Raw genomic sequence first — 72,089 nt, forward strand, 5'->3', positions numbered from 1 at the left:
AGACGATTATCGACATGCAACCGGGGACCCACGACAAAACACATACACACACACACACCCTAGTTGTGAGTCGATGGTCAACTTGCAACTAGGGGTCGTCAACAAACACACACATCCCCCTAGTTACAAGTCGATGCTTGACATGCAACTGGGAACCTGTTGACAAAATGACAAACACGCACGCACTCTAGTTGCAAGTCGGTTATCAACATGCAATTGGGAACCCTCGACACACACACACGCATATCCCCTAGTTGCGAGTTGATGGTCAACTTGCAACTGGGGGCCACAAATAAAACACACATATAGACAAACACCCTCCCTAGTTGCGAGTTGATGGTCAACTTGCAACTGGGGGTCCTCAACAAACACATACACCCTAGTTGCGAGTCGATTATAAAATATGCAACTCGGGACCCACGACAAAACACATACACATACCCCCCCCCCCCGGTAGTTGCGACTCGATGGTTAACTTGCAACTAGGGGTCTTCAAACAAACACACACATCCCCCTTAGTTGCGAGTCGATGCTTGACATGCAACTAAGGACCCCTTGAAAAAATGACAAAACACACACACACTCTCTCTAGCTGCAAGTCAGTTATCGACATGCAATTGGGGACCGTCAAGACACACACACACATCCCCTAGTTGCGAGTTGATGGTCAACTTGCAACTGAGGGGCCTCAAATAAAACACACATATAGACCCACACACCCCGGGTCCTCACCAAACACACACACCCTAGTTGCGAGTCGATTATCGACATGCAACCGGGGACCCATGACAAAACACATACACACACACACCTCCTAGTTGCTTGTCGATGGTCAACTTGCAACTAGGGTCGTCAACAAACACACACATCCCCCCCGGTTGTGAGTCGATGCTTGACATGCAACTCGGGACCCCTTGACAAAATGACACACACACACACACATCCCCTAGTTGCGAGTTGATGGTCAACTTGCAACTGGGGGGCCGCAGATAAAACACACATATAGACAAACACACCCCCTAGTTGCGAATTGATGGTCAACTTGCAACTGGGGGTCCTCAACAAATACACACACCCTAGTTGCGAGTCGATTATCAAACAATGTGAGTCGATGCTTGACATGCTTGACATGCAATTGGGGACCCCTTAACAAAATGACAAACACACACACACACACACACACACACACACACACACGCACTCTAGTTGCAAGTCCGTTATCGACATGCAATTGGGGACCGTCGAGACACATACACACACATCCCCTAGTTGCAAGTTGATGGTCAACTTGCAACTGGGGGGCCACAAATAAAACACACATATAGACAGACACACCCCTTAGTTGCGAGTTGATGGTTAACTTGCAACTGGGGGTCCTCAACAAACACACACGCCCTAGTTGCGAGTCGATTATCGACATGCAACCGGGGACCCACGACAAAACACACACACACACACCCTTAGTTGCGAGTCGGTGGTCAACTTGTAACTAGGGGTCATCAACAAACACACACATCCCCCCCGGTTGCGAGTCGATGCTTGACATGCAACTCGGGGCCCCTTGACAAAATGACACACACACACACACACATCCCCTAGTTGCGAGTTGATGGTCAACTTGCAACTGGGGGCAACAAATAAAACACACATATAGACAAACACACACCCTAGTTGCGAGTTGATGGTCAACTTGCAACTCGGGGGTCCTCAACAAACACACACACACACACCCTAATTGCGAGTCGGTTATCAACATGCAACTGGGGACACACGACAAAACACACACACATACCCCCTCTAGTTGCGAGTCAATGGTTAACTTGCAACTAGGGGTTGTCAAACAAGCACAAACATCTCCCTTAGTTGCGAGTCGATGCTTGAGATGCAATTGGGGACCCCTTGACAAACTGACAAACACACACACACACACACACACACACACACACTAGTTACAAGTCAGTTATCGACATGCAATTGGGGACCCTCGAGACACACACACACATCCCCTAGTTGCGAGTTGATGGTCAACTTGCAACTGGGGGCCACAAATAAAACACACATATAGACAAACACACCCCCTAGTTGCGAGTTGATGGTCAACTTGCAACCGGGGGTCCTCAACAAACACACACACCCTAGCTGCGAGTCGATTATCAACATGCAACTGGGGACCCACGACAAAACACATACACACACACACCCTACTTGCGAGTCGATGGTCAACTTGCAACTAGGGGTCGTCAACAAACACACACATCCCCCCCCCCCCGGTTGCGAGTCGATGCTTGACATGCAACTCGGGACCCCTTGACAAAATGGCACACACACACACACACACATCCCCTAGTTGCGAGGTGGTGGTCAACTTGCAACTGGGGGCCACGAATAAAACACACACGCGCGCGCACACACTCTAGTCGCAAGTCGGTTATCGACATGCAAATGGGGACCCTCGACACACATACATACATCCCCTAGTTGCGAGTTGATGGTGAACTTGCAACTGGGGGCCACAAAAAAAACACATACAGACACACACAACCTAGTTGCGAGTCGATGATTGACATGCAACTGGGGACCCATTGACTAGACGAAGCCTAGGCATCCCTTTTTTGACGATGTTCAAGCTTGTAGCAACCATATCTAGCATTTTATGTATCCATAAAAAAATTGAAAAACAAAAAAAAATATTAAAATAGGTATCTATAAATGTCCCATGTGTTGTACGAAAAAAAAGTTCCAAAAATGAAAATAAAAAGTGGCACAAAAATGAAAACTAACGACCAGCAACAGATGCGAAAAAAAAAAGATAGCCCGCAATAATCGCTGCCCAAAAAAAAGAAAGCCCGCAAAACAGGCGCGGCCCAAAAACAAAAAATGTACACCCAGCAAACACGGCTCAAAACAAACAAAAAAAGAAAGACCGCAAAACAGGCGCGGCCCAAAAACAAAAAATATACACCCCGCAAACATGGGCCAAAAAAAAAGCCCACCCCGCAAACATGCGAGCACTGCGAGCGAGCGTTGCGATCGCTGTACCTCCTGTACCTGCGTTGAATAAAAAAACAGTTAGATGTGACATCCTTAAAAGACATCTAGATGTGAATTAGTCATTCTGAAACTTAATTGTGTATAAGCAATAACTGACAAACTTATTTTAAGAATAAAGGGGCTTCCCCACCCTTAAGCTGTGGCCCTTAAATTCATACAACACAAGATAGGTCCTAAGGAATAAAACAAAACAAACTAGAAGGGTTCCATACAGTGTCAAGTGACCACATGAAGCATCACAGTTCTAAACCAAGAGCCTCGGCAGAAGAAGGTCAAATGATCATGGATAAAATCTACTGAGAGCCTAAGTTGCACCAAGGTACAGACCGATGACTCCCCTAGCCACCATATAATCCTGTCTCGAGGCATCATGCAAGGCTTGGCACTTCAACCGAAGCTTTGTTGATGGGTCCATCATGCCGCGGTTGGTCATGCTGTTTCCTAGCCTTTCAGATATTCATGACCTTGTATCACAATTGACTGACTCCACATATAATGAAAAAATAATACGGATGCAACATCCATATAACCGGTCACTCCTTTATGATAACAAACATGGTGAACCTATTCGGTTTGCACAACGAGCAACGGTCTAAACAGAACAGTAGTAGTCTCGTGCCCCTGTGCTAGCATTGATAAGAGCAAATTTCTTATAAAATAACATTTTCTGTCGGCCAAATGCCGATAAACCGCACTTTTGAAATCAAGTGTCAGTGAACTAAACTTCTATTGCAACTTGTTTGGAAAACGACACCTTTTAGCTCTACATTTGAATTTGCATCCAGGTTCCACCTTGGAGCGACACAACAAAATAGCACAGAAGCATCCATGCATGACCAGTTCAACAAAAAGTACCAACAAAGATTTAAAGTGTAGGCTCACTTCGTAAACAAGATGTAGCCTTTTGAAACAAGGCTTCCATGACAAAATTATTACAGTTGACAATGAGTAGTATCTAAGTGACATGGCAATTAATCTTGCACAGGGCTAATTAGCACAGGCCTTGGCTGGGACAGCTTTGCTTAACCCCAAGAAAATAAGCAAAACATATCTCTCCAAAACTCCAACCCTCCAATCCAGATAGATACAAATGGCAAACAACGTAGGCACTCCATATGTATCTACCGCGTAGTTACTGATCCTTTCTTTTACTGGCGAGTGGCGTATGTAGAACCTAGATGCAAATTCGCATGTAGAACCAAAATTTGAACTAAAACTATGACAAGTAATTTGGAACGGAGGGAGTAGCACGGAAGAATCCATGAGCAGTTCAACGAAAAGTACCAACAAAGATTTAAAGAAGTGTAGGCTCATCACTTTGTAAACAAAATGTAGGCTTTTGAAACAAGGCTTCCATGAGAAAATTATTACAGTTGATTGACATTACTTTATACAATGAGTAGTATCTAAGTGACATGGCAATCTTGCACACGGCTAATTAGCAGAGGCCTTGGCCGGGACAGCTTTGCTTAACCCCAAGAAAACAACTAAACAAGCAAAACATATCTCCCCAAAACTCCAACCCTCCAATCCAGATACATCCAAATCGCAAACAACGTAGGCAATCTCCATATATATACACCACGCAGTTACTGATCCTTTCTTTTACTCGACATTGGCATCTGCAATTAGGACGGGAGATTATAAACAAAATCACCCACACCAATGTAGATAGAAAAAATGAAGGTGGCAGATCAGTATGTGCTACAGTAGTTCAATGGGATGATGATCATACCAGAGGGGGTGATCGGGATTAGCACCGGGGTGTCCGAAGAGGCGGTGGGATTAACCTCATATACATCCGCCGTGCACGTGTACGTAGGACGTGGGCGCCTCATGTCCATGTCGGCGAGCAGGTCGAAGAGCTGCTGCTTCCTGGTGTCCATCTCCGCCATCAGCCGGGCTGTCTCGGGGTCGGGCTGTGGCTCAACTCGGACGTACACAGGCTCGCTGTCGGCGGACGATGAGTTGCGGCTGCGGGTTTGGGCGGCGGCGGCGGCGCCATTGGAGGAGGAGGAGGAGGACAGAGATCGCAGCAGAGGAAACGAGGCTGTTCGGCCGCGGTGGGCGAGCAGCGGCGAGGCGACGGCCTTGCGGACCGCCTGCGCTTGGCCGCCGATGAGCCCCCTCGCCGCGTGTCGGAGCGCGGCCATGATCGAGGCGATCGCGTTCTATGGGCGCCCACCCTAATCGTATCCAGGGCAAGGGGTAAACGTGTACGTGATCTGGCGTCTCGCTGCTTTCCCGTCCGGATTTGGACGCTTGGCCCTATTACAAGTTGGTTGCTGGCTGTCCGCCTCCGGCTCCAACACAGCTAATTTTGTATTTGCTTCTCAAAAAAAAACTAATTTTGTATTTGCTTCAGTCTATTATATGTCCAATATCTTTTTTCCAAAAAAAAAGAATATGGCCAAACTCACATTTGTATGTAGGCACATATAACACCACCTACACGCTCGTCCGGCCCACAAAATTTAGTACGCGTAGTGCCTGCATTTGTATGTAGGCATCATGATAAAATAAAAGAACCGTTTCAAAAAGAGAGGATAAATAAGCATCATGTCAGAAGTTCAGGTGTATAACTGATATGCTGAACTTTAAACTATCCATTTTTAAATACTAGTATATACATACAACCTCACTCATATATACAGATATAGTGCGCACACAGAATCAATAATTCTAAGTTATCTTGCATATATGTGCAGCATAATAATGACTTCTTAGGACAAAACTAAAATGGCATACTCCCTCCGATCCATACTAAATCAGCGACAATTAATATGGATCAGAAGGGTAGTATATTTTACAAGGGAGGGATGGCACCAATAAATTATAGAACAGGCCATCCGCCTCTGTCCTACAGCATGAAGGTGCTCATCGGATTAGCAAAGTAGCGCCGCCTTGCAGACCTCGAGCGTTCTTCATAGTGACCTTGCTTCAAAAGACCCTGCAGCATGATGGGAGCACTAGGCACATCTTCATCAAACACCCCAACATGAACATATAGGTGTTTGTCAATTGTCAGCTTCCCCAGCAAGGTCCTGCATGTCTGCACATGGACAGGGTGAAATAGTTACTAACATTTGAATATCGAATGTATAGTACAAACATGATATAATGTAGCCAACATACATACCTGAGGATTCAGTACATCCATCCGACGGATTACGTCCTCCTGATACACGACACAGCAGAGCAGAGCAACTTTTAATTCAACAATATTGACAATTATAGGTAAAATCATAACTCCATATGGAAATGCAAACATCTTTCAGTAACTGATAATATTCAGAACAACTGTCTGATGGATTTAGAAAACCTTAAATATGAGTGCTTTAAGCGGTATCATGATATGAAGTTTAGAGTTGCAACACCCATAAATAAAATCTTACTACAAGGTTACCTATTTTGAAAGTCAATACAAGCGTGCTTTCTTCATAACATTAATACGACTGACCCAGCAACTCACAAATCCAATTGCATGTATAGAACTTCCCATCACAAAATAAGCAGGTCTAAATAATAAAAATTAACACACTCACCTCCGAAATTCCTGGATATTGCATGACATATCCAATAATACGACGGCTTAAACCTTCATAGACAGTGCTATTCATGCTGCCATCGCCATTTATCCACGGTAATATTGGATGATAAATACGACTTCTGCAAACATGACAGCAAGTAGATGGCCTTTCATCATCTCCAGGACTTTCACTCTGCAAATGAGAGCTTGACTTCCTTTCAACATCAACAACTGTGACAGTGTGCCCCTCGCCAAGCTTCCTTACAGTTCCATGCAAATTAAGAGGCATCGTCGAGTGCTTCTCTTTCAGTATATTTCTGGTGTCTCCAGTTGATGCCATTTCAGAACCCGGAGCTCGCAAACAGCTGCAATGGCTGTACTCGGCGAGTGTGGTTATATGATACTTTGGCTTATGTAATGAGTCAACAATCTGCACACCATCATATGCATTGACCTGCATTGACCAAATTCAGACTCCTATATGTTAATTGATGTGGAAATAAAAAATGCAATCTTCAGAATACTTGATTTTCTACAACTTCTACACAATTTTGGTCAATTTTTTACAATCTTATCCTTCCTTAATTGCATCACTAAGTTCCTCCACCATATGCATGCCTTAGAGAGGACAAATTGAGGGTCAGATGGCATTTTATTTACCTTCTTAGTTCTTGTGGCCAACTCTAAAACAAGTATTGTGAAGCAGAGGAGTACATATTTAACAATGTTGATGCCAATTTTAAGTGTACAATACTCAATATAGAAAGAAAGGAATATCACTATCTATCTGTTGAATTTATGCAGAATTAGAGAAAAGAAAAATAAAAGAAAGAAAGTAAAACAACAGAAGTAAATTTTAATCAATCCATCGATAGACAGTGATAAATAATAAAAACAGGCACACCAATCTACTATATACATATCCACAGATCTACCTTAATGGCCAGCTGAAATCTCTCAAGCATATCAACAACCAAACTGATAGATTGCATGCCTGCATGCAGGGGATAAAACCAAATAAGTGAATCCTAGCAAAAAAAAGATGTAGCTTTATGTAAGTTCTACAAAAACTACACCAGTTTTTATTCACAAGAATAAAGAGTACCTAGTGGATGCAGTGCCTGTGACATTTCCCACAGATTAACTCCTTGTTCACCAGTTTGATGAATAATACAAAATGCATTTCTGAACAGGTCAGATGAAAGAACGATCGGTTCATTTTTATTACAACATAATGATGGTAACTGTTCGGCATATAATTTCATAGCATCCCAAGGCCATCCTCTATAAGAATTCTCCAAATGAAATGCAGACAATAAACAGCGACATGAATTCAGATCGTTTAAGTCTGGCAACATGTCACGGCTTTCTACCTGGGAATAAACATCCTTGCTGCCCATTTCCCTAGCTAAAGTAAACATAAGGCATTCTTTATGATGTAACACCTGCATGGGATTGTTTGTTTGAATCCTCTCTTGATTCAAAGCCACTTGGATACCAGGGAAACCTTTATCTCTGCGGCTATCTATATGGGGAAAAGGTTTGTGTCTCTTAGTCCTACTGCTTTCCAACTCTGTACCCTTGCGTTTGTAAGTACAGTCATCCAAATCACTGGTATCCTCGATTGAAGGACTGAAGCTGTTAGGTTCATCAGCCTCACCAACTCCTTCACTTGGCAAGGAAGGTGAAATGAGTAGCTCTCCTGACAACACAAGAGAAAAGATGTGAACAATTTCCCCGCATTGTGGATCTGGATGCAAATAAACTGTACTGTCCACAATATTCTTTTGCTGCCCTACAAACCATTTCAAAAATTCAGAAGCCTTTTTCCCTGAACCATATGGGAAGGGTGAATAAGAAGCATCAAAGAAGAATTTTCCAGAAAGGGTTACAGGTTTCATTCCATTTCCAGTAACCTGCAAAACAGGGGGTAGTATGTAGAAGTCAGAGACAGTAGTGCAGGAATGTAACCACACACATTTATACTTTGGCTTAACATAGTTCTAGCCATCCACATCAGAACCCAACATCGACATACACCATAGGCAAGCTTACATTAGTGTGTCTAAGTTGTACAAAGCTAATCTCCTAGTTTGTGATACGACCACGTTTCAGATATATATTATGTTTAATCCTATGAAAGTGCAACCTAAATGTAGAAATAGGCCTCTCACGCAAAAAGAACAATCTTCTTTTTCAACTAACAAAACTCAACATGGCATGTAAGATACTAAGATATTAAATTTTAATGATGTTATCAATATATTTGATTTTTCAGATGCAGGTCCCAGCAAGGGGAGCTACTACAGACCAAAACATACAGAGCATAGTGAAGAAATAAATAAAAGAGATTTGATAAACTGATGGATAAATTACACATACTAACCAAGAAGTTCTTCCCTCTCAGAAAGGAAAGGGCAGTAAAAATTTCACTCTCTGAATAAAGCTGAAAGGTGGCTTTTAATGCAGCTTGTGCTTCTGAACCCGATAATGAACTGAGAAGAAACACCTTCAGGAGCTCTAATGCATTGGCAATTGCCAAGGATCTTTTATTAATTTCAGCATTGTTGAGTCTAATGTTGTTTTCATGAACACTACAGGGAATTGCCACGTTTTTACTTGGATGCATTGAATTGGAACATGTACACAATTCCACATTCTCTGGAGCTATAGTGCTTCTGCTGGTTGGACATTGCATAACCTGATTATTTGAAGGTGAAAAGTCAATATTAAATAGTATATATTGGCTGAGGAGAAATATAAAATTACTGACCGGTCATACCTGCTCAGTTCGAATTTCCTCAGCGACATCATCATTCCTCCTTTCATTCTCTGGACTAATCCGATTGGTCTGGCCCATGTTTCCTAGTCGAATGAATTCAAGGATTTCATCAAGTGCATTTCTTATTTCCGGATCATCGAAATTATCCCAATTGAATTGCTCAGAATCTGAATCTGCAGAATTCTCATAACCAGAATTTGATAATTCTTTCGCTTTTGATCTCTTATACCGTATTGCAAGAATGTTGCAGATTCGATTCACAGCTGTTCTTATGTTTGTTTTAGCTCTCAAAGTTGACATCCTTTTACAACATGCAGCTGGTAGAGCTGGAAGATCAGAAATAGAGTTCCAAGCTACACGGGATATTTTTGCTCCACGTATTGTGCGGTATCTAGTGTATGCCATGAGCAATTTTCTGAAAATAATAAAAACAGATCAGGCCCCAGGCATCATGGAAAAATTCAAATCATTATTAAGTGTAACTGAATTCTGTTAATATATAAGAATATGGATGGTCAATCAAGGAATACCTGTCAGATTCGGATGTCCAAAAGAAAATTTTCTTTCCCATGCGTCTGGTGACCCCCTTGTCTTTATTTGTATGCAAGAAAGTACCAACAATGTTGTGTGTGGGAGTGCTGCCAGCTCGATGACGTTGTTCTGGTAGGCCAGTGGGTGATGGGGAGATTTTCTCTGTTATTTCTTCATCCAGAATAGACTTGACTAACCTCTGTGAGGATGATCCACTAGCTAAAACTTTTTGCTTAATAAACTTCATGGCAATCTCGTTAGCCGATCTTTTCCTTTTCTGAGAGGTTGATCTAGAATTAGATTTTTGTTGATGTTGTGTATCAGAAATGCCTGCCTGTCCATGAAGCTGTCTATTCTTGGAGGAAGCATAAAGCACCTACATCAGCAAAACAAATCCGTCCAGTGAGTGATTATTGAACAGCAACCATACAGATAGTATGCAAAACTAAAAATACTGCTCAAACAAAAAAGATTAAAACAACTCAGCCAAAAAATAATGAAAATGGGATGTTGTTCTTAATTACAAAAGAATGATGTAGGCAGACGTTATAAATAGCTCTTGTATTCTGTTATGGAAGTAACTTATTGTATTGCAAGGCCCATGGGGCAAATATATAGTACAAGACTTGAGGTGAAAGAAAGGAAATATAGCCTAATAAGGACTCCTAGACTAATTCTCTTTAACCCCCCCCCCCCCCCCCCTCCCCTTTCAAATGGAAAGCCTCTGCAATAGCATAGCATTTGAAGTGTAACACTAACGGGAGAAATGATAATCCAAAATCCACGACCAAGTCCCTCAGATCATCCAAATGAGAACCTTCACGCTAGCCCTGGCCCAGATGGGCTGGGGCCAGGCTTCTATCGCAGATTCTGGCACTCGGTTAAACACTCCGTCCTTCCCTTTTCTAATGATTTCACCAACCTGCAGGTCGATGTCGAACGCTTCAGCCAGGCTCACATGATCCTTCTGCCTAAGAATGATTCCGCCAGAAGTCCCGACGCTTTCCGCCTTATCTCTCTGCAAAACTGCCCCCCCTAAAGCTATTGCTAAGGCCATCACCAATAGGCTCAAACCCTTAACCGGTTTCATCTCTAGCGGAAATATCCCAGAAAACTTTATCTACGCCGCAGACATCCTTAGTGCCTGCCACATCAGAAAGGCCCCCACGATGATTTTCAAGCTCGACTTCTGAAAAGCTTTTTGACTCCATCTGCTGGGACTTCCTGCTGCTCATCCTCATGGCACGGGGTTTCCCATCTACATGGGTATCCTGGATCAGGACTCTCCTCATCTCCAGCAAAACTGCTATTCCTCTCAATGGTATCCCCGCCAACTGGATCTCTTGCAAGAACGGCCTTCGCCAGGGGGCCGCCACCCCCTACCTCTTTATCATTGTGAACGACCTGCTGCAGCGTATGATCCTGCAGGCTTTCAAACCAAATGATTTCTGCCACCTGATCTACCCTGACCGCGCTCCAACTGTTCTGCAATATGCTGATGACACTCTTATCATTGCTCAGGCCTCGGCCTCGGCCACCACGAATCTAAAATCCATCTTGGATGACTTCGCCTTGGCTACGGGCCTATCCATCAACTCCACAAAACAAATTTCCTTCCCATCCATACCGCACCGACGCTTGCTCAAAATACCGCACAAACATTTGGCCACGACCTTTCCCGCTTTCTCCAGATTTACCTGGGACTCCCCCTTGTCTCACACTCGCCTCCCCTCATATGCCTTCGAACAGCTAGTACAACGCTTTCTAAAGTACCTCGCCGGATGGGCCGCCTGCCTGCTCTCTCGGGGTGGCCGCCTAACCCTAATCTCCGCCACACTTGACGCTCTTGCCACTCACTTCATGTCTGTCTTCAAACTCCCTAAGAAAATTATCAAACGTTTAGACACGATTCGCTAGTCCTCCTTTTGGGCTGCCTCGAAAACCTGCTCGGGCACCAAGTGTCTTATCCCTTGGACAAATGTTGCCTTCTCCTAAAATTTGCCTTCAAACTTCTTAAAAAACTAGACTTACCTTGCGCTAGATGGTTCCTTCAACACTACTCGCTTAATTTTTCTCTTACACCCTGAAACCCCTCCTTCCTTTGGAAGATTGTTAAAAACCAGATCCAAAACCTTTTCTCAATTTCCTTTGTTTTAATAAACACTGGAACCTCCACCTACTTTTTGTTTGACTCTTGGCTCACCAACCCTAACCTTTTCTCCCACTCCACATACTCCTCCGTTTTAGTCTATGAGGTCGTGCATGATGGCCTACTTGCTACCCTGCGGAACTGCCTAACCCATGTTGCTTCTGCAGAGCTTGTTGTTCTTCTATCTTTGTTGCAGGATGTTGCTACCAGGGACGCTCCCATGACAGGTTCCTCACCCATGGCGTCCTGTTTTCCGCGAGGTGCGCCTACTCGCTACACTCCTCCGCCGACGAGGTCGACATCCATGACGACAGGATTTGGAGTTCCCAAAGCACCAATCAAGGTCAAGATTTTTGGCAGGCTTCTCTTTCGGGGTCGACTAAATACCAAGGCGAACCTGCAACACTAAACCATTGCTTCTGACTCTTCCTGCCCGAGGTGTGCCCACCATTTCAAGGATGCCTCTCACCTGGCCATCTTTAGAGGGGAGGCGGCGGCGGGTGTCGATCTGGAGGTGGCGACCTTGAGGAGGAAGACCTACAGGTGGCTGTCTATATTGGCCGAACAAGGACGAATCGACCAAATCGATCCAATCGGGAATAGATGGATGTGGACCTTCGTGCCTTCCTGGGAGAAGGGAATGAGGCAACGACAGGGATATAATCTGGAGGTTACTACGAGCTATCGCTCGGATAGGGACCAAAAAAAGGTAGATCGAGATTGGATGAGCATGAGTTGCGCTTGTGAAAGAGAAACTTATGGCTCTAATACCAAGTTACAGAAGCAACTTATTGTATTGTAAGGCCTATGGGGCAAATACATAGTATGAAAGACTTGAGGTATAAGAAAGGAAAAGGACTACTAGAACAATACTAATACGCCTTAACATATTCATATGAGGGCTCTGAGGCCGTATTAGTGTGGCAGAACAATAAGGGTAAGCCTGGAAACGTAAAGTGACAATTCAATATCCCAACAGTAATCATAATGCGGTGATGTACATAGGTGGATCGCCAGATGGGATTCACACAAGGCGGTTTACCCAGGTTCGGACCCTCATGGTGGAGGTAACACCCTACTCCTGCTTTCGTGTATAGTATATGACCAGCCTCATATGAGAGCTTGGATTTGAGTATAATAGTGAGATCGCAAGGATCGTGTAGGTAAGATAGAGTCATTGAAAGACCATAGCCATGCCTTACATATGGGGATAGGGCTAGGGTTCCTGGTTGGTTACGATCTAGCAGGATACTACTAGAACTCTGGGACGATAGTCTTTTCGTCAAGTTGGTGATACACCCCTAGTGTACGTCGTCCGCTGGGTGGGCCGAGTCCCGGCCTGCTCGTACACCCAAGGCCATGGCACCACCAGCAACCCCCGAATCCGAACTGAGCGCGCCTTCTTGGATTACATAGTGAGGTCTTGATGGACTCCTGGAACTGCTGGAAAAAAATTAGACCTAGTAGCATTCACCTGAAGGGAAGGAACAATGGGATCAGTTGGGTGTGGGCACCCAAAGGTGGGGCCAGCAACGTGCACGTACGACATGCTCGGCAGCCAAATCCTTTGCCTTGTCGTAGTTGTACCAAGGGCCGGCCCATAATGAGCCGACCGCTCTATGCAACAAAGAGCGCCCGGCCTGGTCAAGCTTGGCCAAGGCCACACAGGAAGAGTGAAGCGCCGCAAATCCTTAATGAGGCCATCACTGATGTCATGATTGGCCGGGGTCAGGTCCAGTTCAACTGTCGCCGAGGAAAAGATGGCTGAATCCATAGGCTCGGGTCATCATAGCTCAAAAGGGGACGCAAAGTGGCACGAGCCCCGGGTAGCCCATGTTCCATCACCTGGCACATTAAATGCGCGTAGACGACACAATGGGTGTATGGAGAAGAAGCAGGAAACAAAGAAGAAAAGGAGGCTTGCACTGTTGTTGTTGGCTATTGCTTTGGTGTCAGCTGTTGCATTCGTTGTTGTTGCTACTGATTGGAGAGGGGAAATTGGAGCAGGTGGTGCAGCTAGGAGCAAAAGAGGTCTAGGCTATCATGGGAAGCGAGGGCGCAGCTGCTGCGTCAAGGCGCGTGAAGGCAACTGCGGGTTGTGGTCGCATCGAGGGGGAGTCAGTGCAGCTGGGAGAAGACCATGACCTGAAGAGGACGCATGTGCCGGGCGATTATGAGATGCGCGAGGTAGAGGATACGACGACGAATGGCATTGGTTTGCTATGCACATGTGCAGCAAGTATGTCGCACCAAGCGTGTGCTTTGTTGCTTTCCCTTGGCGAAGTGATCCAAGTAGAGGATACCAGTGAGAACGAATAGCATGATAGCGAGGAGGGTACTAGTCTTTGAAAGTTGGCTCATTTTATCTATACAAATGAGGACAACACTGAAAAGGCCAAAAGGAATCACAGCGAAAAACTTCAGATAAGTTGTTTTACCAGCAACTTGGCTCTCCTCTCACGACTGCGTCGCCCCCCCCCCCCCCCCGGGGCAACCGGCCGCGCGACCTCTCTCATCCTTCCAGGCCCTCCCTCCCTCCCTCCTTCCTTCCCGCCGCCGTCGCCGGCGCCCGCGGCCGGCTTGGCCCCGAGGCTGCTGGTGGCGGCGGCCTCCCTGCCCTTCCCCTCCCGGTCGCTCTTCATAGCGGGCGGAGCTGCACCGGGGGGTGCACTTAGGCGACGGCGGTCTGGCGTGGTGGCGGGGTTCTGTGGCGCGACACAAGCGAGCAGCTGGGTGGCGGCGCCGCCGTTGGTGGCGAGGCGGCGCGGTGGCGTGATCTGGCGTCGCCCGCTCAGCCCAGATCTGGGCCCTTCGGGCCCCATCTGGGCCTGGGCGGGCCGGCAGGGATGGTCTCCGGCATGGCTCCCGAGAGGCTGGGGAGACACGACGAGCGGCTGGGTGCTGGCGACGCCGACGCCGGCCTGCTGCATCATGGCCGGCAGGGCTTAACGGGTCCGCTTCGGGCTTGGCTGGGCCAGGGGTGGCCCGGCATCCCCCGCTGCCGCGTCCGGACGGCGACCGCAACGGTGCTGGAGGCACGGGCCTCCCGCACGATGGCGGTGGAGGTGGTTCCCTCCCGCTCGGCTTCGGGGTTGCTGCTCCCGTCGTGGTGCACGTCTCTCCGGTCCTCTTTGCCTCGTGGTGGTGTTCGTAGTGAGGCGGCGTGGGTGGCGGCGCAACTGCGTTGGTGCATGGTGGTGGGCGGCGGTTTGGCGGGTAGGCTTCGTCCGGCTGGGCGGTTGGGTTTGGAGTGCGGGAGAAATCCCTGCCGGCTTCGGCCTCGATGTGGTGACACCTGCGGGTGCCACCATTCCTTCCTGGAGGGTGTTAGTGGTATCCATCCCACACCTCCCTCTGCGTGCCGGGGGAAACCCTAGGACTCGTCCGAGCAGCAGCGTCGTCGGCGTCGCACCCCTTCTTGGAGGTGCTGCTTGGTGCGCGGCGGTTCGGAGCCTCGGCCGGTGGTGGTTTGTATCTGGTGGGCGCCGCGGTGGCGGGTCATCCGTGCTTTGCCGAGCTGCCTGGTTGGCATTTGTTTCTTCTTCTTTTTCTTTTGGCTTGTTGTGCTGCTTGCCACAGCGATCTTTGTACTCGGTGTTGGTTGCTTTGGAATACAAAGCGGGGGGGACCCTTTTTCGGTAAAGGCCAAAATTGCTGCTCACAAAACTGATTCGGAGTGGGTTCTAGACTCTGGTGCTTCTAAACATGTTGCAAGTGACTTCAGGGAATCTGAGTCATATGATCAGCTCACTCCCTCTCAAAGTAACACTATGTACTGCTGACGGGACATGGTAGCCTATTAAGGGTATTTTGGGGCAATTCAATGTACACTTACTATTAAGTTATCTACAATCCTACATGTGCAAGCTTTCCCGGTCAATCTGTTGTTTATGAGTGCTTTGATTGACCAGGTGTGTTGCAGGGCAGTTGACAAAGGAATGTGCTTGATTGAGGACAGGCCGACTGGAGGAGGATTGGGACTGGAATAAGGCGTAGGGGACTCTGGTGCATGGAACGTGATGGGCTTGGTCAGATGGGCAGCCCAATGTTTGCGGCAATTGTGTAAGAAAGAGAGTGGCGATGAAACATCACTTCGGGATGGGTGTATAAGTTGTTTCCTGATGTAATGCATGGAGTAGATAAGAACAAGCTGAAATGTGATGGGTGTGAGTTTGTGAAACACACGAGGACATCTTATGTGAGTAAGGGACTTAGAAGTATATCCCCATTCATGCTTGTTCACTCGGATGTGTGGACAAGTCCTGTGGTGTCGGTTAGTGGTGGAAAGTATTTTGTAACCTTTATTACTGCCAAGCACGTATGACATGGATCTATTTGATGTGTCACAAGGATGAAACTTTCCAATGTTTCAAGACTTTCCATGGTTATGTCAAAAATCACTTGAATGTTCAGGTACAAGTGATAAGAAGTGACAATGGTACTGAGTATGTGAACAAAGTGTTTGGGCTTTCTTATCAAAGCAAGGGATTTTGCACCAAACCTCATGTTCGAACACTCCTCAAAATGGAGTGGTAGAAAGGAAGAATCGATATATTCTGGAGGTTGCTGGATCATTGATGTTTACTATGAATGTGCTGGAATTCTTGTGGAGTGAAGTTGTGATGACTGACATACCTGATCAGTCGCAGAATACTGGGTATGAAGTCACCTTTTGAGTTACTTTTGGGAAAGAATGATTTTGTCAGGGATCACAAGCCAACTGCTAAAGGTGTATTCGCAGAGGCGAGGTGATTCACAAGCCAACTGCTAAAGGTGTATTGAGGCGAGGTGATAGTGTTGCATGTCAGGGGGAGCAACTAGATCAGCCACAGAAAGAACAACAATAGGGCAGTGCTCATGTGATTTCAATCCCCTCTGATGGGATCAGGCTGAACTCGCTACAGAACAGTTAATAGATGAGAAAATTGCTTTGAGGAGAATTACTCGAACAACAGCAGGGATACCAGAGAAACGGTATGGGTTCGATGCAAATGATATTGGAAATTATGTCTCCTATGAAGCATTATCTCCTACCTACAAAGCATTTGTTGATTCGCTTCAACTGGTGTCTCCTCCAACTGATCGGAAGGCAGCAAAAGCGGATCCAAAGTGGCGAGCATCTATGATAGAGGAGCTGGAAGCATTGAGTAAGAACAAGATATGGGTACTAACATCTCTTCCAACGGGAAAGAAGACAGTCAGTTGCAAGTGGGTATACACTATGAAGGCGGAATGCAGAAGGAAAGATTGGAAGGTACAAAGCAAGGCTCGTGGCGAGGGGGTAGAGCATGACCTACGGCATTGACTATGATAAGACTTGCTCCAGTAACTATGATCTCCTGAGCAGCAAATTTCGGGTGGTCTTTACATCAACTTGATGTGAAGAATGCTTTCTTGCATGGGGCCTGCAGGAGGAGGTCAACATGAAGATCCCACCTAGCTTCTCTACTTCACAGAGTGCTGACAAGGTATGCAGGTTAAAGAAAGCTCTTTATATAGGTTTAAAAAAAGCTATTTATAGTCTGAAACAGTCTCCAAGAGCATGCTTCGACGAGTTCAAACATGTTGTATGTAATATGGGTATGGGCACTGTAATGGTGATCATACACTGTTCTACAGACATGAAAAGGGGAAAAACACTATACTTCATGTATATGTGAATGATATTATTATCATAGGGCAAAGAGGTGGCGGCTGGAAGAGTCTTTGGGTAAGGCCTTTAAAGTGAAAGATCTTGGCCGACTCAAATACTTCTTGGGGAAAGAGGTGGCCAGGTCTGAGGGATTGCGCTATCTCAAATGAAATATACTTTAGATCTCCTAAGCGATGTAGGAATGATAGGATGTCGGGCAGCATCAACTCCAATTGATCAAAACCACAAAGTGACAACTCACTCAGGAGAGCCAGTGAATAAGGAGAGATATCACAGATTAGTTGGGAAATTGTTGTACTTACATCATCCACACCCTAACATTGCCTTTGCAGTAAGTGTGCTAAGCAGATATATGTAAGGGGGTATATGCATGAACCTAAGAGTGGTCATACAGAATTCGGAGGTGCTTGAACGGAACTCCGAGAAGGGACTATTATTTTTTGAGTAACACATGCATCTCGTGGTTGATGGATATTGTGATGCGGATCAACTTCGGGATTTTGTGCCTTTGTTGGTGGGAACTTAGTATCATGCAGACGTAAGAATCCGATTGTTGTGTCTAGGTCGACTGCCGAGGCCAAATATAGAGCTATGGCTCAATGGCTAAGTGAGATGTTGTGGACCACAAATTTATTAAAAGAATTGAAGATATTGAAGACTAATTGTATGAATGTGCGGTATGATAACCAATCAGCAATCAACATATCACACAATCCAATGCAGCATGATAGAATCAAACTTGACGCTGGGATCATCCAGATTGAGCATGTGAATTCCCGGTAGCAGATTGCAGACTGCTTGACTAAAGGATTGGGAACTAAAAAATGCAATCTGGCGTGTGACAAGATGGGAATGATAGATATCTATCACCCCTCTAAAGGGAAGTGTTAGATGAGGGGCCAATGTATTGCTAAAGTGGCCCAAGCCCATTGTGACTGACCTAATAGAAGAGGAGGACGGGGCAGTGGCAAGGAGCTCGACCAGAAGGGAGAGAGAGCCTCTCCCGCACTGAACAGCCACCTGACCTGTCGACAAGGTACGCCCCTCCTGTGCTCAACACATAACGATGACACTGGGAACATACTTGAGGCTCACTGCTGAAACATTAAGCATTCCCATATTTTGGGTTGAGGTTTTATTGATTCTTTAGCAGATTTCTGTTTACCCTTTTCTTAATATACTTTGCATGTGTCTTTGTTAATTTTTTATTTGATAGGTCAAGAAAAAACATTAGTACAGAAGTTGAATAGACATGGTAAAAAAAAGAGTAATCCAAATGGAATACGAATCTCCAAATGGAATACGAATCTCCAAATGGAAATGGGCGACCTTCAAACACATACCTGCTGCACAGAGAGATTCAAATCCTTTGCAATTATACAGCAAACTTTGTGAGGAAGTATCCCCTTCTCGTTTTCATTCATGAGACGAGTTTGTAATTCCAGACGTTGTTTGGTAGTCATTACTCTTACTGAACTCCATGACCGTACATGAGAAACCTACAGGGACAGTATCATATAAGAACTTCCACAGATGAAAATCGCAAGTTCACAGCTCAGGCCTGACAGATCTCAATAATCTTGCAAAATAGCCAATGCCAACCAATATTGCTCACAGTGGGTATAATTGTTGAGCGCATAAAAAATAGTAGGATTAACTACTGGAAAAAAGTTCAACAAACAATAACATGCTTGCAGCTGAAAATATATGTACTTAAAAGATACTACAAACAATAAATAGTGAATACCAGCAGTAGTCACGAATGGTATTCAAGATACATGCAACTAGCCAACTAAGATTGCAATGGCTATATTGAGCAGCAGCACTGCAGCAGACAATCATGAGTAAAACTGAAATAGTGAATACCAGCAGTAGTCACATATGGTATTGAAGTCATAGAGAGATGGCAATAGTCGAATACCACAATTATGAAATGATAAGGATGCAAGCCAGCTCGGCCCATCCAAATACAGCATGCACATTTTACCAGAGAGGATCTTATGTGATGGAATAGTTTATGACAAGAGAATGAAATGAAGGTTAGCGTAAAAAAAAACACTGGCCAGTTTAGCCAATAAAAAAACAGAGAATAATCATATACTCCCTCTGTTCCTAAATATAAGACCTTTTAGAGATTTCACTATGGACTACATACGGATGTATATAGACAAACTTTAGAGTGTAGATTCACTCATTTTGCTCCGTATGTAGTCTATAGTGGAATCTCTAAAAGGTCATATATTTAAGAACGGAGGGAGTAGTACACAATTATGAAAACGCAAAACTACATGTCTATAAATGCATAGCCGCAAAAGATCTTCAGGAGTAAGGGGTGAGCGTAGAACACACTACCTCAGGTACACAATTACCAGGGAAGGAACTTGGCTCAGCTGAACCAGCTGTTAGATAACAGTACTTTAATGTTTCCCAGTAAGCATCGACAGATTCCTGCTTTGAGAGCACAAAATCATGCCGAAATTTTGGACGATGGTTCATACTGACGTGTGATGACTGAACAATGCTTGGTGTTGGTTCTTCAATGTAAGGCCTGAGCTCCAGCGAATATGTAGGGATATCCCCTGATCGCACATCAGAATCCTCTACATGATTGCTTACAAGTTCAATCAACTAGCAAACACAAATAAACAAATGGTCACTATTGCGCTCGCCAGTCCAGATATCATGCAAGCTGACTTGCATTAAACATGAAGAGGAATTGCTATAACAAAAGAAACATCAGCCAAATGTCAACCCAATAAACCCAGCTTTGTGATGTTAGTTTTAAGAACACACTTAAAATTTGAGATTCTCGCAATACTAATTGAAAATAGAAAAGGCAAATATTACCTTGAGCCTATTTAAAATAGTTATTAAGCGTGAGAGGCGGCCCTTGGCATGAGTGCCCATGAGCTGACTGTATACGCCGATAGGAATCTCTGAAAGTGTTTTTCCACAACACTTAGTTACAGTGCTGCTGTCAATCTTTGCTGATCCCACAACTTGTAGAAAGAGTTCAAGAGGCATTTCTTTTATAGCTGCTGTGATTGAAAACTGACATGATTGATTAAGGTTCTTGTCATGCCCTTCTTTGGCACAATCAAGATTTGGCAAACCACTAACATATTCCCATAGAAATTTATGTAATAGCTTTGCCCGAATCATCTTTGCACCTATGAATCCATTGGCATGAATAGCTTCTGATATTGGTATTTTTTTAACTTTGGCTCTGCGTTGAACCTTCAATCCATGTATGGCAAGTGTATGCTTTTGCTTCAATTTAGCAGCTGCACCTGAACGCCTTTGAGAATCAAAATTCCTTAGTCTGTTCCTAATTTGATCCATGAGTTCCGGTCACATGACCTTGACAGAAGGATTCAGTATCACATCAATGGAACGACTGCCAGTGTAGTCTGTAACAAGAGGGGCATTAACTTTGATACGCTTTAGCTGAAGCTTATTCAAAGTGCGAATCAATGTCTTCCTGTCCATTATTTTTCCACTTTCCTTTTTCTCTAACCATTTACGTAACTCCACCATCAGTACAAAATTCTTTTTCTGCACAGAGAAACAGGAAGGTGCTACATAAGATGCGGACAGATATGCAAAGGGTGTACATACACAGGGAATGAATATGATACGCGCACACGCACAGATTGCTTCTCGCAATTCTGATTATAATAAAACTACAGATTATTCTCTTGCATCTGCACCAGTATGATAGGCTGTGCGTACCTCTATGTATCCTTCATTGGAGCAATAAAATTAAACAAAACTGTTAATCCAGTTTCACTCAAATGAAGAACATGAAACAGAGAACTAAACATCACTGCAACAAAGCTGTCACACTCAAGAAAATTGGAGTGTACTGTAAGGAAACATGCCTGGGGAATATAGAACCTACAATCTGGTCATAGAACCTACAATCTGGTCCTGCAGACCATTTTTAACCTAAAAAAAGATGAAAAAATAATAGTGTGTAACTGACCCTTAAATAAGTTATTTTGGATTATTAAAATCCCCAGAAATCATGTTATCATGTATAAATATCACATATAACTCTATTTTCATCATTGTATTGCAGATTCCTTGTGTCTGTCATCAAATCTTGACATATTAGCAGCCATAAAACTGGCCCAACCATGACACATGGACATACTAGGGGCATTGCCAACACCAACAGTAAAACAGTGAAGAGGGAGGCTATAGATGACGAAAGCAGAGATGACAGAACAAGACACCTGGCGCATCCCATGTGTTCATGGCTGCAGACGTGCCACAGTTTCATGAGACTCACAACCCATAGCAAGATGAGAAAAACTAACAGTATTTGTATAGGAAATAACTTATAGGGATGTCAAATGACCCATAAAAAGTTTGTCTAACAGATTTATGTTTCAAATGATTGGTGCTGAAAGTGAATAAGCGACCGGAGTCCTGTATAGAGAGTACAAATTGCACAAAGTAACACTTACAAAGTATGTAAAGTGCTCCTATAAAGTGGAGGAATTTCTAGACAGCCTTACCCTTGCATAACAATTCTGCAAGGAGGCTGGTTCGAACCAAGGACCTCCAGGCCACAAGTGGAGAGACTCTACCACTGCGCCAGGCCCGCCCTTCAGGAAAGCGCAAATATCACCGACATTTATATAAGTGCATCAAACGCATGCATGGACAATGCAATTAGAAGTATCCGTAACAGGCACAGGCAAATCCATGATCCTATAAAGTTTATCAACCAATAGCAAACTTTCGAGTAAATATCATAAGACAAATCAAGCTCATAGAAAGTCAAGGACATATAGAAAAAGAACGATTCACAACAGATCAGTAACGATGGCAGATGGTTCATACAAAAAGATTAATTAACAAATACTCAGCAGCCAACCTTTAATATGTGAAGAATCCTTTTCTGTCTCCCATCATCAGAAGTTGACAAGGGCCAGCGACGCCTCTTGCTCTGAAAGGCAACTTCATGTAGAAGAAAAATAAAAATAGGATCACTTCAACTAAGCATAGCAGTACTCTTTTTCTTTGTAAGCAAATACAGTACTGGATAGCCCTACTCTGCTACGTATACATTTATTATATAAAGAAAGGAATAAACAGCCTGTGCAAGGGGAAAAAGGATAAAAAACAAAAGAAACAAAAGTTTATAAGTCTCTGCAACTAAACCTATATTTTCATTCCCAATAACTGTGTTGGTGAAAAAACTAAAGAGTCTAAATACGTAAAAGAAGTCACGTAAATTCACAATTGAAATTACTTTTGTTCATAACAACAACAACTAAGCCTTTAGTCCCAAACAAATTGGGGTAGGCTAGAGCTGAAACACATAAGATCTCGAAACGAACTCATGGTTCTGGCACATGGATAGCTAACTTGCACGCACCCCTGTTCATGGCTAGCTTTGGCCTCTCTTTACGGACTCCTCTCATGTCCAGTTTGGTCTACCCTGACCTCTCTTGATATTATCAGCATGCTTTAGCCGACCGTTCATACGATCATTGCATCAAATTATTGAAGAAATTATAAGAGTTAACTGCTAAAGTTACAGTTTCATAGACTCTGCAAGTCAAACCACGCATTGCCGGAACCAATAAAGGAACGACATACAGATAAATAAAACTTCAGAGATAAATCAAAACAAGTAAACAAAATGAAGCAGAGCAGTATGTTGAACAATAATAATTGGAAGAAATATTACATCTGACATGCCTATAAAAGACTTGTTTTTAGCTATCATCTGCCGTGCGCCCCCTCAACAGAATGTGCAGGGTTTCAAAATAGATCATACTACCTGATTGCATGGTTGAATTATGAAGCCATTTGGTTCTATGGGTGCTCAAAAGTCAAGGCCAAATTAAGTCAAGTTTCAGGCAGCACAAATACCACAAGCTTTTACAGCAGCATGGCAATTCCCAAAGAGGTATTGAGCACAGCTTTTACAGAAAAGTATAGGAATTCACAGGAATTAAGATTGCCGTACCTTGTTCAACTTGAGAAACTCCAACAGAAGCTTCATGGTTATTCGGGAGATGATGTACAAGTACGACTGCTTTTTCACAACAATCTTCTTCAAACAAGAGTTTGTCATCAACAAATGAATCACCCTGTGGGCTAAGAGAATCTGATTCTTTAGATGGAATAGAAAGCCACAAATCGGGGCGATGATCATGATCATCTAGCGCATCACAATTCTGCAAAGCAGCATTTGCTTTGTGCAGTGAGAAGTTTTCTGAAGTCCAAAATCGGTATTGTGTTGTTTTATCTATGACTTCACCCTGCGAAGCCAAATTGAATTTTTTAACCATTGAAGACACTCGTCTACCAAGCTCTTTTGGATTGCTGTGCTTGCCCCCAAGACGTCTGCCAAGCTGGTTGGAAGTGTAATGAGAACATGAGTTACTAATTTCAACAAATAAAGAAAACTAACAACATGAGATAAACAATATTCCTTATTACACTAGCAACTTGTGCATGGTTTGCGAGTTGCAATGGATCTTAAATAAATACACTGTAAGTCACAGAAGCTCAAATAAAAAATAATTCTCCTCAGGTTGAAAAAAAGGATGCATAGTACAGAAAACATAAATCAAATTTATATAATAACTATCTTCATGCCAGAGAATTTTGTTCCATTTTTTTTACAGATTAGAGTCAAGAATGGTAATGCAATCGCAAGAATTTCATGTCTTTATCTTATTTAAGTTGACCAGTCAATAAATTCAAACGTATTAATGCCATTGAAGCTAAAAAAAAGTAATTGTGATGCTAGAAATGAGCCAGGTACAGCCCAGAAGGAAGGATGGGATGCAAATATGCCAGTGAGACACCTGCTTACATGAAACGATATCAAAAATTCTGCCAGAAACGATTCAGACTAGAAAATTAGTTTTTCTTTCTTTTGAGTCTTTACCTCTGTGTTTCAGACACAAAACACACTTGCACACTATACAACCCACGTGTCTCAAAAGGCCGATGGCCACAGCAGTGTCATTGTGGCTCATACATAGTAAGGCTTGAGAACTATTTCTGGAATTTAAACCCTGGTGAGATGCCCAAGTCATCCCTGGCGATGGTGTTGGTGTTTGTGTTGGTGCTGGTGTGCTGTATGCTGAGCTTTTGTGGATGGAAACATGTACACAAGTGTGTCACTTCTAGAATGTTTAAAAACAATTACATCATAAACAACTGCACATGTGTATATGTAAAAACTACGCGGCTGTGTTGCATGAAGATAGTTATTGTATAAAGCAGGTGCAGAGAGCCAGAGACAAGGACACTAATGGTGCATCGACAAGGGAGTTGTGTTAGATAGGACAAGGAAGACGAGGGAGCCCTGGTGTGCTGTGGCCATCGTTAAGCCCCCAACCCTTGAAGAACAACCGCTGTGACACTATGGAGAGGAACTTGCGCTTGGATTGCTGCATGCCATGGTGAGGTCCTACTCCGACTCCAGGTACCAGTTCACGGAGTTGCCTTGGCAGCCCCTGCTCTGGCACAAGATCTGCCTGCTCCGCTCTGCTCCAGGCTAAGTAGAGCAAGCAGATGAGTTCGATGGGGTTGACTACTTCTTCATGACTATTGATGGCAATTCGTTAGCAACGATAGGCCAATAAGGAAATACTGTGGAACCTGCCTAACTTAATTACCTTACAGGCAGGTTGGTTTTTTTTATAAAAACCAGTAGAAACCATGGACAAACAGGGCTAACCTACACTACAAAGATACACAACCGTGGCAGTCCACATGACGCCTTAACCACTATGCACAATTGATGTTGCACCCTCAACCTACCGCCACACCCAGTCGTCGCTGCTGCTATAGTGTGAGACTGATCACAGCCACTGAACCTGTAGAAAAGGACCTCACATGGCAACAAGGACGACCTATGATCCGGTGGTGGCAGCTAGGACTGACAAACCACTATTTGTGCAAGGGAGATAGAAGTTGGTAAGTGTTTATTTATTTCTTCGGAAGGTATTATTTTCAGTTTTGTCGGATAGTTTTATGGAGATAAAATGGAGAGGATTAAGATTACTGCTGTCCTGCAGGTTGCTAAATTAAATAACCAGCTGCGGAAAAACCTATATCTTTTAAAACAAGTATAATATTTTCTAGCTGGTTGCAAACAGCTACGATAAGGTGAAGAATATGCATAACTGAAGTGAAGCTCTGAAAACAAGAAACATGAAGGCGCTCTTGATATTATGACTTAAGTTAGCATGCCATTTCAAAAAGAACATTACACACCACAATTGCCCTGCTGAAAGTTTCAGAGAGGTACCTCAACAAGAGTTGCACCTTTTGGCCCTTGGGCATGGATCATATCGTATATGCAGTTGTCTAATGGAAGCTCCATAAGTTGATCCGTTGCAAGGCATTTCATGCCAAGTTTGTAGTTTAAGGCTGTACTTTTTGGCTTAAACTCATCTGGACTAAATTTCTTCAGAAGGCGCAAGCAGCCAACAACCTGGAAAAAGGAATGATTTACACAGCTTGTAGGTTGCACAAAGAATGCAACTGCGTAAATGATTGAAGCTCAAACGGTGCACTGCAGACTGAATTAATGGTGTCACTACATGCCCGACAGATTTTGTTAGCCCTTTCATAGCAGTTTCAAAAGAAGCTATTGCATACGTAGTTGCAGTCCCCAAATAGGTCAGATTATTGAATGGAACTGCTACAATCCTTGAGATAACGTGTGGGCATACTACCCATGGTTTCTCTTTTTTACTTCAATGCGAGTAATTTGTCAATTTATGCTTTTCTATCGCATGGAAATCTCTAGTCTGGCCTTTCCCGTCTTTACATTAGACTGTTTTATCTGGACTCTCGGGTCTCAGTTCTGTCAACTTACACTCTGCTTCAGATTAGTATAGTGGAAAACAGAACTGTGGCCATATCATCTTTGTGAAAAAGAAAATCACCAGCGTACTGAATCATCATTATGGTACAGTAAATCAGTAACTGGCGTTTATAAAAAAAACTAGACCAACAGGGGAGGAGCCCTGCAGATTTTTAATTACAAAAGAAAAGTGTGACACCCGCGTTCGAACCCACGAATTAAATCTCGCTCACAGGGTTCAAACCTGTGCCAGCTGGGATGCACAGTTGCGCTCCAACCACTGGGCTCTTAGCCCATCCACAGTAACTAGCATTTATGAAGGATAAAAAAATTAAATTCCTGAATTATTTTTATTAATAAAGGTTATTATGTCAATTTCTTGAATTTCCATCCTCAACAAGAAGCACCATGAACCAGAAGAATTAAGCCGAAAACCGTTAGGAAATGGTATGAGATAATAACACCAAATGATCAGAGAACAAAGGGGCAAGGTCAAACATCACCTTATCGTCAACTTTGGCACTGATTTTTTCAACAAGCTGTGCATCTAAAAGCCTACACAGTACCTAAGAAAAGGTTGTCTCAGTAGAATCCAGGAGTACAGAGAACATATGCAACAAGTGATTCCACGAATACCTACATTTCTCCATGCCCTGTGCCCACGTGGCTTGCTGTAACCAAGATCCTTTTTTATATCTGAAATAGCAAGAACCTATACATGTATAGAAAATAGTTGCACAAAGTTAGACAACTGAAAGAAAGTAACACACAAGCAAAAGGAAGAGAACAGCCGACCTTTCCACTGGCTTCTTCAAGTTTGTCACATATGGCTTAATGGCTGGAAGATGATCGTGAATAGAAACATGGCTCTTGTGGTCTACACCGAGGGTCTCATCTTCTTGTAAAGCGTCTACGTTTGTAATCTCTGTTCTTTGATGCGAGTTCATATTCAATCCTTTGGCATATCTTGAGAGATACAGTAAGTTGGTACTGCCGACAAGACTTTTCCCTGAATCATCTTCGCTCTCACCCCCAATGCCATTAGACTTTACGATCGCTTGTTTTCCAGCAATTAACCCCTGCGACTGAAGGGTCTTGACAACGAAGTAGAACTTGTTTGGTTCTATGTGGAACCTCTTCGACAGAGTCCTTTGTGCGACACCAGAAGTCCTATGACAAATACAAGTTATTAACTACGCACAGCATTATCAAAGGCATTACTGTATTTTTTTTACCAATGCACATATGTATTTTTGAATAAAAAGGTACACGATATGGCCGATGCCGCAAGAAAGGGATAACAGGTAGCAATTCCCTTCCAAAAGTTGATTATTATAGTACTAGTGTGCACAAAAATGGAATGAACATAGGCAGGGTGTGAGTAAACACACTTTGACATGCCATATTGATCCCCACATGGCCTGCACATGGTGTGAGTAGGGCTTAAGCTTCCTAAACCAGTAGGAATGAGTCAATGTGGGCCTGAAACATCAAGCTCAACTTCTCCTTTGAGTAAATTACAAGAGAACCATGTGGCATGTATAATTACTTAATTAACTAACTGAGTCAATCAATATAGTATAGTAGTACAAGATTTCCAAATTCCCACCTGCTTGCTGCGACATGCTCCAGCGTCTTCCTCTGGTTGTCGCTGAGCTTGGAACTGGAGCACCGGTGGTCGTAGATCCCGAGGAAGTTGTCCCCCAAAGCCGGGCTGGCGACCAGCCGGGCGCCGCGCCGCTCGGCCGCCTCCACGTCCTTCTCCGGGGAGGGGACGAGCGCCCCCTCCTCGCCCTCCATGAGGCTGATGACGGGGAGCGCGACGAGGCGGGCGAAGAGGACGCGCCTGACGGGCAGGCCGGGCGGGAGGCCGGCCGCCCGGAACGCGCCGGAGAGCGCGGCCCAGAGGTCGGCCACCGGGAGGCCCAGGGAGAGGCGGGCGCAGACCTCCTCCACCGCCGCCGAGACGAGCGCATCCATTGCCCGCGAATCGAACGCAGAGCGGAACGGGGCCCTTAGTCGTCGGCGACGGGCGGACTAGCAGCCGGAGAGGGGGAAGGGTAGAGACTGCATTGCCTGGCGGGAGAAGGAACCGGAGTGCGCGGCCGGCGGTGGACGTGGCGACTGGCGGCGGCGGTGGCTTGCCCTTGTGAGGTTTTTTTTTTCTCCTTATTTTTGGATGAGACGGGGGTGTTGTGTTTGGTTGCTTCTTTTTTTAGGGTATTATTCCCGGCCAGACTAGGATTTGGCCCGGCCCGGCGTAGCTGAAGACATTGTTGGTTTGTTGCATCCGGAGACATTTTGGTTTGTTGCAGACGTCACTCCTACCTTTGCAGGTTGCGACAGTTGGTGCACTGCATGTACAGTGCGTCATTTATCGCAACATGAGTTTTCTTTAGATTTTTTATTTAGAAGTTTTATCTTTTTAAACCATGCGTTCAAACCAGGAATCATTTTCCGCATTGGATTCTTGTGTTGAGATCTTCGAAACTAGATCTCATATTAATAGGTTTTAATAAAAATAAAAAACAGAGAGATAATAAAATGAGTCGGAAGCATGGTTTTATTTCCTTAACACATGTCTACTTTTTTAGTATATAATATACATTTGTAGTTTACATGTGAAACATTTTATTTGATACACATTGAATTTCTTTAAACACATGATGTATATATTTATTTTAATACATGGTCTGAACACTTTTTCGAATTTATAGTCAAAAAAATTAAATGCACATTGAAGAATTTTTTAATGCCAATAATGTTCTCTCTAAAATTTTGTGACATTTTTTTAACATTGTATAAATGCACTTTTAAAAATTCCATGTACTCCCTCAATCCCATAATATAAGAGCGTTTCTGAGCTACATTAGTGTCAAAAACGTTCTTATATTATGGGACAGAGGGAGTACATTTTTTGGAAACATGTGAATATTTCTTTAAATGTGACATGCATTTTTTATTGGCAATAAAAAAATTAACCTACACGTATATTTTTATAACATTGTATAAAATAAAATTGTGTACACTTTGAACATTTTTTTCAAATGCATGACTAACAAGTTCTTTTAAACATATGTTTTGATGTCAGCTTTTTTCCATACACATTCTGCATTTGCGCATATACACAAGGAACATTTTTTTTATATACAAGTTTACAATATTTCAAATTTATGATTAATATTTTTGAAAGCTTATACTTTTTCGTACACATTTTCTAATTTTTATACATTGTGTGCAATTTTATACACACAGTTAACCTTTTCAAATACATGGTTACTTAAAACATATAGTTTTTGATATCTACTTTTTCCATACACATTGTACTTTCTATATACATCAAAAACTTTTTTTCACATACACGTTTAACATTTTCCAAATACATGATTAATATTCTTTTCATATAGTTTTGATGTCTACTTTTTTTACATACACATTGTACATTTTTCATATACATTAGAAACATTTAACATTTTTCAAGTACACGATTGACATTTCTCAAATTTGTATGCACAGTGATGTTTGTAATAGAGATCTTTGGGATATTTCAAAAGACAAGCAAAAGTTAAAAAAAAGAACAAAAAATGAAAGCAAAATGTAACAAGAAGGATGAAAAAAAGAGGGTTGAAGGCAAGTGTCTCCAAGACGGTGCCCTTCTCGGGTCGGATCGAGTCCCGCCATATACTTGCCACCTCCTTTAGGCATTATAAGGGTGGATGGTGCGTCGACAAAAGAAGCTCGATGGAAGTTGCAGTTCTTCGAAGGTGACCGGCGTCGGTTGAGACGCGGCGAGGTTTTTCTATTTTCGACAGTCTCTTTTGTGTAGTACTCCCTCCGTTCTTTTATCTAAGGTGTATTATTTTCAGCACAGGGACCAAGGCATGAAATTATAGACGTGTTAGGAGAAAATTACCCTTGGCAAATTTATTGGTTAGTGGCAAGTGGATCATTTAGTCCAGGAAAGTAAAAAAAAGATACATGCAATCGACATAGAGATAGTTTCCTTCTTTTGCTACAAAGAGAGATATAGACAATCAGGAGAGAGATACTTTCCATTTTTTAGAGGGCTAACAAGGGAATTATGAGGAACGAGGAGAAATGCACCTTACATTCTGAATTTTTATGAAAAAACAAATACACCTTATATAAAGGAATGGAGAGAGTAGTTGTTTTGTCGTGGATGGTTGTGTTTAGACTAGCCGGGTGTGAAGTTCGTGTTACGCTCGTTGTTCGCAGCGAGTTGTAGCCGTCTTTGTACTTGAAATTCTCTCTTCTATAAAGGCTATGGTATACAATTTGCGTACTCTAAAAAAAATTGTAGCAAGGAATGAGCACGCACATCATACGTTGGAGACAACGCTCGTCTCGTCTTGTGCTAGATTAAACATATTGCACAGCGGTGTGCGTGCTCTAGTTTTGGACTACCTGCGTTGCCTAGCCTGCAGTGCGAGCCGGGCGTTGAGATTTGGTCCCCTTGTGCATGCATGCATGCATGGTTGCTCGTCAGCGCTGCACGTTGGGTGTGGCAATGTATGGTGTGATGACCGGCCGTCTGGACGACCCCATACCGTACGGATCGTAGACCTTGCACTCCATAATCTCGCGGGCACGCACGTCAACATCCAAGAGGTGCTCCCAATCCCGCCTCCATGAGCTTAACGGGTTCCGCCGGCAGCCATAACACTCAGCTCCGGTCGCCGCCGTGATCATGGTCCACCCAGCTGTTTAAGTGGACGTGCACCGGTCCACGCACGCCATTTTAGTGGGCGGCATGCGTGGGATAAGTGGTGTCCTGCCACCGCCACTCACACCCTGAGCGGCATGGTGTGCACAGTGGATTAATGGCTCGTCCAAATTAAGCTTGAGCGTCTGTCTAGCTTAAGCTGTAATCTCTCAGCTAGCGCACGCACCACAATCGAATCAGAGAAAGGAGCTGAGGAGATCGTTGAGATTAGAGAAAGAGTATTTACCTCCTTGCCTTGATCGATTGTCTGCCACCGTGCTGTTGCTTGATTTGATTTGATTGATGGCCACCATCCACATCACATTGCGTCTGTCTGAATCGCGTTCCCGGGCCTCCCACTCGATCGACATCCTCTTTTATCTCTCTCGTCCCACGCCTTCCTCCCCGCTACGGAAATCACCCTCCCATCTAATCAGATTCTGCCAGGTAATCACGGCATCTCCAAAAACGGTCCCTAGAAACGCAGCCGTGCCCAAAAGACTGCCAGTCATTTGGGGGCAAGACAACATCTCCAACAACAATGGTGCCAAAAATTTATAGGATCTTGCCTGAATTTTTTTTATCTATCTATTTACCTTTTTTCAATACAGTACGTACGTAGACGCTTATGCATACGCATCATCACTACGAACGCACGCACGCACACCGGCCTATCCCTATGAGCACCTCCCAAAGACCAAGTTGACACGTCATCTTAAGATTGATGAAGCCGTCACAAATGTCTTCGTAGTCGACGGAAACATTTCTTTTGACTGAACGCGCATCGTTAAAAGGCCTGCAATAAATTCATACAAATGCAAGCATCAGTGTTAAGTTTAAAACTTGAATCCTAGTGGGCGACGATACCATATACTCCTTCGTCTCCTCTGACTCGTACTCGGATGTCTCCGATGGCTCTGACTCTGACGGCTCCGCCCCTCCTGCCATCGACGGCTACACAAAGTGATACAGTCGCACCAGCGACCGCAAGGGGAAGGGGACGGCGAAGAAATGGTGATTTCCTCTGCCTTTATTAGCATCCATTTTATCTATGTTTTAGTACGAATTAGTACAGTTTGGCGATGAACTGTGAGATCATTTGGTTGTGTATGACTATGTTTGTTTGCTACTGTGATCTACGTCTGTTTATTGTTTTGTGTTGATCTATGTATGGGTTGCATAATTTGGGGGGTTAGATAGAGGGATGGCTGTAGAGGCATTACAATGAGGGGTGACCGGTCACTGTCCATGAACACATTTGTGGATGTTAGAGGTGGCGGATTAGCTATGTACGGCTGTAATGCTCTTATAAGGCTGACGTGGGTGGTTCAGTCGTCTCAAAAAAGACATGGACATTTTTCTTTTTCGAGGCACACAACATTATTTATGTTAAATTGCACACTCGATGGTGGGAGGGAAAGGCTTGCTTGCTACTGCATTGTGTTTGTTTTGATTTACACTTGGCCATTATTCGATGGACAAGTTTACATATGTGCATTGCATTTGTTTTGATTTTGTTTAGTTTTTATTTTATTTTTCCTCTTCTTTAAGGGCAATATCAGTGTCACTAATTCATTCTTCTTTTATAAAACTTAGTTATGGTTTTTTATGTTCAATTTCATTTTCTTTCTTCTTTAAGGGCATAGCAGTGCCACTAATTTATTCCTTCTTTGCAAGAAATTCACCATTATATGTTTATACTTGCATATTATACAAATGCGCATTTTTGGGTAAATTTATGCAACTTTATTAATTATTTGGTTTAGTTAATTTATATTTTCTAGCTTTTTGGAGGGTAATATTAATGTCACTAATTCATTCTTTTGAGAAATTTATATGCTTAAGTTACAATATGTGTGTAAACTATATTAGAGCGAGGAAACATCACTATTATATGCTTATTCTTTTCGTATTGCAAAATGTGCAATTTTAGTGCAAGGTTATGTGCAAAATAATTCAAGTTTTTCCTTTACCTTTTTTCTTAAAGGGTACTATCAATGCCGCTAATTCATTCCTCCTTATAAAACTTCGTTATTTTGATTTTGTTTTAATTTATTTTTCATTTACTTTCTTCTTTAATAGTAACAGCAGTGCCTCTAATTCATTCTTCCTTATAAAACTTCATTGTTTTGACTTTGATTTTATCTTAATTTCTATTTCATTTTCTTTCTTCTTTTAAGGGTAATAGCAGTGCCACTAATCCATTCTTCTTTATAAAACTTGATTATTTTGATTTTATTTTAGTTTCTATCTTCTTTAAGGGTAATACGAGCACCCCTAATTCATTCTTTCTTAGAAATCTCTTTTTTTGTAGAACTTTCACTATTATATGTTTATTCTTGCATATTTAGAAAGGCACAATTTTTGTGTAAATTGTGTGCAATTTTTTTCATTAACTGACTTAATTTCTTATGTTTTCTTCCTTTTTAAGGGTAGTACCAATGCCACTAATTCATTCCTTCTTATGAAAGTGAATTTTGTAAAAAAATCACTACAAGCTTATTTTTTGCATACTATAGAAATGCAATTCTCTATGTAAATGGTGCGCAAGTTTTTTAATTATCTGTTTTCAGAGAGAGAGAGAGAGAGAGAGAGAGAGAGAGAGAGAGAGAGAGAGAGAGAGAGAGAGAGAGAGAGAGAGAGAGAGTTTCCAATGTACAAAGTTGCGTGCCTTCTGTAAGAATATTTTGATATTCAGAATGGCATGTATAATTTATCGGAATGATTGGAATATTAAGTTGTCTTATGTGATGGTTTCTAGACATAAATGAGTTAGAATTACAATGGGTTGAAATACCTTTTTCTCTCCCTTCAAAATGATGGTACCAGCATATGTGTATGTGTATATATGTATTGCATGCATGTATGTAAAAATAACTACTCCCTCTGTCCGGAAATACCTGATGTAAAAATGGATACAAATGGATGTATCTAGAACTAAAATATATCTAGATATATCCATTCCTTGGACAAGTATTTCCGAACGGAGGGAGTATATGTGTTTGACAGTGCACATAGAGTACAACAAATCACTTTGCGGTTCCGGTAATGATTGCGACGGGTGGTTTTGCATGTGATGATTAATTGAATGCTAATGGCCGGTGCATAATATTGCACATGAGATTGGCTGGTTCGTTGTTGCATGCACATGTCCCACCCAAGGGATAGAGATACTCCTACAAGATAGGGTGTGGGGGCGAGCGAGGGTACATTTCCAAGGAGATTGTGCAGCTGTGTGCATGCATGTATCGCAGGCAAGTGGACAAGGACGGCTTTCAGCTCCGTGCCAGCCACACCCGAGCAGCACTATCTGGTCGGATCATGCGCGCTCTGTCCCTCCATTCCAGCTGCGAGCAAATCGACCCAAACAAATTTGTGGTCAGTCGACCGACCCAAATTTTATTTTCAGTCGCCGCTCAGCTCCAACCTCACCGTTGTCCTAGGCATACATTTGATTGTGTTGTTGGTCAGCAGACATGGACACATATTGTTAGCTGCCACTGGGATCTCTGTTGCACAGTACTAGACTAGCCAACTAGCAAGAATCATGCTGCACTTAACTCTATTTCCACTTGTACGGTGCACTTGGAAAACAAGAAATGTACATGTGTGTTCAATAATGCCACGTGATCTGATCTTAAGCAGATCTGGAGGATGATCGTGGTAACTCTAAAGAAGTTGCAAATAATGTTCAAGGACCAGATTCGGGGGGGAGGCGGAGGCGTTTGATCAAATGCTGCCCTGTCTCATCAGTTCTAGGGTTCATTGAGCCCATCACGGTTTAAGCAGGAGGAGAGCACGCGTTTCACGGGCTGGGCCCCCAATCCACACGCAGGTGGCCACGCGGGAGCTAGTTGGGAGAGGTTGGGGTCGACGCTGGTGTTGAGGTACTAGTAGTAGTTGCTGTAGTGCACGTCACACGGCCGTGGGCGTGACACCACATGTGGTTTTCAAATCCGTTGCCTTCCTTCCGCAGTGGAGGGCCCTGCCACCAGACAAGTGTACTGTAGAAAGGAGACGTTCGTGGAGGTGGCTGGCAGCCTAAACTTGGGGGTGGTGTTTTTTTCTAACACAGTACCGACACAAAGCGCTCAGGTACATGTTCATACACTCACCTCTATAAACGTACACACACATTCTATTTCTATGAGCACCTTCGAAAAACTAAGCCGACATATCATGTTAAAATTTACGAAGTCACCGTAAACTTGAACCTGATGGGCAGGGGATACCATAGTTTCTCCAATCATCCCACCATAGATTGGTTCGCAATTTGGGGATGGTGTTGACGTGTATGTTGATGGCTACAACCTACAAGTAATTTCTTTCCTTTTTGCGTTCCCGCTGTTTCATTTTGCTTGCAAGTTGCTGTAGTGCACGTCATGGTCGGGAACGGTGCTAGCTACGGTAGTGCACGTCATGGCTTGTTAGACTGTATTTACATGTGTATATTGTAATGTTGTATACTACCTCATTATATATATATGTGATAGGCCATCCCTAGAGGGTTGTGCCGGTTCCCCCAAAGCCTATTGTCTTACATGGTATCACGCTAGGTTACGTCCGCTTCCGCCTAAAAACCCTAAACCGCCGCCGCCACCGCCGCCGCCGCCGTCGCCCGACTGCTATGACGTCCGCCGCTGCGTCCGGCTCCACCGCCATCGGTTTTCTGCCGGCCTCCCTCGCGGCACTTCTCTCGAGGCCGCTGGATGCCGCCTCCCTTCAGGCGCCGATCGGGACACGGAGCGTCGGCTCCCTCTTCACGCTCCCGCCGGCTGCTACTTCGCCCGGGCAGGCGCTTGTGGACCACACCACCGCCACCCCGTCAACCGCGGCTGTCGCGCCCTCGGCCACTGCGCCGCTGGTGGCGGAGGACGTCGCGCTGGCAGGCTTCGCGGCGTCAACCGCGGCCATCGCGCCCTCTGTCACCGCGCCGGCTGCCCCTCCGACTGTCTCCACGGTGTTCTCACCTCAGCCAGTCTCCTTGATGGGATCGCAGCCGCCGCCGCCGTTTCACTTCGGCCATCTCATCACCATCAAGTTGTCGTCGGACAATTACATCTTCTGGCGCGCGCAGGTTCTTCCGCTTCTTGGGAGTCACTACCTGCTTGGCTATGTCGACGGCTCTCTCCCTTGCCCTCCTGCGCTGGTTGACAGCGTGCATGGTCCGGTCTATAATCCGGCTCACCATGTCTGGACATGGCAGGATCAGGCGAACCTCTCCTCCATCCAGGGGTCGCTCTCTCCGGCCGTTGTTGGGCTTGTTGTCTTCGCCAAGACGTCCCACGAGGCATGGACTATTCTTGAGCGCTCGTTTGCGGCACAGTCGCAGGCTCGTGTATCTGGGCTCCGTCGCCAACTTGGGGAGTGTCAGAAGCTTGACTCCACCGCCACTGAGTTCTACAACAAAGTCAAGAGTCTCGCCGACACGCTGGCCTCCATTGGACAGCCCCTCACCGACTCCGAGTTCAACTCGTTTATCGTCAATGGTCTTGATGAGGAGTATGACGCCCTAGTCGAGGGGCAACTCCACGCCCATGCCAGCACACGAGGTCTTTTCACGCCTCCTGCTTACTGAGCAACGAGTCGAGACGCGCCGATCCAGGGGCAACGGCGCCCTCTCGGCAAACGCCGCCACCAAGGGTGGTCGCTCCTCTGCTTCATCCAGGGCTCCTTCGGGGCAGTCACCACCACCCGCCTCGGCCCCTCCTCCTACTGCGACGCTACCAGGGGCTGGCGGTCCACGTGTGTGCCAGCTTTGTGGTCGCGATGGGCACTGGGCCTCGAAGTGTCACAAGCGCTTCCAGCGGGGTTTTCTTGGTCTTGGCAATGACGGGAAGGATACACGCAACTTTGCTTGTCAGGTCGCCATGGCTGATCGTCCGCCGCCGCAGAAGCCACAGGGACACACTCAGTCCTACTCCATTGATCCCCACTGGTACATGGACTCTGGGGCGACAGAGCACCTGACCAGTGAGATGGGGAAGCTTCACACTCGTGAACCCTACCATGGCTCCGACAAGATCCACACCGCCAATGGAGCAGGTATGCACATCTCTCATATTGGTCAAGCATCACTTCTCACTAGACATGCCGATAGGAGTCTTCAACTTCGCAATGTTCTTCGAGTTCCATCTGTGACACGTAATCTTCTTTCAGTTCCTAAACTCACTCGTGATAATAATGTGCTTTGTGAATTTCATCCTTTTGATCTTTTTGTTAAGGATCGGGGCACGAGGGACATTCTTCTTAGTGGGCGGCTCTGCCAAGGTCTCTATCGTCTGGAGCATCCTGGCGTCGCTCGCGTCTTCAGTGGAGTTCGGGTATCTCCGTCACAGTGGCATGCTCGTCTTGGTCACCCGGCCACACCTATTGTCCGGCATGTTTTGCATCGTCATGAGCTTCCTAGTGTGTCTAGTAATAAAGATGTAGCAGTGTGTGATGCTTGTCAGCAGGGGAAGAGTCATCAACTTCCTTTTTTGGAGTCCAGTCGTGAGGTGAAACATCCTTTAGAACTTGTGTTTTCAGATGTATGGGGTGTTGGAAATATGCCCTAGAGGCAATAATAAAAGTATTATTATATTTCATTGTTCATGATAATTGTCTTTTATTCATGCTATAACTGTATTATCCGGAAATCGTAATACACGTGTGAATACTTAGACCACACTATGTCCCTGGTAAGCCTCTAGTTGACCAGCTCGTTGTGATCAACAGATAGTCATGGTTTCCTGACTATGGACATTGGATGTCGTTGATAACGGGATCACATCATTAGGAGAATGATGTGATGGACAAGACCCAATCCTAAGCATAGCATAAAAGATCGTGTAGTTCGTTTTGCTAGAGCTTTGCAAGTGTCAAGTATCTCTTCCTTCGACCATGAGATCGTGTAACTCCCGGATACCGTAAGAGTGCCTTGGGTGTATCAAACGTCACAACGTAACTGGGTGACTATAAAGGTGCATTACAGGTATCTCCGAAAGTAGCTGTTGGGTTGACACAGATCGAGACTGGGATTTGTCACTCCGTATGACGGAGAGGTATCTCTGGGCCCACTCGGTAATGCATCATCATATTGAGCTCAATGTGACCAAGGTGTTGGACACGGGATCATGCATTACGGTACGAGTAAAGTGACTTGCCGGTAACGAGACTGAACAAGGTATTGGGATACCGACGATCGAGTCTCGGGCAAGTAACGTACCGATTGACAAAGGGAATTGCATACAGGGTTTGATCGAATCCTCGACATAGTGGTTCATCCGATGACAACATCGAGGAGCATGTGGGATCCATCATGGGTATCTAGATCCCGCTGATGGTTATTGACTGAGAGCGTCTTGGTCATGTCTGCATGTCTCCCGAACCCGTAGGGTCTACACACTTAAGGTTCAGTGACGCTAGGGTTATGAAGATATGTATATGCAGAAACCTGAATGTTGTTCGGAGTCCCGGATGAGATCCCGGACGTCACGAGGAGTTCCGGAATGGTCCGGAGGTAAAGAATTATATATAGGAAGTGCTATTTCGGGCATCGGGACAAGTTTCGGGGTTATCGGTATTGTACCGGGACCACCGGAAGGGTCCCGGGGGTCCACCGGGTGGGGCCACCTGTCCCGGGGGGCCACATGGGCTGTAGGGGGTGCGCCTTGGCCATCATGGGCCAAGGGCACCAGCCCCTATAGGCCCATGCGCCTAGGGTTTCCCCCTAGGAGGAGTCCTAGTGGTGGAAGGCACCCCTAGGTGCCTTGGGGGGGAGGGAAACCTCCCCTAGGCCGCCGCCCCCCCTAGTAGATCTCATCTACTAGGGCCGGCGCCCCCCTGGCACCCCTATATATAGTGGGGGAGAGGAGGGACTTCATACACCAGCCCCTGGCGCCTCCACCTCCCCCGTTACGTCTCTCCCTCGTAGTCTCGGCGAAGCCCTGCTGCTGTGACGCCCTGCATCCACCACCACACCGTCGTGCTGCTGGATCTTCATCAACCTCTCCTTCCCCCTTGCTGGATCAAGAAGGAGGAGACGTCTCCCGTCCCGTACGTGTGTTGAACGCGGAGGTGCCGTCCGTTCGGCGCTGGTCATCGGTGATTTGGATCACGTCGAGTACGACTACATCATCACCTTGCAAGCTTCCGCACGCGATCTACAAGTGGTATGTAGATGCAAACTCTCTCCCTAGACTCGTTGCTTAGATGAACTCATAGATGGATCTTGGTGAAACCGTAGGAAAAAATTTTAATTTTCTGCAACGTTCCCCAACAGTGGCATCATGAGCTAGGTCTATGCGTAGTTCTCTTTGCACGAGTAGAACACAACTTTGTTGTGGGCGTGGATTTTGTCATCTTACTTGCCTCTACTAGTCTTTTCTTGCTCAACGGTATTGTGGGATGAAGCGGCCCGGACCAACCTTACACGTACTCTTACGTGAGACCGGTTCCACCGACTGACATGCACAAGTTGCATAAGGTGGCTGGCGGGTGTCTGTCTCTCCCACCTTAGTTGGAGCGGAATCGATGAACAGGGCCCTTATGAAGGGTAAATAGAAGTTGACAAAATCACGTTGTGGTGATTCGTAGGTAAGAAAACGTTCTTGCTAGAACCCAATTGCAGCCACGTAAAAGATGCAACAACAATTAGAGGACGTCTAACTTGTTTTTGCAGCGATTGATCATGTGATGTGATATGGCCAGAGGTTGTGATGAATGATGAATTGTGATGTATGAGATCATGTTCTTTGTAATAGGATTCACGACTTGCATGTCGATGAGTATGACAACCGGCAGGAGCCATAGGAGTTGTCATTATTTTTTTGTATGACCTGCGTGTCATTGAATAACGCCATGTAAACTACTTTACTTTATTGCTAAACGTTAGTCATAGAAGCAGAAGTAGTCGTTGGCGTGACAACTTCATGAAGACACGATGATGGAGATCATGATGATGGAGATCATGGTGTCAAGCCGGTGACAAGATGATCATGGAGCCCCGAAGATGAAGATCAATGGAGCTATATGATATTGGCCATATCATGTCACAACTATATAATTGCATGTGATGTTTATTATGTATTATGCATCTTGTTTACTTAGGACGACGGTAGTAAATAAGATGATCCCTTATAAAATTTCAAGAAGTGTTCTCCCCTAACTGTGCACCGTTGCTACAGTTCGTCGTTTCTAAGCACCACGTGATGATCGGGTGTGATGGATTCTTACGTTCACATACAACGGGTGTAAGACAGTTTTACACAGCGAAAACACTTAGGGTTAACTTGACGAGCCTAGCATGTGCAGACATGGCCTCGGAACACGGAGACCGAAAGGTCGAACACGAGTCATATGGAAGATACGATCAACATGAAAATGTTCACCGACGATGACTAGTCCGTCTCACGTGATGATCGGACACGGGCTAGTCGACTCGGATCGTGTAACACTTAGATGACTAAAGGGATGTCTAATCTAAGTGGGAGTTCATAATTTGATTAGAACTTTATTATCATGAACTTAGTCTAAAAACCTTTGCAAATATGTCTTGTAGATCAATGGCCAACGCTAACGTCAACATGAACTTCAACGCGTTCCTAGAGAAAACCAAGCTGAAAGATGATGGCAGCAACTATACGGACTAGGTCCGGAACCTGAGGATCATCCTCATAGCTGCCAGGAAACAATATGTCATAGAAGGACCGCTAGGTGACGCTCCCGTCCCAGAGAACCAAGACATTATGAATGCTTGGCAAACTCGCGCTGATGATTACTCCCTCGTTCAGTGCGGCATGCTTTACAGCTTAGAACCGGAGCTCCAAAAGCGTTTTGAGCATCACGGAGCATATGAGATGTTCGAAGAGCTGAAACTAGTTTTTCAAGCTCATGCCCGGGTCGAGAGATATGATGTCTCCGACAAGTTCTACAGTTGTAAGATGGAGGAAAACAGTTCTGTCAGTGAGCACATCCTGAAGATGTCTGGGTTGCACAACAGTATGACCCAGCTGAACATTAACCTCCCAGATGAGGCGGTCATTGACAGAATCCTCCAGTCGCTCCCACCAAGCTACAAGAGCTTTGTGATGAACTACAACATGCAGGGAATGGAAAAGACCATTCCTGAAGTGTTCTCGATGCTGAAGTCAGCAGAGGCTAAAATCAAGAAAGAACATCAAGTGTTGATGGTCAATAAGACCACTAAGTTCAAGAAGGGCAAGGGTAAGAAGAACTTCAAGAAAGACGGCAAAGATGTTGCCGCGCCTGGTAAGCCAGTTACCGGGAAGAAGTCAAAGAATGGACCCAAGCCTGAGACTGAGTGCTTTTATTGCAAGGGGAAGGGTCACTGGAAGCGGAACTGCCCCAAATACTTAACGGATAAGAAGGCCGGCAACACCAAAGGTATATTTGATATACATGTGATTGATGTGTACCTTACCAGTAATCGTAGTAACTCCTGGGTATTTGATACCGGTGCCGTTGCTCATATTTGTAACTCACAGCAGGAGCTGCGGAATAAACGGAGACTGGCAAAGGACGAGGTGACGATGCGCGTCGGGAATGGTTCCAGAGTCGATGTGATCGCCGTCGGCACGCTGCCTCTACATTTACCTACGGGATTAGTTTTGAACCTTAATAATTGTTATTTAGTGCCAAGTTTGAGCATGAACATTGTATCAGGATCTCGTTTAATACGAGATGGCTACTCATTTAAGTCTGAGAATAATGGTTGTTCGATTTATATGAGAGATATGTTTTATGGTCATGCTCCGATGGTCAATGGTTTATTCTTAATGAATCTCGAGCGTAATATTACACATGTTCATAGTGTAGATACCAAAAGATTTAAAGTTGATAACGATAGTCCCACATACTTATGGCACTGCCGCCTTGGTCACATTGGTGTCAAGCGCATGAAGAAGCTCCATGCCGATGGACTTTTAGAGTCTCTTGATTATGAATCGTTTGACACGTGCGAACCATGCCTCTTGGGCAAAATGACCAAGACTCCGTTCTCCGGAACAATGGAGCGAGCAACCAACTTGTTGGAAATCATACATACCGATGTGTGCGGTCCAATGAGCGTTGAGGCTCGCGGAGGATATCGTTATGTTCTCACTCTCACAGATGACTTGAGTAGATATGGGTATGTCTACTTAATGAAACACAAGTCTGAGACCTTTGAAAAGTTCAAGGAATTTCAGAATGAGGTGGAGAATCAACGTGACCGAAAGATAAAATTCTTACGATCAGATCGTGGAGGAGAATACTTAAGTCACGAATTTGGTACACACTTAAAGAAATGTGGAATCGTTTCACAGCTCACGCCGCCTGGAACACCTCAGCGAAACGGTGTGTCCGAACGTCGTAATCGCACTCTATTGGATATGGTGCGGTCTATGATGTTCCTTACCGATTTACCGCTATCATTTTGGGGATACGCTCTAGAGACAGCTACATTCACTTTAAATAGGGCACCGTCTAAATCCGTTGAGACGACACCGTATGAATTATGGTTTGGAAAGAAACCTAAGCTGTCGTTTCTAAAAGTTTGGGGATGCGAAGCTTATGTCAAGAAACTTCAACCTGAAAAGCTCGAACCCAAGTCGGAAAAATGCGTATTCATAGGATACCCTAAGGAAACTGTAGGGTACACCTTCTACTTAAGATCCGAAGGCAAGATCTTTGTTGCCAAGAACGGATGCTTTCTGGAAAAAGAGTTTCTCTCGAAAGAAGTAAGTGGGAGGAAAGTAGAACTCGATGAAGTACTACCTCTTGAGCGGGATAGTGACGCAGCACAAGAAACCGTTCCTGTGATGCCCACACCAACTGAAGAGGAAAACCATGATAATGATCAAGGTACTTCGGATCAAGTTACTGCTGAACTTCGTAGGTCCACAAGGACACGTTCCGCACCAGAGTGGTACGGCAACCCTGTCCTGGAAATCATGTTGTTAGACAACAATGAACCTTCGAACTATGAAGAAGCAATGGCGGGCCCGGATTCCAACAAATGGCTTGAAGCCATGAAATCCGAGATAGAATCCATGTATGAAAACAAAGTATGGACTTTGACAGACTTGCCCGATGATCGGCGAGCGATAGAAAACAAATGGATCTTTAAGAAGAAGACGGACGCGGATGGTAATGTTACCATCTATAAAGCTCGACTTGTCGCTAAGGGTTATCGACAGGTTCAAGGGATTGACTACGATGAGACATTCTCTCCCGTAGCGAAGCTAAAGTCCGTCTGAATCATGTTAGCAATTGCCGCATACTATGATTATGAGATATGGCAGATGGACGTCAAAACAGCATTCCTTAACGGGCATCTTAAGGAAGAACTGTATATGATGCAGCCGGAAGGTTTTGTCGATCCTCGGAACGCTAACAAAGTATGCAAGCTCCAGCGATCCATTTATGGACTGGTGCAAGCATCTCGGAGTTGGAACATTCGCTTTGATGAGATGATCAAAGCGTTTGGGTTTATGCAGACTTATGGAGAAGCCTGCGTTTACAAGAAAGTGAGTGGGAGCTCTGTAGCATTTCTCATATTATATGTAGATGACATACTCCTGATGGGAAATAATATAGAATTTCTGGACAGCATTAAGGCCTACTTGAATAAGTGTTTTTCAATGAAGGACCTTGGAGAAGCTGCCTATATATTAGGCATCAAGATCTATAGAGATAGATCGAGACGCCTCATAGGTCTTTCACAAAGCACATACCTTGATAAGATTTTGAAGAGATTCAGAATGGATCAGTCCAAGAAGGGGTTCTTGCCTATGTTACAAGGTATGAGACTGAGCTCAGCTCAGTCACCGACCACGGCAAAAGATAAAGAAGAGATGAGTGTCATCCCCTATGCTTCAGCCATAGGATCTATTATGTATGCCATGTTGTGTACCAGACCCGATGTAAACCTTGCCGTAAGTTTGGTAGCAAGATACCAAAGTAATCCCGGCAAGGAACACTGGACAGCGGTCAAGAATATCCCGAAGTACCTGAAAAGGACAAAGGACATGTTTCTCGTTTATGGAGGAGACGAAGAGCTCGTCGTAAAGGGTTACGTCGACGCTAGCTTCGACTCAGATCTGGATGACTCTAAGTCACAAACCGGATACGTGTATATGTTGAATGGTGGAGCAGTAAGCTGGTGCAGCTGCAAGCAGAGCGTCGTGGCGGGATCTACATGTGAAGCGGAGTACATGGCAGCCTCGGAGGCAGCACATGAAGCGATTTGGGTGAAGGAGTTCATCACCGACCTAGGAGTCATACCCAATGCGTCGGGGCCGATCAAACTCTTCTGTGACAACACTGGAGCAATTGCCCTCGCAAAGGAGCCCAGGTTTCACAAGAAGACCAGGCACATCAAGCGTCGTTTCAACTCCATCCGTGAAAATGTTCAAGATGGAGACATAGAGATTTGCAAAGTGCACACGGATCTGAATGTCGCAGATCCGCTGACTAAACCTCTCTCGCGTGCAAAACATGATCAACACCAGAACTCTATGGGTGTTCGATTCATCACAATGTAACTAGATTGGTGACTCTAGTGCAAGTGGGAGACTGTTGGAAATATGCCCTAGAGGCAATAATAAAAGTATTATTATATTTTATTGTTCATGATAATTGTCTTTTATTCATGCTATAACTGTATTATCCGGAAATCGTAATACACGTGTGAATACTTAGACCACACTATGTCCCTGGTAAGCCTCTAGTTGACCAGCTCGTTGTGATCAACAGATAGTCATGGTTTCCTGACTATGGACATTGGATGTCGTTGATAACGGGATCACATCATTAGGAGAATGATGTGATGGACAAGACCCAATCCTAAGCATAGCATAAAAGATCGTGTAGTTCGTTTTGCTAGAGCTTTGCAAGTGTCAAGTATCTCTTCCTTCGACCATGAGATCGTGTAACTCCCGGATACCGTAAGAGTGCCTTGGGTGTATCAAACGTCACAACGTAACTGGGTGACTATAAAGGTGCATTACAGGTATCTCCGAAAGTAGCTGTTGGGTTGACACGGATCGAGACTGGGATTTGTCACTCCGTATGACGGAGAGGTATCTCTGGGCCCACTCGGTAATGCATCATCATATTGAGCTCAATGTGACCAAGGTGTTGGACACGGGATCATGCATTACGGTACGAGTAAAGTGACTTGCCGGTAACGAGACTGAACAAGGTATTGGGATACCGACGATCGAGTCTCAGGCAAGTAACGTACCGATTGACAAAGGGAATTGCATACAGGGTTTGATCAAATCCTCGACATAGTGGTTCATCCGATGACAACATCGAGGAGCATGTGGGAGCCATCATGGGTATCCAGATCCCGCTGATGGTTATTGACTGAGAGCGTCTCGGTCATGTCTGCATGTCTCCCGAACCCGTAGGGTCTACACACTTAAGGTTCGGTGACGCTAGGGTTATGAAGATATGTATATGCAGAAACCCGAATTTTGTTCGGAGTCCCGGATGAGATCCCGGACGTCACGAGGAGTTCCGGAATGGTCTGGAGGTAAAGAATTATATATAGGAAGTGCTATTTCGGGCATCGGGACAAGTTTCGGGGTTATCGGTATTGTACCGGGACCACCGGAAGGGTCCCGGGGGTCCACCGGGTGGGGCCACCTGTCCCGGGGGGCCACATGGGCTGTAGGGGGTGCGCCTTGGCCATCATGGGCCAAGGGCACCAGCCCCTATAGGCCCATGCGCCTAGGGTTTCCCCCTAGGAGGAGTCCTAGTGGTGGAAGGCACCCCTAGGTGCCTTGGGGGGGAGGGAAACCTCCCCTAGGCCGCCGCCCCCCCTAGTAGATCTCATCTACTAGGGCCGGCGCCCCCCTGGCACCCCTATATATAGTGGGGGAGAGGAGGGACTTCATACACCAGCCCCTGGCGCCTCCACCTCCCCCGTTACGTCTCTCCCTCGTAGTCTCGGCGAAGCCCTGCTGCTGTGACGCCCTGCATCCACCACCACGCCGTCGTGCTGCTGGATCTTCATCAACCTCTCCTTCCCCCTTGCTGGATCAAGAAGGAGGAGACGTCTCCCGTCCCATACGTGTGTTGAACGCGGAGGTGCCGTCCGTTCGGCGCTGGTCATCGGTGATTTGGATCACGTCGAGTACGACTACATCATCACCTTGCAAGCTTCCGCACGCGATCTACAAGTGGTATGTAGATGCAAACTCTCTCCCTAGACTCGTTGCTTAGATGAACTCATAGATGGATCTTGGTGAAACCGTAGGAAAAATTTTAATTTTCTGCAACGTTCCCCAACATGGGGTCCTGCTCAGACTTCTGTTAGTGGTCATAATTATTATATCAGTTTTGTTGATGCTTACAGCCGCTTTACCTGGCTTTATCTTATCAAACGTAAATCTGATGTGTTTGACATTTTTGTTCAGTTCCAAAAACATGTTGAACGCCTTCTCAAGCACAAAATTGTTCATGTTCAGTCGGACTGGGGTGGCGAGTATCGCAACCTCAACTCCTTCTTTCAGTCGCTTGGGATCACTCACCGTTTAGCATGTCCACATACACATCAGCAGAATGGTTCAGTAGAACGTAAGCATCGTCACATTGTTGAAGCTGGTCTGACTCTTTTGGCCCATGCATCTGTTCCGTTTCGTTTTTGGAGTGATGCTTTCACCACTGCATGTTTTCTCATCAATCGTACTCCCACTCGTGTTTTGAATATGAAGACTCCCATTGAAGTTCTCCTTAATGAACAACCGGACTACACCTTTCTCAAGGTGTTTGGGTGTGCTTGCTGGCCCCATCTCCGTCCATATAACAAGCGTAAGCTCGAGTTTCGTTCCAAGAAGTGTGTTTTTCTTGGTTATAGCTCTCTTCATAAAGGATATAAATGTCTTCATGTTCCCACTAATCGTGTCTACATCTCTCGGGATGTTGTGTTTGATGAGCATGTTTTTCCCTTTGCCAACCTCCCTGTGTCCACTACCGAGCCACCTGTCATGCATTCATCCTCTGTTGCTTCTGACCAATTTGATGATGTTGCATATTCTCCTCTATTGTTGCCTAACCATGGTGCAGGCACTAGTCGTGGGGCTCGTTTGGAGATTCTGGAAGCGCCATCTTCCTCTTCGTCGCCATCGCCTTCATCCTCGGCACCTTCTGTTGTGCATGAGGAGCACATGGCGCCCCTGCATGGCCTCGGTTTCCGTGCTCATGCACGGCCGATCGACGTCCTGGCCCGGTCGCCTCTGGCTTCTGGGCTGCCTTCGCCATCGTCGCGCCCTGCAACCCCGCCGACTGGGCCGGCCTCCTCGGTCCCCGTCTCGCCCAGGGCGTCGGGGCAGTCATCACCAGGCCTGGCCTCGCCCGCCCCTGCCTCGCCCAGGGTGTCTGGGCCCTTCTCACCAGGGCCGGCCTCGCCTGCTCTCGCCTTGCCAAGGCCGTCTGGGCCGGTGTCACCGGAGCTGGCTTCGCCCACCCTCGGTTCGCCCATGGCCTCTGAGCCCCTGTCGTCGGGCCAGTCTTCGCCATGCAGCCCGGAGTCGTCTGTCCCAAGCTCGCCTGAGGTGATTCCTGCATCTCCGGCGACCGTCATGTCTCCGTCACCTTCGCCTCCGCCGGCTCCTGCTGCTGCTCTACGTTCACATACGCGCAGTCGGAGTGGCATTTTTCAGCCTAAGCAACGTCATGATGGCACAGTTGCTTGGTTAGCGGCGTGCATGTCTGCTGCTCTCGCAGATCCATCCTCTGAGCCACGCACGTATCAAGCTGCTATGCGTATTCCTCATTGGAGAGAGGCCATGGAGCAGGAGTATCAAGCGCTTCTTCGCAATCAGACATGGACTCTTGTTCCTCCACAATCACGGGTAAATGTCATTGATTCCAAATGGGTTTTCAAAGTGAAGAGGCATTCTGATGGGTCCATTGAGCGCTATAAGGCTCGTCTGGTTGCTCGTGGTTTTCGACAGCGTTTTGGACTTGACTATGAAGACACCTTCAGTCCAGTGGTCAAGCCTACTACCATCAGACTTCTTCTCTCTCTGGCTGTTACTCGAGGTTGGTTTCTTTGTCAGCTTGATGTTCAAAATGCTTTTCTTCATGGTGTCTTGGCGGAGGAGGTTTACATGCGCCAGCCTCCGGGTTTCTCTGATCCGGATCGTCCTGATCATCTCTGTCGTCTGTTCAAGGCAATTTATGGTCTGAAGCAGGCTCCTCGTGCTTGGCATGCTCGTCTTGCAATGGCTCTTCGTGCTCATGGTTTTGCATCATCAACTGCTGACTCCTCATTGTTTCTTCTTCAAAGGCCTGAGGTTACTATGTACTTGTTGGTCTATGTAGATGATATCATTTTGGTCAGCTCCTCTCAGTCGGCTGCTACCGCGCTTGTTCGCTCACTTGGTGCTGATTTTGCGGTCAAGGACCTTGGGAAGCTTCATTACTTTCTTGGTGTGGAGGTTACTTCTCGTGTTGCTGGCCTTGTTATGACGCAGAAGAAGTACTCTCTGGATTTGTTGCAGCGAGCTGGGATGCTTAAGTGCAAACCGACGACTACACCCATGTCTACCACTGATAAGCTCAATGCTGTTGATGGTGTGCTTCTTTCTTCTTCTGATGCGACCGAGTACCGGAGTATTGTTGGTGGGCTCCAGTACTTGACGATCACGCGACCAGACATTTCCTATGCTGTTAACCGAGTCTGCCAGTATCTACAGTCACCCCGTGACACTCATTGGTCTGCTGTTAAGCGGATTTTGCGCTATATTCGTTTCACGGTGGCTCATGGTTTGCATATTCGGCCGTCTGACTCTGGTTGTCTTTCAGCATATTCTGATGCAGACTGGGCTGGCAATTCGGATGACAGGCGATCCACGGGGGGTTATGCTGTCTTCTTTGGCTCTAACCTGATTGCCTGGAGTGCTCGGAAACAGGCTACTGTCTCGCGTAGCAGTACTGAGGCTGAGTATAAGGCCGTGGCCAATGCCACATCAGAGATTATCTGGGTACAGTCCTTGCTTCAGGAGTTAAGTATACCCCAATCACAGCCTCCTGTTCTTTGGTGTGATAACATCAGTGCTACATACCTTTCTGCAAATCCGGTATTCCATGCCCGAACGAAACACATTGAAGTTGACTATCACTTTGTGCGTGAACGTGTCTCTCAGAAGCAACTACAGATCAAGTTTATTTCTTCCAAGGATCAACTTGCTGACATCTTCACCAAGCCATTGCCTTTGCCACAGTTTGAGACTTGCAGGCGCAATCTTACCCTTCTAGATTCATTAGAAAGTGGCTAAGATTGAGGGAGGGTGTTAGACTGTATTTACATGTGTATATTGTAACGTTGTATACCACCTCATTATATATATATATGTGATAGGCCACCCCTAGAGGGTTGTGCCGGTTCCCCCAAAGCCTATTGTCTTACATGGCTGTGGCCGTTACACATGTTGCCTTGATGTCGCAGTGAAGAAGGGCCCTGCTGCCTGCCGGAGAAGCAAGCGTGCGTAAACAGGAGATGGACTTGAGGGTGGAGAAGATCTTCAAGGTGGCTCGCAGGTCACAACTTAGAGCATAGCAAATCTAATCCTCAAACGTTCACGGACATGTTCATGGACACCGATCGATGATCAAGTCTTAAATTTCTGCATCTACATCCGGATACTTCATAGTAGTAGAAATCTTAAATCCATATACAAAAGCATGCAAAGAAAAAAAATCCTAAAAAAATCCTACATACTACGTAGATCAACTAGTCTCTTCCTCGTCGGAGATGTCACTATCTTTGTGTCCGGCGCCGGGTACATGGGCGGCAGCCGCAGCTCCGGCTCCTGCGCTCCTCCGCGGTGGTCTGCGCATCCATCTCCGCTTCAACCTCATCGAATAGGGCGTTGGTCACCGCCCGTTCCTGCTGGATGAACCGCCAGTTGGCCTCCACATAGGCCTCATCTTGGATGGACTACAGGATGGCTTGCTGCTCCGCCATCTTGTCCCCTTGGGCGACGGCGAACTTCGCCTCCGCCTGCCCCACTTTGAAGCCCGGAGCCGACACCAGCTCCTGCTCCGCCTCCTGGTCGTCCTCCATCGGAGTCGGCTGCTGCTCTTCTCCCTCCCCCCCTCCTCCTCCTCCTCCTCCTCCTTCTCCTCCTCCTCCTCCTCCGCCTGCTCCTCCTCCTCCTCCAGTTTCGGCGAGTCGGGAGGCAGCCCGACAACGATGCGGGCAGCGCGCCTTGCCCGGATTCCCTGTTGGATCTCGTACCAGCGCTCCGATGTGAGCATGGCCTAGGTGGTTATCTTCTTTCGGACCATGGCGAAGCCGATGAGTGTGGGAAGAGAGCCGGAGCGGGAGAAAGGAGGTGGATGGGCTTGGGCTAGCGGCGCGGAGAGGGAGGAGATGGATGGGTTAGGGTCTGGGGACACCAGCCACCTTAAATATAGCCGGATTTGACTTCGGGCGGCGAGCCAGACCGGCGCCACGCGACGTTCACACCCCATCGGAGCAGACGTCCGTCGGACCATCGGGTATCCTGGCGATTCCGCGTAGGACCCCAACATCAGTCGGACGTGGCAGACATACCCGAGCACACCCAGGCGCCCCATATCCGATTTATATTTGGGCTGGATATGAGCCTCGTTTGAGGCGTCTGTCTGGATCAAATTTTTATGACCGGACGGACCCGCCCGGACGTTTAAGGCCGGTTTGTGGCGTCCGGCTGTAGATGCCGTTAGACTTCTTTCCTTTTCCGGCGTAAGCATGTTTCCTTTTGTGCTTGTGTGTGTTAGGTGGTCCCTGTGCTCGTTTGGTGCTGGTTCTTGCTGTAGACGTTCGGTGCTAGTGGGCCGGAGTCAGTGTTGCCACCCCACTGCTGAGTGTGGGTGGTTGTAGTCTAGTGTACATACGTACTTGTCTCCGTTGTTTTCAGCCTCTGTTGTTTCTCATGCACAGTGGTGTCCCCATTATGCTTGACTGTTGCCTTTCTGTAAAGCTGGGCAGAGATAAATAAAAGCCCTGTTTGGTTCAGCTTTTATCGCCGGATTCCGCTGCCGCGCAGTAGAATCTGAACCAAAGGGCGAACCCAGCAGAATCCGATTCCAGAAATCCGTTGCCAAAATCTGAACCAAAAACGGAAGCAATTCAGGACGTGCTTTCCAAAATCTGATTCCGCTGCGGACCAAAATCTGAAAAGATTGTATCAACTGGTTTGCCAAATGACCTACATCTTTTTCAAATCAGATTTTTCACAACTGTTTTTTCACAGCAGATTTTTCACAGCTGCTTTTGGAAATCCACAGCCGAACCAAACAGGACCAAAGAGTACCCATTCCCCGCCTTGACCGATAATTTGTACGCTTTCTGTAAGAAGCCCGGCCGTTTCCATAAGCGTGAGAGCATCTATTCCACTCTTAGGTGGTGATGGTACGGCGGCGTCGAGGTGGCCGGTTAAGCGAGCATCTGTCTAGCTCAAGCCTCGTTCAAACTATTCCCCTGCTGCCTTGATTGGTTGATTGGCTGTCAGAATGGGATCGGACAAAGGACTGAAGATCATGGGTCCATATCATCCATCTCAAAGGATATATTCCCACTCTCTCCGTCGGCATCCTCTTATTTTTAGTTATCATCTATCACATCCGCCTTCTTCTTCCCCTACACGCCTTACGTGCACCGCGTATATAATGGAAGCAAGTTAACGGAGGGAGCACCACCGGGCAACACACCACGTACGGCGCTTCACCGAGGACAAGCTTGGAAGAGGGATCGATCGACAATGGCGTCTGCTGCGCTCCCGGCGGCGGCGGCGGCAGCGGTCGAGCCCAAGAAGAAGAGCAACTTCAAGTACGCCTGCACCTGCGCCCTCTCCGCTTCCATGGCCACCGTCGTCCTCGGCTATGGTACGTGCCTCCCTACATTTCCGATATACGTATCAAAGGCAATCGCATCTTCTTCCTTTCGCCATGCATAAGCTCCGTACGTCTGTCCACTCCAGACGTCGGGGTGATGAGCGGGGCGTCGCTCTACATCAAGGAGGACCTGCGGCTGACGGACGTGCAGGTGGAGATCATGATGGGCATCCTCAGCGTCTACGCGCTCCTCGGCTCGTTCGCCGGGGCCAGGACGTCCGACTGGATCGGCCGCCGCTACACCGTCATCATCGCCGCCGCCATCTTCTTCGCCGGCTCCTTGGTCATGGGCTTCGCCGTCAACTACGTCATGTTCATGTTCGGCCGCTTCGTCTGCGGCATGGGCGTCGGCTTCGCCATCATGGTCGCGCCCGTCTACACCGCCGAGGTCGCCCCGGCCTCCACCCGCGGCCTCCTCACCTCCTTCACCGAGGTCTTCATCAACGTCGGCATCCTCCTCGGCTACGTCTCCAACTTCGCCTTCGCGCGCCTCCCGCACCACATCAACTGGCGCATCATGCTCGGCATCGGCGCCGTCCCCTCGGCCTTGCTCGCGCTCATGGTGCTCGGCATGCCGGAGTCGCCCCGGTGGCTCGTCATGAAGGGCCGCCTCGCCGACGCCAGGGTCGTGCTCGAGAAGACCTCCGACACGCCAGAGGAGGCCGTGGAGCGCCTTGACCAAATCAAGGCTGCCGCCGGCATCCCCCGCGACCTTGACGGCGACGTGGTCGCCGTGCCCAAGAGAAAAGGCGGTGACGAGAAGCAGGTGTGGAAGGAGCTCATCTTTTCGCCCACCCCGGTCATGCGCCGCATACTGCTCGCGGCGCTCGGCGTCCATTTCTTCCAGCAGGCGACTGGCTCCGACTCGGTCGTGCTCTACAGCCCACGCGTGTTCAAGAGCGCCGGCATCACCGGCGACAACCACCTGCTCGGCGTCACATGCGCCATGGGGGTCACCAAGACTCTCTTCATCCTTTTGGCCACCTTCCAAATCGACCGTGTCGGCCGGCGGCCGCTGCTGCTCACCAGCACCGCCGGCATGCTCGTCTGTCTCATCGGCCTCGGCACGGGCCTCACCGTCGTGGGCCAGCACCCGGACGAGAAGATCACGTGGGCAGTCGGCCTGTGCATCGCCTCCACCTTGGCCTACGTGTCCTTCTTCTCCATGGGCCTCGGCCCCATCACCAGCGTCTACGTCTCCGAGGTCTTCCCGCTGCGGGTGCGCGCGCTCGGCTTCGCGCTCGGCGTCGCCTGCAACCGCGTCACCAGCGCCGCCATCTCCATGACCTTCCTCTCCTTGTCCAAGGCCATCACCATCGGCGGCAGCTTCTTCCTCTACGCCGGCCTCGCCGCGCTCGGCTGGCTTTACTTCTACGCCTTCGTTCCCGAGACGCGCGGGCAGCCGCTTGAGGACATAGGGAAGCTTTTCGGCATGAAGGACGCCGCCGTCGAAGACGACGACACCGCCACCAAAGACAAGCAGGTGAAAGCAGCTGTGGAGATGAACTAGCTAACGTACGGCCGGAGAGTGGGTTTCCTCCTAACATGCATGCATGCATGCAAGGGATGGATCACCATCCATTGGGGGTTCTTTTGAGTTTCCTGCTACTTCTTTCTTGGGTTTTTGATCAAATTCGTCCTGTTTTCGGGATGTTTCATTGTGTTTTTTATTTTTCCACCAAAGTGTATCAGAATGTTTCGTCGCCTACTGACAAATAAGAGTGTGTCTTGTCTTACATTGAATTTACCGATACACAATGCTGCACGATGAAACATTTTGATACGTGTTGAAACAAAAGGAAAAGGCTAATGTAACACTCTTGAACAACACTACAACAAAATTTGCAAAACCCATAAAATATAGCAGTGAATCCCTCCGCGGGATATCCCGTGAATGGTAAGATTGATTTTCTCATGTTGTGCCATCGATATATATAACTGAAGAACATGGCAATATTGGTGTCACGTAATAAATGTCAAGAGAATTGTTTCAGGATTGGATCAATCGAATATACATATCATTAATATCTCATTAGCACTTGCATGATGGATGACCTTACTATTGACATATGGCCTAGAGGAAATAATAAAGTATTTATGTATTTTTCATGTTTATGATTAATGTTTATATTTTCATGCTATAATTGCAATAGTTCTTGGAAGGGGAGCCTTGGCGCAGTGGTAAAGCTGCTGCCTTGTGACCATGAGGTCATGGGTTCAAGTCCTGGAAACAGCCTCTTACAGACCCTGCGCAAGCGGGAGCTACATGCACCAGGTTGCCCTTTTTTTTAATTGCAATAGTTCTTGAATGTTAGATTCAGAGAAAATGTCAGTTGTATGTGTGGAAACATAAACACTAAGTAGCTCCCTAGTTTCGTCTCTAAGACTAGCTCATGTGTCACATGGTAATCATGTTTTCTAGATCACAAGCTAAAAGTAACAAAGATGCCATAATGAGAGTGCATTGTTAGTAGGACAATGTTGTTGGAAACAACCAACTAATGATACACTACGAGATCACATTGTCACTCTGTTACTAGTATAATCATATCAAGTGTTAGGATATACTCACGTCTTTAGACCATGAGAATGTCGTGTACCTTCATGTCGGCCACTTACTTTGGGGTTGTAAAACATTACCCGTAACTGGGTAATTATAATGCAACTTTCAGGTATACGGAAAAGCATGTCTAGGGACTCGATAGTTCAAGACTGAGATTTGCTCCTCCGATAATGGAGAGATATGCTCTGGTCCATCTCTATATTACGGTATCCATCATCATCTAGCCAGACAAAGCGTGATATAATCACGGGGATACCGGAATACGAAAACGAGAAAAGAGAACAAAACCGTAACGAGGATAACTTGGTATTCTGATTGAGTTATTGCTTCACAAGGATACCAAAAAAGTCTTGCCTCGGGTTTTGTTATGTATCACGAAGCAAAAGTAATTGTGTACACACAAAAAATTACCCTCAATAAATATATTCGTGTGTATGTCGGAATCAATATGGGTGTCCAGATCTTGCTATTGATTATTGACCAAAAGGTGTTCCGGGTCATGTCTGCATATTATCGAACCTGCAGGGTCACACACTTAACGGTCATCAATTTGTTGAGTACTAGGTGTTAAGAGTACGAGAGAAATGTAGCGGAAATGCTCAAGAAATATCAGATGTGTTTCAGAAGTGTTTTGGAGGAAACTGAAAGTGCTACAACAATACCAAGAAGGTCACAAAGTACCTTCGAAGGCACTGGAAGGTCCAAAAAGGTCCCGATCCCCTCTTAGGTGGTGCAAGGGGTGGCATCCATTTGGGTTGAAAGGGCCACATAGGTCTGCGACACACACGCACCCTCCCTCGGAGGGCAAGCTAGGGTGTGGTGGCCAGGGTTTGAGGGGAGGGCTCCCCTTTGACGTGCGGCCCTAGGGGGAACGAGAAGAAATCCTTGTGTCACAGACGGCACTAAGGTGATCGAGAATCGCATAGAGAAGCAATCCATAACCCTGCAACAATCGCCGCCGCACTCACCACCCACGCATACCGGGGACACAACTGCACATGAGAACAACAAAGACAAGTAATCCCGCCATCGCACAATATAAGGCATTTTTGCAAACTAAAAGAGTTTGCAAAAAAATCTTATAATATGGACGAAAGGAGTACGTACACTCCAGCCACCCATGCTCGGCAGTGGCAACACTCTAGCCCACCAAAACGAGTACGCGGACCACCTAACAAACTGAAGGAAACAACATTCTTCAAGCAGGAGCAGTAACACAAATGGAAAAGAAGATTTTAGCTGTGATCTATTGCAAAATCTTATCCACCTTTGATCAAGCCTATCTCCTCTTTACGCTTCTCTGGTTAAAGGGCCCTCCACTGCAAAAGAAAAACAACAGATTCAAAAACAATATGTGTCATGCCTACGCCCGTGACGTGCACTGCACCAGCTACCACCTCAAAAACTCGCATCGCCCCCAACCTGTGAGAAGGTTGCGAACCAAACTATGGTTGGATTTTTAAGAGGACAGTGACATCCCCAGCCCACCAGAGTTCAAGTCCTAGACTTGACATTGGTTCTCGCGTTTTCCTGAATTTTTTCCAAGCTTTCTGGCTATGTGTGTTTCAGCTGGAGGAGACGTTCCCATCGTACGTTCATAGAGATGAGTGTATATGAGCGGTTTCGATTGTACTGTGTTAAAAAAACATGTCACAAGGTCCATTTTTTAGGGGTAAACCATACTTTATTCAATGTTTGGAGTAAGGTTTACAAGAATTACAAACGGGTTGTGGGGAGATCCCATCCACAAGTGGCAACCCACATCTAAAGAAGAAGAAAACTTACTCCCTCCTTCCATCTATATAGGGCCTAATGCGTTTTTCAAGACCGTCTTTGACTATTGATAAAATTTATACTACATGCCATGCATAATGTGAAAATTATATCATTGAAAGCTCCTTTCACATACGAATTTGATGATGTGCTTTATGTAAGTTGCATGTCATATATTATTGCTCTAACATTTGGTCAAAGTTTGCCTCGAAAAACGCATTAGGCCCTATATAGATGGAAGGAGGGAGTATCTAGATTATGAGAATCAAAGTTCATACTATGTCCTTCAAAAATAAAAGCGCAGCTAGTAAAGTCTCTCACTCGAGCACAAATTTCCTTGATAATAGCATTGTGCCTTCCTTCCGATCAATTCTTTATATCTCCTACAACTCCCGTGCAATCACATGCAATAACGATGCGGTCTAGCGATAGATCAAGGGCTAATGCCAATGCTTCGCGGCATGCCAGTGCTTCCAACGTCGCTGGTTTTGCTATGTCCCCGAAGACCATAGCTGAAGAACTAAAAAAATTCTGAATGATCGCAACACACCAGTTGCCCCGCTCCTTCCATTTCTAGCCAGCCCACCATCAACTTGGATCTTGACCACTCCCACGCCCGATGCTCTCCAATGACTCGCGCTTTGCTTCGCACCCAGTGGTGCAACTTGCGCACCAGGACTACCAGGTTCCACAATTGTATTTAGCTATGCTATATAGTTCATCACAAAAGCATGTGTCACAACGGACTTTGCAAAACTCCCTCATGTATAACTTTACGGTGAGCTGCCCAGATCGCCCAAAGGGTGACGACCAGCTTTATGAGACTAGCATGCGGTAGACCATCTATAAGTGAAAATAACCACAACTTAGCATGTGGTTCCTCTGAAGCTTAGACATACTCGGCCACATCCTTATCTACTAGTGCCCACATGCGCCATGCTGTTGAGCAATCCAACAGTGAATGATGTCAAGAGTCTGGCATCCCACATAACTGACACTTATTCTCCTCAGCCATGTTCCTATTGTGTCTAAGATCCTCTGTAGTGATTGAGTGTTTGGCAAGCCTCCAAAGAAAATTACGGATCTTCCACGACACCTTAACCGACCACAAAGAGGTCTAACTATTCTCATGTGCTTCATAATCCAAACTTCCCATATTACCTTCTAGCCAATCTTCTCTCATTCTCTTTATCTCAACTAACATGCGATAAGCCGATCTCACTGTGAACATACCATTATTCTCAAAATTCCATGCCCAGAAATCGGCCATCCGCCGAGTGCAAATAGGGATACTTAGGACCGTACACTTGTCCGCCACCAGAAAGGTTTGATCAACGATATCCCTCCTCCAAGTAGCACTTGTATTATTTATATCTATGAGTTCATTTACAATCGCGGGGGGGGGGGGGGGGGTCATCACCTATTCTCCTTATGAAAGTTTGGCACATGGCATCCCTCCCTTCCATGATAGCAACACCACACCTGCGAGGGTCGGCTGCCTAGCTCAGTGAAAGTATCGTTCCACTCAAGTAGTATATCGCCTTAAGCATACGCGCATACAAAGAGCTCGGATGCCGTAGTAACCTCCACGACTACCGCCCAAGAAGGGCAAGGTTAAACAGTTCAAAATCTCGGAATCCTAGCCCTCTCATAAATTTTGGTTGAGTCATGGTCTTCTATGTTTTTTTTCGTTTTCCTTCTTTACTCCCAACCAAAACTGCCTCATTAGTTTATTTAGGTGCTTACACATACTCATTGGCAATATGTCACAAGGTTCATGGGTTGCTGCTGTTGCGAAGGAGCTCCCCTCTCCCTAATTAAGCCCATGAAGAGGAACTGAGCCCAGCCCATGTAACCGCCCATGGACATGGTTTCTATACAGCGGGTTTCATATGCAGCCTATATCGTGTCGGGGAATACACTTTGGTTCCTGGTTGTATATACATTCTAGATAGAGATTTTTTTAATAATTAAACAAAAAGTCAAAATAGTTTAGAAGTATTTTTAGAATAAATGTGACTTACTTTTGCATTAGTATATAAATTTTCATGAACAAAAAAACCAAAGTTGACTTCAGAGCAAAAAAGATAAATTTTATTTACTATTATAGGTCACTATTTTGTCTTTTTTTAGATTAAAAAATTGTCTTTTCTAAAAAGAAGTCAAAGGGGGAGTTTTTTTTTTGGGATTTTTCTTACAAGTACAATGAAAAGTCAAGTTTATTTGGAAAATAATTTCATATTTTTTGACTTTTTGTTGATTACTAAATATTTTTCATACAGGGTGAGATACGCCCATAAACCAAAAATTCCCCTCCATATCGCGTCCGTTGTTCCACCCACCACATTGCTTTTTTTTTTGCAGGGAACCCACCAGATTGCTTTTTTTTTGCATGGTAATATGTATCTCGTTCATATCACAAAGATTCAAATACAAGTCATATAAAGACCGACATGACAAAATTGAAAAGACAACATAATGTCTCTGCGATTGACACCAACGCCTGTCACTTGCTCCGGCACCACCATAGCAGCCACCGAAAGAAAAAATGACGGATCACCTTCTCACTCGTGCTCGACGTGGCTCCATCACTGATATGCAGCTTTGCGGACCTCCAAGGTGACTCACCAAAGACCAAACCATATCGTTGAACGAATCAGATCGGGGCAACACCCCGGACACGTCATCGAATTCCAGATCTGGTACCCCACGTGACTAAGACGTTGGAGGATGAAGCCATACCTGCCATCCACGTACCACGAGCCCAGCACACGCTCTGTCTTCCAGATGCCGTCGATGCAGACCACAATCTGCATCCGCTCCACAACTACCTCCCAAGCTTCGCACCGACGTTGGAGCAGACACCGTCGCAACGGCGGAGCCCGAGGACACATGTCCACCACAAGGATACTATCGCTGCCACGACATTCCTGCTTGAACAAACTGGTTTCAGATCCTTCACCGACAATAGAGATGACCGCCTCGCCGGAGAAGAATCCGGAGCTTCTTTATTTAGCATGGCCGTCGCCGTCGCCGAAGCCAAGATGTCGATGGATCCAAAACCCTAAGTTTCTTGGGCCCTAAAACCTAAAGCTAAGACAATCCACACGCACGGGATCCTGCGACCCACTCACCACCGACAATCAAAAGGTCACCGGCGGAGGAGAGCTGCCAGAAGACGGCGTGGGAAGGGGCGGCTCTCCTGGTGGTGGCGGCGGCTAGGTTTCGCTACAGGAGAAAAAACGACTCGAGGCTAGACTTGCTTGTATTGCCCCGTATAACAACTACTCACCGTATTTCAGCTGGTGGGCCACCTTTACTGGCACGCGTGACATATGACACCCACCTCTCCCATCTCTCTCACGCCTACACTCCGGACAGGGGCGCATGCGCGTGGTACTACTACTCTCCAGAGCCTGCATGCGTCCTTGTATTTTATTCATATATAGTACGCGATGCTGCTTTCGAGCTGGGTGCCAAACCGGGTTGGCAGTACTATCACATCAACTTCTTATTAGCACGGTAGTTAGGCGAGTGAGACGAGTACCAAGTGCTCTCGTCATATGGCCTAAGTGCTACGCCCATCTGCCATTACCATAAGCTTGACGCAGCTAAGTGCAAGGTATATATGGCCTAAGTGCTACTGCCACTCAAAATGATGTACTCCGCTAGTTAGATACAGCCTCCCTTGGGACACGGATATTTTGCTCCTGGGCTCAAATGCACCTGCATGAACAGTGAATTCTAAAAAAAGAATCAAATAAATCTGATTTTTTGTGTGGGCGAACATCAACAAATGTTCTAACATCTGCAAGTTTTCACCTTGAAAAGACATCCGTGGAGGTCTTTACAACAAAATATCAGGAGTGCATTTTGAACATTCATTTTCAGTTCTTTGTCACACACACCCCCCCCCACTACGGATGTCTTTTTTTGGCGAAATTTTGTCGTGTTATAATACTTGGTTGATGATTTGATGTTTGTTGACATATAATGTGCTGTCTAGTCTCTTTCATCATATCGGTCTTTTGATTGCATTGGCTAGAGCATGCACTTCTACATGGTATCTATCGCAAGTCGATCCTCTCCCGCTTCCGCCTAACCTAGCCGCCGCCACCACCATCTCAGCCGCCACCGCCGCCCCACGCCGCCGCCGCTTCCTCTCGCCCCGCGCTTCCCCTCGCCGCGACGCGCCCCACCTCCCTGCTGCGCCGCCTCCTCCCCAAACCCTAGCCGCCGCCCTTTCTCTCCCACCACGCCACCGCTATGTCATCCACCGCCTCCACCTACTCCAACCCCTTCGTCGGGCCGGACCCCCTGACATCCGCGACATCAACATCCACGAACGCGTCCCCGTCGTCCTTGATGCCACCGACTCCATGTACTTTGCGTGGAAGAAGTACTTCTTGCTGCTCTTCCGCGAGAACAATCTCATGGATCACGTTGACGGCACCGTCGACTCGCGCGCTATGGTGGGCGACTCTGAGTGGACCGCGATCGATGCCACACTCATCCGGTGGTTCTTCACCATCATCTCGAAGGACCTATTTCACACGGTTGTAAGCGATGGTGATGACGTCCGCTGAGGGAGTCCTGGACTAAGGGGTCCTCGGGCGTCCGACCTGTTATCCATGGGCCAGACTGATGGGTTGTGAAGACATGAAGGCCGAAGACTGTACCCGTGTCCGGATTGGACTCTCCTTGGCGTGGAAGGCAAGCTTGGCGACCGACTATAAAGATTCCTTCTTATGTAACCGACTCTATGTAAACCCTAGATCCCCCCGGTGTCTATATAAACCAGAGGGGTTAGTCCGGAAAGCATATACTCATTACCATAGTTATACAGGCTAGGCTTCTAGGGTTTAGCTATTACGATCTCGTGGTAGATCAACTCTTGTAACACTCATATTCATCAAGATCAATCAAGCAGGACGTAGGGTATTACCTCCATAGAGAGGGCCCGAACCTGGGTAAACATCGTGTCCCCCATCTCCTGTTACCATCGATCCTAGACGCACAGTTCAGGACCCCCTACCCGAGATCCGCCGGTTTTGACACCGACATTGGTGCTTTCATTGAGAGTTCCACTATGTCGTCAACGAAAGGTTCGATGGCCCCTTCAATCGTCTATAGTGATGCTGTCCAAGGAGAAACCTTCCTCCCCGGACAGATTCTCGTGTTCGGCGGCTTCGTACTGCGGGCCAACTCGCTTGGCCATCTGGAGCAGATCGATAGCTACGCCCCTGGCCACCAGGTCAGATTTGGAAGCTTGAACTACGTCACGGATATCCGTGGAGACTTGATCTTCAATGGATTTGAGACCGCAGGGATCGCTCCCCCTCGCCCCGATGAACATGACTTAAATCTGTCATCGGATCACATCCAGGAGATGGTCCCTGTTGCTGCAACAGCCTTAGAACTGGAGCAGATCGTGCCATCCGAGGCCACAGAGTCCGCGGCGTTGGAGCCGCACACGGACTCGGCACCCCACAATATTTGCGCCAATGGAACTCCGGACTCGTCTCCGGCTATAAGTCCTGGACCGGGTACGCCTGCAGACACCGAGCTGGATCGGTTATCGATTCTCGAATTCAGCGCCGTAGGCATCTTCCAGCACTCACCTTTGGGTGATGTGCTAAACTCTTTAAAGAACTTATCCTTGGAGAAGGACTCATAGCCGAACTATGTTCGGTTCGAGCCAGAGGCTGGTGATGGGAAATTTTGCTTCCCACATGCCACCCACTTCATAGCCACTGTCGATGACTTAACTGACTTGCTTGATTACGGTTCTGAAGACATCGACGGTATGGACGATGATGCCGACATGGAGCAAGGTCAAGACCCGCCGTTCACTGGACGTTGGACGGCCACCTCTTCATAGGATGTGTACATGGTCGACACACCTAAAAAAGCTAGCGACAATGACAAAGGAGATCCAGTTGCGAATAAACCTTCTGAGACATAGTCCAAGCGCCAGCGCCCTAAACGCCGTCTAAGCTTCGTCGCTCAAATGATGGCAACACTGGCACCAGAGAAAATAGTACTTCGGGCGACGCCGAAAACAAAGAAGACCCTATCGGAGATGCATCATAATAGGAGGAACAAGACAACAAGCAAGATAACCCTGATAAACAGGCCATGACCAATGACCCAGACGATGATAGTTATCGTCCAGTCTCCGAGGATGATGAGAGCCTCGGCAATGAGGACTTCATCGTGCTTGAGGCCCCCCTCGAGCAGGAGCGCTTCAAGCGCCAGTTGATACGTCTCCATCGTATCTACTTTTCCAAACACTTTTGCCCTTGTTTTGGACTCTAACTTGCATGATTTGAATGGAACTAACCCAGACTAATGCTGTTTTCAGCTGAATTGCCATGGTGTTATTTTTGTGCAGAAATAAAAGTTCTTGGAATGACCTGAAAATCAACGGAGTATTGTTCTGGAACATATAATGAATATTGGAAGGAAGATCCACGTCAGGGGGTGTCCCACCTGTCCACGATGGTGGGGGTGCGCCTGCCCCCCTGGGCCCGCCCCCTGTCTCGTGGGCTCCCTGATGCTCCATCGACCTCAACCTGGACTCCATATATTCACTTTCAGGGACAAAAAACTAGAGGAGAAGGATTCATCATGTTTTACAATACGGAGCCGCCGCCAAGCCCTAAACTCTCTTGAGAGGGCTGATTTGGAGTCCGTTCGGGGCTATGGAGAGGGGAATCCGTCGCCATCTTCATCATCAACCATCCTCCATCACCAATTTCATGATGCTCACCGCCGTGCGTGAGTAATTCCATCGTAGGCTTGCTGGACGATGATGGGTTGGATGAGATTTATCATGTAATCGAGTTAGTTTTGTTAGGGTTTGATCCCTAGTATCCACTATGTTCTGAGATTGATGTTGCTATGACTTTGCTATGCTTAATGCTTGTCACTAGGGCCCGAGTGCCATGATTTCAGATCTGAACCTATTATGTTTTCATCAATATATGAGAGTTCTTGATCCTATCTTGCAAGTCTATAGTCACCTATTATGTGTTATGATCCGTTAACCCCGAAGTAACAATAATCGGGATACTTACCGGTGATGACCATAGTTTGAGGAGTTCATGTATTCACCATGTGTTAATGCTTTGTTTCGGTACTCTATTAAAATGAGGCCTTAATATCCCTTAGTTTCCGCTAGGACCCCGCTTCCACGGGAGGGTAGGACAAAAGACGCCGTGCAAGTTCTTTTCCATAAGCACGTATGACTATATTCGGAATACATGCCTACATTACATTGATGAACTCGAGCTAGTTCTGTGTCACCCTAGGTTATGATTGTTGCATGATGAACCGCATCCGACATAATTCTCCATCACCGATCCATTGCCTACGAGCTTTCCATATGTTGTTGAGAAAATTCCTTATTTGACACTGTCTTAAAATCTGGTTCCTTATTTGACACTGGAAAAGTTTTTCTTCCCTATTTGACACTAGTCCTAAATTTTATTCCCTATACGACACTTCCGTCTATTTTGAGCCTAAATGACATCTGAAAAGACGATTTTACCCCTCATGCGGTATGTGTGTACGCGCGTGTGTGTTGTTGCATGTGTGGGTGCACGCGCACATGTGTGCTGCTGCTGCATGTGTGCTGTTGCGTGTGTGTTTGCTACAGCATGTGTACGTGCGCGCGCGCTGTTGCGTGCCTATGTGCTGCCTGCGTCTGTGCTGCTGCTGCGTGTGTGTGTATGTGTGTGTGCGCTGCGTGCGCGTGTGTTGCTGCGTGTGTGTGCGCGTGCATGTGTGTTGCTGCGTGTGTGTGTGCATGCGCGCGTGCGTGTTGTTGTGTGTGTGCGTGTGTGTGTTGGGCATGTGTATGTGTTGCTGCGTGTGTGCTCCTGCCCTCGCACTGATGTTGCATGTATGCGCTATTGCCCCCCCACACACATACCACATGAGGGGCAAAAAAGTCTTTTCAGGTGTCATTTAGGCTCAAAATGGACGGAAATGTCATATAGGGAATAAAATTTAGAACTTGTGTCAAATAGGGAAGAAAAACTTTTCCAGTGTCAAATAAGGAAGCAGATTTTAAGATAGTGTCAAATAAGGAATTTTCTCTATATTGTTCTTCGCTTATTTACTTTTTCGTTGCTATTATTATCATCACTACAAAACACCAAAATATTACTTTTGCTACCGTTACCTTTGCTATAGTTACCACTATTATCATATTACTTTGCTACTAAACACTTTGCTGCAGATATTAAGTTTTCAGGTGTGGTTGAATTGACAACTCAGCTGCTAATACTTGAGAATATTCTTTGGCTCCCCTTGTGTCAAATCAATAAATTTGGGTTGAATACTCTACCCTCAAAAACTGTTGCGATCCCCTATACTTGTGGGTTATCAAGATTATTTTTTGGCGCCGTTGCCGGGGAGCATAGCTCTATTCTTTGAGTAACTTGGGATATATATCTGCTTATCATTATGAAGAACTTGAAAGATGCTAAAAAATTTTATCCCTCAACTACGAGGGGAGGTAAGGAACTGCCATCTAGCTCTGCACTTGATTCACATTCTGTTTTGAGTAAGCTTGCGACACCTATACCTTCTTCTGCTATTAATTCTGATATATCGCATGTTATTGATGATGCCACTTCTGCTATGCATGGTACTTATGATGAAACTACTTCTATGCTTGATACTACTGTGCCACTTGGTGAATTTTTTGATGAACAACTTGCTAGGGCTAGAGAGAATGAAATTATTGAAACTGATAATATTGATGAAAGTGATGATGAAGACTCTCCCCCTAGATATGAATTACCTGTTGTGCCTGAGGGCTATGTTATGGATGAAGAAACTCCTAGAGATTTTCTTGCTTGCAATGATAGGAATGATCTTAAGAAATTATTAGCTAAGCTGAAACAAAAAACTCTGAATGCTAGAATGAAATATGATCCTGCTTATGCTACTTCACCTATCTTTGTTACTGATAAGGATTATGATTTCTCTGTTGATCCTGAAATAATTACTTTAGTTGAATCTGATCCTTTCTATGGTTATGAATCTAAAACTGTTGTGGCACATCTTACTAAATTAAATGATATAGCCACCCTGTTCACTAAAGATGAGAAAACCCAATGCTATTATATTCTTAAGATATTTCCGTTCTCATTAAAGGGTGATGCTAAGATATGGTTTAATTCTCTTGATCCTGGTTGTGTGCGTAGTCCCTAGAATATGATTTATTACTTCTATGCTAAATATTTCCCCGCTCATAAGAAACAAGCTGCTTTAAGGGAAATATATAATTTTGTGCAAATTGAAGAAGAGAGTCTCCCACAAGCTTGGGGGAGGCTTCTCCAATTACTTAATGCTTTGACTGATCATCCTCTTAAGAAAAATGAAATACTTGATATCTTTTATAATGGACTAACTGATTCTTCCAGAGACCACCTGGATAGTTGTGCTGGTTGTGTTTTCAGGGAAAGAACACCAGACGAAGCTGAAATTATATTGAATAATATGTTGACTAATGAAAATAATTGGACACTTCCTGATCCAATTCCTGATCCAATTCCTGAACCGACTTCTAAGCCAACTCCGAAGAAGAGGGATATTCTATTTCTCAGTCTTGAAGATATGCAAGAGGCAAAGAAATCTATGAAAGGAAAGGGTATTAAAGCTGAAGATGTTAAGAATTTACCTCCTATTGAAGAAATACATGGTCTTAATTTACCGCCTGTTGAAGAAATACATGGTCTTGATAACCCGACACATGTAGTAAAGGTAAATTCTCTCTATAGATATGATAAAGCTGAAATCCCATTTACTAAGTTTGCTAGCCCATGCTTGGATGAGTTTGATGACTTTATGGTTAAGCAAGAAAACTTCAATACTTATTTTGGTAGAGAATTAAAACGCAATGCTGATATGCTTGAACACTTGGGTGATTATATGGCTAATGTGAAAGGTGAACTTAAACTTATTAGTAAACATGCTTCTATGGTTACCACTCAAGTAGAACAAGTACTCAAAGCTCAGAATGATTTGCTCAATGAATTAAATAGTAAGAAAAATGATAATGCTGTTAGAGTTATGACTCGAGGTGGTAAAATGACTCAGGAACCTTTGTATCCTGAAGGCCATCCTAAGAGAATTGAGTAAGATTCTCAGGGAAATATTATTGATGCACCTAGTCCTTCTAACAGGAAGAAAAATAAAAATGATAGGACTTTGCATGCTTCTAGTGAACCTATTATTGACACACCTGAGAATCCTAATGATATTTCTATTTTTGATGCTGAAACACAATTTGGTAATGAACATGAACCTAGTAATAATGTTAATGATGATGTTCATGTTGATGCTCAACCTAGCAATGAGAATGATGTAGAAATTGAACCTGCTGTTGATCTTGATAACCCACAATCAAAGAATCAACGTTATGATAAGAGAGACTTTGTTGCTAGGGAGCACGGTAAGGAAAGAGAACCATGGGTTCGGAAACCCATGCCTTTTCCTCCTAAACCATCCAAGAAAAAGGATGATGAGGATTTTGAGCGCTTTGCTGGAATGATTAGACCTATCTTCTTACGTATGCGTTTGACTGATATGCTCAAAATGAATCCTTATGCTAAGTATATGAAAGAAATTGTTACAAATAAAAGAAAGATACCGGAAGCTGAAATTTGCACCATGCTTGCTAATTATACTTTTAAAGGTGGAATACCTAAGAAACTAGGAGATCCTGGAGTACCAACTATACCGTGCTCCATTAAAAGAAACTATGTTAAAACTGCTTTATGTGATCTTGGAGCCGGTGTTAGTGTTATGCCTCTCTCTTTATATCGTAGACTTGATTTGAATAAGTTGACACCTACTGAAATAGCTTTGCAAATGGCTGATAAATCAACTGCTATACCTGTCGATATTTGTGAGGATGTGCCTGTTGTGGTTGCAAACGTTACTATTTTAACGGACTTTGTTATTCTTGATATTCTCGAGGACGATAGTATGTCTATTATTCTTGGAAGACCCTTTTCGAATACTGTAGGGGCTGTTATTGATTGCACCAAAGGCAATGTCACTTTTCATGTCAATGGCAATGAGCATACGGTACACTTTCCGAGGAAACAACCTCAAGTTCATAGTATAAACTCTATTGGAAAAATTCCATCGATTATTTTTGGAGGTTTTGAATTTCCTCTTCCCACTGTCAAGAAGAAATATGATATTCTTATTGTTGGGGATGTGCATATCCCCATTGAGGTAACCTAGTGCTATTCAAAAATTCTCCGGTTCCATGTTGTTCGGAATGAGTTTGTTAACAAGGCCTGATCAACCTTGTTAGTGGATTCCTTTTGATGAGCATGAGATGGATGAATTTAGAAAACACAACTCTCTGTACCCTCTTTTTATTTTCTGTTATTTATATTAAATAAAGCAAAAATAGCAATTTCTGTCTGTTTTCTGAATCAATGCAATAAAAAATACCCCGAAAATAAAAGTTCTCCAAATGCCCTGAAAATTAAATATGATTTTTTCTAGAATATTTGAGAATATCTGGCACTGAGAACACAACAGGGGGAGCAAGCACCTGGCCACGAGGGTGGAGGACGCGCCCTACCCCCTGGGCGCGCCCCCCTGCCTCGTGGGCCCACGGTGGCTCCCCTCCACTTATTCCAGCTACCACACATTCCTTCTTCCTCCCACAAACACCACTAACCAGCTCAAACCCGAGTCCAAGCTCATTTTTCTACCATTTTCGATCTCCTTGCTCAAAGCACCTCTCACAAAACTGCTTTGGGGGATTGTTCCTTGGTATGTGTGACTCCTCCAATGGTCCAATTAGTTTTTGTTCTAGTGCTTTATTCATTGCATATTTTGCTGCTTAGGTGACCCTGTTCTTGAGCTTGCATGTCAAATTTATATGGTAAAAAGTAGTTTTGATGCATGATATTTCCTCTAGGCACTTGTAGGAGTAGTTTCTATCAATATTGTTGAGTTTGGTTCACTTTTATTTTAAAGTTACTAAAATTTCAGAAATTTTTTCAGAGGAAGAAATATGTTTAGGAAAATGTACCAATGTGGTCCTTCAAGGAAGCAAGGACCCAGGCTTGCAATGCGTGATGCCGACGAAGAACCACCGAGGGAAGATGAAGTGTGGGCTTGTGAATGGCCTTCAGAGGACTTTATGGATCGAGCAGGAATCAAGGAAGAATTTAACACATATGTGCGTAATGCTGATCTTGAGAGCTTCGAGGCAGACAAATGCCGCCAGTACTACCAGCTCACTGATTCCTTTGTGAGGAGGCAAAAGGGAGATATGTTATAACCAGGGAGGAAGCGGACGAGTATAAGAGGAGGACGGAGACGGCCCGTCTCCAAGCGGTAGCTCATGAGGCAATAGCTGCTGCATCACAGTACGACCCCAACTATCACTTTGGATATCCGCCAGGTCAGCCGTGGCCATAGACCAACTTAGGCCAAAAGCCTAAGCTTGGGGGAGTACGTATTTCTCACCGACATTACATTTATGTTCACACACCCATGCTAGTTGTCAGTGCTCATACTTTTTCACTTATCATCCATGCTAGTTTATTTCCTTTTTATGCTTTCTTCTCGTGTGTTTGATAAACCTTAAGAAAAGCCAAAAAATTAGTTGTAACTTTTAGTTAGTTTACTTTCCATCCTTGTAGTAGTAATTAAAAAGAAAACCCAAAAAGATTTCTCGTTATTCTTTTGCTTGTTGGGAGCTTTCCCGTGTAAATAGTTTTATTTCTTTTCTTTCCTTTGGGGGCCGATAGGATAAGACCATAATGAAAATGTTAGAGTGGCTCTTATATGCATTATTCTTGATCTGATAAAGAGCCCATATTACCTTGTCTTCTCTCTTGAATTGAATGCTTGCAGATTCCAGCTTAGTCCAATGCACGTGCACTATTATTATTATCCACACTATTCGATCGTGCAAGTGAAAGGCAATAATGATGTTTATATGATGAACTTATTGAGATGAGAAAAGCTGGTATGAACTCGACCTCTCTTGTTTTTGTAAATACGATTAGTTCATCGTTCCTGATTCAGCCTATTATGAATAAACATATTTGCAATGACAATTAGAGATTATAGTTGCTTATGCCATGCTTAATTAGCTAGGAGCTTATAATGGTTTACCTTGCGTGCCAACATCCTATTAAAATGGTTGTGATGTGGTATGATAGGGTGGTATCCTCTTTTGAACGATTCGAGTGGCTTGACTTGGCACATGTTCAACATGTAGTTGAAACAAAATCAACATAGCCTCTATGATATTTATGTTCATGGTGCATTATATCCTACTCATGCTTGCATTCGGTGTTGATTAATTTTAATGCATGTTCATGACTGTTGTCGCTCTCTAGCTGGTCGCTTCCCAGTCTTTTGCTAGCCTTCACCAGTACTAAGCGGGAATACTGCTTGTGCATCCAATTCCATAAACCCCAAAGTTATTCCATATGAGTCCACTATACCTACCTAGATACGGTATCTACCTGCCATTCCAAGTAAATTTGTATGTGCCAAACTCTAAACCTTCATATAAATATCATGTTTTGTATGCTTGAATAGCTCATGTATCAACTAGGGTTGTCCGTATCTTTCATGTTAGGCGGGTTATTCTCAAGAGGAGTGGACTCCGCTCCTCACTCACGAGAAAATGGCTGGTCACCGGGATGCCAAGTCCCATGCTTTATGCAAATCAAATCAAAATAATTGCAAACAAAACTCCCCCGGGACTCTTGTTAGTTGGAGGCACTTGTTGTTTCAAGCAAGCCAGGGATTGATGCTTGTTGGTGGAGGGGGAGTATAAACTTTACCATTCTGTTTGGGAACCGCCTGTAATGTGTGTAGCATGGAAGATATCACCATCTCTTGGTTGTTATGTTGACAATGAAAGTATACCGCTCAAAATATTATTCATATCTATTTCAAAACTGAGCTCTGGCACCTCTACAAATCCCTGCTTCCCTCTGCGAAGGGCCTATCTATTTACTTTTATGCCGACTCATCATCCTCTTATTAAAAATCACTAGTTGGAGAGCACCACTGTCATTTGCATTCATTACTGTTAGTTTACATTGAGTATGACTTGACTGGATCTCTTTTACCATGAATTACAATGTCTAGTCAGTCCTTGATCTTTAAAGGTGCTCTGCATTTATGTTTTGCGGTCTCAGAAAGGTGCTAGCGAGATACCATCTTGTTATATCATACCATGATTATTTTGAGAAAGTGTTGTCATCCGAGATTTATTATTATTGCTCGCTAGTTGATTATGCCATTGATATGAGTAAACATGAGACCTAAATATTATTGTGAATGTGTTTAGTTCATAATCTTTGCTGAAAACTTGAATGCTGGCTTTACATATTTACAACAACAAGAGCAAACGGAGTTTGTAAAAGTTTTTCTTTATCACTTTCAGTTAATCAACTGAATTGCTTGAGGACAAGGAAAGGTTTAAGCTTGGGGGAGTTGATACGTCTCCGTCGTATCTACTTTTCCAAACACTTTTGCCCTTGTTTTGGACTTTAACCTGCATGATTTGAATGGAACTAACCCGGACAGACGCTGTTTTGAGCAGAATTGCCATGGTGTTATTTTCGTGCAAAAATAAAAGTTCTTGGAATGACCTGAAAATCAACGGAGTATTATTCTGGAACATATAATGAATATTGGAAGGAAGGTCCATGTCAGGGGTGTCCCACCTGTCCACGAGGGTGGGGGGGCACGCCTACCCCCTGGGCATGCCCCCTGCCTCGTGGGCCCCCTGACGCTCCACCGACCTCAACCTAGACTCTATATATTCACTTTCGGGGAGAAAAAACTAGATGAGAAGGATTCATCGTGTTTTATGATACGGAGCCGCCGCCAAGCCCTAAACTCTCTCAGGAGGGCTGATCTGGAGTCCGTTCGGGGCTCCGGAGAGGGGAATCCATCGTCATCGTCATCATCAACCATCCTCCATCACCAATTTCATGATGCTCACCGCCGTGCGTGAGTAATTCCATCGTAGGCTTGCTGGACGGTGATGGGTTCGATGAGATTTATCATGTAATCGAGTTAGTTTTGTTAGGTTTTGATCCCTAGTATCCACTATGTTCTGAGATTGATGTTTCTATGACTTTGCTATGCTTAATGCTTGTCACTAGGGCCCGAGTGCCATGATTTCAGATCTGAACCTATTATGTTTTCATCAATATATGAGAGTTCTTGATCCTATCTTGCAAATCTATAGTCACCTATTATGTGTTATGACCCGTTAACCCCGAAGTGACAATAATCGGGATACTTACCGGTGATGACCATAGTTTGAGGAGTTCATGTATTCACCATGTGTTAATGCTTTGTTCCGGTACTCTATTAAAAGGAGGCCTTAATATCCCTTAGTTTCCGCTAGGACCCCGCTGCCACGGGAGGGTAGGACAAAAGATGTCATGCAAGTTCTTTTCCATAAGCACGTATGACTATATTCGGAATACATGCCTACATTACATTGATGAACTCAAGCTAGTTCTGTGTCACCCTAGGTTATGATTGTTGCATGATGAACTACATCCGGCATAATTCTCCATCACCGATC

The 72,089-nt window shown here is 45.4% G+C and overlaps 2 protein-coding genes and 1 pseudogene across 2 annotated transcripts; 1 reads left to right on the forward strand and 2 right to left on the reverse strand.

Annotated features, from left to right (window-relative positions):
• Positions 1-4,320: 4,320 nt before the first annotated feature.
• On the reverse strand, positions 4,321-5,204 carry LOC123057007 (uncharacterized). The gene is made up of 2 exons (XM_044480213.1): positions 4,787-5,204; positions 4,321-4,673 (listed from the first exon to the last, which is right to left on the reverse strand). The coding sequence occupies exons 1-2, from the start codon at positions 5,202-5,204 to the stop codon at positions 4,657-4,659; spliced, it is 435 nt and encodes a 144-aa protein (XP_044336148.1). The 3' UTR covers positions 4,321-4,656.
• A 15,612-nt stretch (positions 5,205-20,816) lies between these two features.
• LOC123070026 (uncharacterized) lies at positions 20,817-28,774 on the reverse strand (annotated as a pseudogene).
• Positions 28,775-51,886: 23,112 nt separating this feature from the next.
• Positions 51,887-53,883, forward strand: LOC123070032 (putative polyol transporter 1). Its single transcript, XM_044493046.1, has 2 exons — positions 51,887-52,131; positions 52,227-53,883. The coding sequence occupies exons 1-2, from the start codon at positions 52,008-52,010 to the stop codon at positions 53,648-53,650; spliced, it is 1,548 nt and encodes a 515-aa protein (XP_044348981.1). The 5' UTR covers positions 51,887-52,007; the 3' UTR covers positions 53,651-53,883.
• Positions 53,884-72,089: the final 18,206 nt, after the last annotated feature.

Source organism: Triticum aestivum, chromosome 1A, assembly GCF_018294505.1.
Source record: "Triticum aestivum cultivar Chinese Spring chromosome 1A, IWGSC CS RefSeq v2.1, whole genome shotgun sequence".
Classification (NCBI taxonomy): domain Eukaryota; kingdom Viridiplantae; phylum Streptophyta; class Magnoliopsida; order Poales; family Poaceae; genus Triticum; species Triticum aestivum.

Bases quoted from the DNA above. Each gene is read 5' to 3' on its own strand.
- LOC123057007 (XM_044480213.1), bottom strand. From the start codon at position 5,204: ATGGCCGCGCTCCGACACGCGGCGAGGGGGCTCATCGGCGGCCAAGCG.
- LOC123070032 (XM_044493046.1), top strand. From the start codon at position 52,008: ATGGCGTCTGCTGCGCTCCCGGCGGCGGCGGCGGCAGCGGTCGAGCCC. The intron at 52,132-52,226 runs GTACGTGCCTCC...TGTCCACTCCAG, and splicing joins CACCGTCGTCCTCGGCTATG to ACGTCGGGGTGATGAGCGGG.